The sequence below is a fragment of the Rhamphochromis longiceps genome, linkage group LG3 (genome assembly GCF_057381845.1).
Source record: "Rhamphochromis longiceps isolate RC_006_pf linkage group LG3, R_longiceps_female_GT1.1, whole genome shotgun sequence".
Taxonomy (NCBI): domain Eukaryota; kingdom Metazoa; phylum Chordata; class Actinopteri; order Cichliformes; family Cichlidae; genus Rhamphochromis; species Rhamphochromis longiceps.
Window position 1 is genome coordinate 28,063,422 of NC_140559.1, and position 70,882 is coordinate 28,134,303.

General features: G+C 39.0%; 6 protein-coding genes and 1 long non-coding RNA gene across 7 annotated transcripts in view; 6 read left to right on the forward strand and 1 right to left on the reverse strand.

Moving 5' to 3' along the window:
* The first annotated feature begins 142 nt into the window (after window positions 1-142).
* LOC146673793 (E3 SUMO-protein ligase ZBED1-like) lies at window positions 143-2,385 on the forward strand. The gene is made up of 3 exons (XM_085391651.1): window positions 143-1,276; window positions 1,453-1,705; window positions 1,889-2,385. The coding sequence occupies exons 1-3, from the start codon at window positions 159-161 to the stop codon at window positions 2,303-2,305; spliced, it is 1,788 nt and encodes a 595-aa protein (XP_085247777.1). The 5' UTR covers window positions 143-158; the 3' UTR covers window positions 2,306-2,385.
* A 13,187-nt stretch (window positions 2,386-15,572) lies between these two features.
* On the forward strand, window positions 15,573-28,310 carry LOC146673794 (Fc receptor-like protein 5). Its single transcript, XM_085401021.1, has 4 exons — window positions 15,573-15,600; window positions 18,321-18,584; window positions 18,704-18,988; window positions 28,111-28,310. Exons 1-4 carry the CDS (start codon window positions 15,573-15,575, stop codon window positions 28,308-28,310), a joined length of 777 nt encoding a protein of 258 aa, XP_085257147.1.
* Window positions 28,311-29,637: 1,327 nt separating this feature from the next.
* On the forward strand, window positions 29,638-37,334 carry LOC146673795 (Fc receptor-like protein 5). The gene is made up of 5 exons (XM_085391702.1): window positions 29,638-29,668; window positions 32,385-32,648; window positions 32,783-33,040; window positions 35,221-35,370; window positions 37,055-37,334. Exons 1-5 carry the CDS (start codon window positions 29,638-29,640, stop codon window positions 37,093-37,095), a joined length of 744 nt encoding a protein of 247 aa, XP_085247828.1. The 3' UTR covers window positions 37,096-37,334.
* A 7,208-nt stretch (window positions 37,335-44,542) lies between these two features.
* LOC146673796 (type-2 ice-structuring protein-like) lies at window positions 44,543-45,993 on the forward strand. The gene is made up of 5 exons (XM_085391736.1): window positions 44,543-44,618; window positions 45,074-45,210; window positions 45,300-45,419; window positions 45,676-45,781; window positions 45,920-45,993. The coding sequence occupies exons 1-5, from the start codon at window positions 44,558-44,560 to the stop codon at window positions 45,991-45,993; spliced, it is 498 nt and encodes a 165-aa protein (XP_085247862.1). The 5' UTR covers window positions 44,543-44,557.
* A 2,635-nt stretch (window positions 45,994-48,628) lies between these two features.
* LOC146673797 (Fc receptor-like protein 5) lies at window positions 48,629-51,969 on the forward strand. Its single transcript, XM_085391711.1, has 4 exons — window positions 48,629-48,698; window positions 50,366-50,629; window positions 50,761-51,018; window positions 51,839-51,969. The coding sequence occupies exons 1-4, from the start codon at window positions 48,629-48,631 to the stop codon at window positions 51,967-51,969; spliced, it is 723 nt and encodes a 240-aa protein (XP_085247837.1).
* An 8,345-nt stretch (window positions 51,970-60,314) lies between these two features.
* Window positions 60,315-61,892, forward strand: LOC146673798 (type-2 ice-structuring protein-like). Its single transcript, XM_085401022.1, has 5 exons — window positions 60,315-60,390; window positions 60,922-61,058; window positions 61,148-61,267; window positions 61,575-61,680; window positions 61,819-61,892. The coding sequence occupies exons 1-5, from the start codon at window positions 60,330-60,332 to the stop codon at window positions 61,890-61,892; spliced, it is 498 nt and encodes a 165-aa protein (XP_085257148.1). The 5' UTR covers window positions 60,315-60,329.
* Window positions 61,893-70,663: 8,771 nt separating this feature from the next.
* The window catches only part of LOC146673799 (uncharacterized), a 591-nt gene continuing 372 nt past the window's right edge, over window positions 70,664-70,882 (reverse strand). Inside the window, exon 3 of the long non-coding RNA XR_014910611.1 lies at window positions 70,664-70,840. This is a non-coding gene — a long non-coding RNA (uncharacterized LOC146673799). The remainder of the gene's footprint in view (window positions 70,841-70,882) is intronic.

Sequence of the window (70,882 nt, forward strand, 5' to 3'; positions counted from 1 at the left end):
ATCTAATTTTTAATCTCTTGACGTCATTGATTTTGTATGAGAGTTGCTATGTTATAAAATCCGTTTTTATGTGCTGGGCTCCTTGTGCTTGACTTGTTGGGGGTGGAGTCACGTCGTGAGGTCAAGGTGAGAAGTGGTGATTAGCTTACAGTGTGGATATGGAGGCGCATCTGAGAGTTGTTGGCCCAATGAACGGGAAATTTGTATTTCATAAACGCCCCGACGGCACCATTGACAAAGGTAAAGTGGTCTGCCTAGAGTGTAAGAAGGAGTTTGCTTACCACCGAAGCAGCTCAAGTTTGGCCTATCACCTCAACGCAAAGCACCCAGCCGCGAGTGCAGCAACAGCTAGCAGTGAAGACGTTAGCAATATAGCAAGCCAGAGCAAAGCTTTTCGCCAAACAAAACTAGAGAATACCCCTCGTATGAGCAAGTCTGCGACCGACAGGCTGACTAATGTTATTGCCAAGTGGATAGCGATGAACTGTAGGCCGATAAATATAGTAGAGGACGAAGGATTGACAGAGGTGTTGCAAATTGCGTCCAATGACCCGTCATACAAGCCGCCGTGCAGGACTACAGTAACGACCAAAATCAGCAAAATGTACGACGGCGAAAAGAAAAACAAACTTGAGATTTTGGCGGAGGATTCTCCCAACTGTGTTGCTATAACCGGAGATCACTGGACCTCAGCTGGCAACCACAGCTATTTTGGGGTGACTGGACACTTTATTGATAGTGAGTGGAACCTCAACTCATTTGCACTGACCGTCATGAGAACAGAAACCAGGCACTTTGCTGATAAATGCGCCGAACAGTTCCTCAAGGTAGCAAATGACTGGGGTATTGAAAACAAGATATCCACCATTGGCACAGACAGCGCAGCAAACATGCTGGCTGCTATGAGAGCACTTCCATATGAGCACATCGCCTGCAATGCTCACATTCTCCAGAGGACCATCACGGTATGTCTCGATAGCAGTGGTTTTGTCGGTGTACTGGCAAAGTGCCGCAAGATTGTTGGTCATTTTAAACAAAGCCCTGCGAGTACCACAGAACTTAACCAACAACAAGTAGCACTCGGAAAGAAGAGCGATCAACTTATACAGGATGTACCCACCAGGTGGAACTCGACTCTCGCAATGGTCTCACGCCTCCTATGTAACCGAGAGGCTGTCCAGGCTACGTTGGACCAACAGAACCACAGGTTGGTCTTGCCAACCGAAGCTGAGTGGGCGAAACTGCAGAGGCTGGAGCTCCTGCTTGAACCATGCAAGTAAGTTCAAATAAACACCTTCCCATTTTAATTATATAAACTACTGTTACATGTGTAAAATCAAAATTAATGAACATAACAAGGAACTTTTAAGGACAATTAAATTGGAAATCAGTTACACTTTGATTTAAATGAATCCAGCTAGGTTTATTTAGCAAACCTCTCCACCTCTGCAGGTATGTGACAGAGCTGCTGAGTGGTGAGGCCTACGTCTCTTGCTCTGTAGTGCTGCCTGCTTTTCGCCATCTGTACCGTGTCATGGACATTACTGATGATGATCCTGCCTACGTGGTGAAGTTCAAGAATGCCTTCCAGAAGGATCTGGCAGCACGACGAGCTAATGGCAACGAGATATGGTTCGAGGTGGCCACAGCATTGGATCCACGGTTTAAGGATTTGAAATGTCTTCCAAGAGAAAAGAGGGAACAGGTAGGACAATAAGGTTAAGCTGGACTAATGAGTCCAATTCATTATCAAATCAAACTTTTATTTATTATATGGAACACAAAGTTCTTTACAAGATTAAATAAAATTAAAAAAAAAAGCACTTAGTTTTAATCACAATCATTCATTCATTCATTCATTCATTCATTCATTCATTCATTCATTCAGGTGTGGACCATTCTGGAGAATATGCTCCAGGCAGCAGAGCCCAGAAGAGCAGATAGTCTCCAGCCCTCCACAGAGGATGATGGACCAGCTCAGAAGAAGAGGAGGAGCGAACTCCTTCTGGGGTCTGACTCTGACTCAGAAGATGGAATTGAGTCTGGAGAGCTGCAGCGCTACAGAGCAGAACCCAGCATCAGTATTGATGACTGTCCCCTGCAGTGGTGGTATGCTCACTCAGGAGTCTATGAAAAGCTGTCAGTCCTAGCACAAAAGTACCTGGCCTCCCCAGCTACCTCTGTACCCTGTGAGAGACTCTTTAGCCTTGCAGGCCACATAGTGCAAAAGAAAAGGGCAGCCTTGCTTCCAGAAAATGTTACCAGGCTGGTGTGTCTTAGCGACTGGCTGAGGAAGAAGAAATGAGACACATGTGGTCAGCATAGCTGCTGTGTCATTTGTAGCCTACTAGAATAGATTGCTTGATGTTCAGCACTTTTTTTTGTGATGGAAGAATACTTTGATGTGCTAACTTGCAGCACTGCAATGTCAGTTTTATTTTTCATTATCTGAAGCAGAGGAATTTCAGTGCTGTATTGCTCAGAAAAGAGCAACTCTGATGTGCTAACTTGCAGCACTTAATTTATTTGATTTTATTTGTATTTATTTTTCCACTTATTTTACAAAAGAATACAACAGTATGTAAATGGTTGCATCTGTTTAACGTTTGTTAAACAATAAATGACTTTATAAAGTCACTTTCTTTGTTATATCAGTCTTTTGGTCTGCCACAATAAGTTGAGGGCTTTCCTCAGCTATTTTTAGGTGAGATTAAAAAAGAGATTAATTAGATCAATTAATTAAAAATCATAATTAATTAATCTCTATTTTTTTTTTAATCTCTTGACAGCACTATGCGTGAAAGAGATATTGATAAAGGACCTGACCTCCCAGCCCACTGTTCCCTCAGTGGTGCTAGTTTCACTTGTTATGCAAATGTTCTGTTTATAAGGTTGGGGAAAAATGCAGTCAGCTGAGACTCAAGAAGTCACTTGGATGAGTAATGAAACGGTTCTCCTGCAGAAACCCTTCTACGTCCAGATGAACGCAATCAACCTTTGGGGATTGGGCATAAAAGCTCCCTTTCTGCAGCGAGTCCTCAGTTCTTTTTTTGCTCACTACTCTGATTTAGACACTAGCTTCCTAGACTAGATCAGCTAAGCTACAGCATGTGTTTTTGCTTTCTACAGACTTTATCACGACCACATTTTACACTGCTGACACATGCTTACATTTGGTTCTGCAAATAAATGTTTCTTTACCAGTTACTACCTCGTCCAATCTCCCTTTGTTTTATTGCTGATTACAAGCCTGTTTGTAACATTTCCATTATTTCAACAAAGCCAATTATTTGAATAACTTCTTAAGATTTCATGCATAGAACTGGGAGCCTATGCAGGCTGTTATAGAGGGGGGTACACCCTCGCCAGTCTATCGCAGGGTTAACACAGAGAGAGACTTATTTGACTAAATGGGAATTTAGAATTTGCAGTTAACCTAACCCCACTAAGCGAGTGTCTTTGGGAGGAAGTCCACCAACTTTAAACTCAGGACCTGCTGTGACGCAACTGTGCTAACCACTGTGCCACCATGCTGCTTAATTCATAATATGGTGTCATTCTGTGTGAACGCAGCCTGACAGTCTGCATTCACACAGAATGATGCTTCATAATCATATTTATTCTGTCATTGCTTTACTATCTGAGAGCTGTGTCCATTGGTGAGAATGATGTTGTGTACTACACTGATGCAACTACATGAAGGCATAGTAATTATTTCTTTATCTAATTCTTTTCCTTATTCTGGTGATAGCTTTTGGTTGTTAACCAGTTTGAAACATAAACATTAAGATGACACACACTGTTAATATGCTAATGCAGCGGACCCCAATCCCCGGGATACGGACCGGTACCGGGCCGCGAGTGTTGAGGCTCAGGTGTGAAATTTATGGTTTTCAGGGTTTTTATCATTAACTCAGTTTCCCTGGGTCTTTTCCTGTGTTGTAGTTGCGTCTTATTTTGAAAGAAATATTCACTCATTACCATAGCAACCAGAGAGCATTAAGGGGCACAGAGGAGGATGTTACTCTCAATGTTGTTGGCGCATTTCAGGAGGATGTTGCTAATAAAGTTACACAATTACACAGTGAATTTGTGTTTATTATTATATTTACAAAATACCACAGTTTTTGTCTTGGTCGTATCATTTTATTTTGTTGTATTTATCCACGACACCTTAAAGGCCGGTCCGTGAAAATATTGTCTGACGTTAAACCGTGGTGCAAAAAAGGTTGGGGACCGCTGTGCTAATGTACTGGCCAAATTACATAGATCAATGAAACTAATAGTTCACCAAATTTCTTTACACCAAGCAATTATTACCGACCACAGAGGCTGTATGGTTTTCTTTCTCTACCAACATTTCCCTGTTGGACAGCAGCACTCACTCTTTAATGTCCTTTCTTATTTTCCACTTTGATTGTATAATATCTTGGGAATTTCTAGGCCCTTGCCATAGGATAATTTCTACTTGCTATATAATATTATTGCTGAAATATAAAACAAATGATAGTAACTTACTGTTCAGAGATAGGCTTGGTCCTTTTCCACTGACTGCTGAAAGTACGACAAGTAGGAGAAATTTGATTAATCCAGAGAATATAGCCCACAGTGTTACTTATGTTAAACATACTCTGAGCTGCCAGTACTACTGCAGCCTGCTAGTAGATACACAAATGCTATTAATTTGAAAATCCTAAGTTACATCCTTCTTGAGTTATCACATTCACAAGATATGTTTAGAAAAGTTTACCGTCAAGGTCACTAAAATTCAAGCTTGTCCGAGATTTTTTGTAAATGCACCTATGGCATTAATTTTATAATCCTACATCACATTTACTGGCTACAAGCCTTTTGTCCTTCGGCCTTTTACAGCTGAGGGTAAAAGGCAACATTGATGTATACTCAGGATCTTGGATCCAGATTAGGGCTGCAACAATTCATTGAATATTTCTAGTAATTTGATTATAAAAAATGTTGGACACAAATACTTTGCTTCGATGCTTCGTTTAAGGCATCACTTTGTAACACACCTTTTTCACCACAGAAATGCGAAAATGAGCATTTTGCCCACTTTTGCGACTAAAAACAGACCTGCAATAGAAATGTGTTCAGGAGCAGCATGTGAATAAAAGCGTTTCCCGCACAGCCTGCAGTTTTAAACAGAAACATCGACAACACAATGATGATGCTGCTGACACAGTTTAACGTGGAGCCTGAGTCTGTTTAACACCGCAAAGAGCAAAGAGACGGAGCCGCTACAGAGACACTGAGCTCAGGTGGAGTGAAATAAAATGTGTTTCTAGCGTCCAAACAGCAGTGCTGTTCCTGGAATCACCATGAAGAGACACCCATTAACAAAATATATCTAACAGTAAAAAAAGTTGAATAATTAATACGACTAGAAAAGCACTATATGTTAGTTTATCTACTTATTACCATTAAATTTATTCTTTATGCTGCCATTTATCACTTCTGATGGAATTGTACATATTTTATTCAAATTAGCTTATAACATAGAATGCCACTAGCCTCAGTGTACTTACCAGTGAGATTTATAACACAGCTGTCTTTACTATCCCTTGATGTAAGTACAGAGCACTTGTATGTCCCGAAATGAGACTGAGAAACCACCAGTTGCAGTGAACAGTTCCCTTTTGGTAGTTCTTGTTTAAAAACAGATGTTTTTCCTTTATAGATGCTGGCTTGGTGAGCAAGCTCATCAATTCCTTTTCTGTACACATGGACCTCAGTTGCCTCATTTACCATCCACTCCACTCTAATGACATTGGTTTGAGGATCAGTGGAACACGGCAGAATCACTGTGTCACCGATTTCTGCTTTCATGGTTTCTGGACACTTCAAGGAGAATGAGCCTGAAAAATAAAGATAAAAATTTAAAAATAGATCATTTTAATGAGCCTTAATACAGTCGGCAGCAAAATACAAAACTGAAGATAGTTAGTAACTTGACCCTCATAATGGAGTCATAACCTCTGACAGCCTTCATTTGCAAGATAAAACAAGCAAGAGTATGTTCAATTTAGGGCTGACGTCAAAGATAAAGAAAGCTAAGTATTTTCATTGTACTTACACATCATGTTAAAATTGAAGTTAAAAAAATATTCTCTTAAATGCAAAAATAAATATTCTGAAGTACAGTCAAGGGTCAAATAAAAAAGGTGAAGATGGAATCTGAATAAGGGTCTCCTGGATGAGTTGGAGTTAGTGTGGGTTCAGGTGTATGTGTTCTTTGTGCATGTGTCTGCATGTTTAAGTGTGCTAGTGAATGAGTGAGTTGTCTGCAAGCCTTTAAAGTTGTAAGTGGTGTGGGTTATATGATGTATATAATATACGTGTGTGTCAATAATTCTAAAGTTTGCCCTGCGCTTTGATGCTAAATTTTGTTGTGCTGAAAACAAGATGTTACGATGGTGTAGATGCTGAGAATGAATGGTAATAATAATAATAATTGACCCATGTACATTTTTTATCGGCTTTTATTTTTATGTTTTCAAAAATCAATCAAGTTGTATAAATATAATACTTCATGTTATTCCACTTTGAAAAATGTTATAAAAGCCTTGAAATAAAATGGCCTAGTACACCCAACGCGCACCTTTAGATTCACTGGCGCGTGCTGGATGTCATCACTGCAATAGAAAGTGGAACGACGGCAGTCAACGTTCTGTAAGCTGCCTAATTTAAAGAGGACAGAAAACACTAAACATATATAGGCTAATTTACACCATTGGGGCCATGTTCTCAAAAACTTACACAGATGTGATTCTGTGTAGCTGGGTTAAAGAAATAAGTGCTTAAACCAGGGGTCGGCAACCTGCGGCTCTTTTGTCCTTATACTGCAGCTCCGCGTGGTTTGGGAAAATAAATTAGAAGTATTTAGCTGAAGTGTATTTTATTTGTGTTTAGTTCTTTTTTTTAACTTGTAGTTCTAAATTGGAAGATTATTGTGATATTGAAATATAAAAATAAAATTATATCTTATTATTTTTTCATCGCTCAAAATAAGCGTCACACTAGCGGAAGCCGGTGTACCCGCCGAAACGCCTGCATTTATCGAGACTTTCGACCCCAGGTAGGCCAGTTATGGATCTTTGGATCCACATTATGTCAGCAGCTGTTCTCCACCGTGAACTTTGTTAAAACAAACACCGCTCACGCCTCACAGATGACAGCTTACAGTCCTGCGTAAAGATGAAAGCCCCGATTTGCAGACACTGTGCGCAGAGGTTCAGGACCATAAGTCCCATTGTAAACGTATCACGGCAGACCCGACAATGTTTGTATGAACACGCTTTTCAGCATCTCTTTATTGACACTTTTCACACACGGTTGCTGTACGCATACAGCCGGCTGTAGCTTTTCAGCTCACAGCCCGACACACACCAACAACAGCACAGATAGCACAGACGTTAAGGCGGCGAGGCGTGATTGCGGTTGCTGCTCAGGTGCGTCCGCATCCCCTGCAGCGGCGCTGCAGACCACGCCCCGCCACACACATTAACCAGGTAAAATACATATTTAGGCAGAATTTTGTAAATATCTATTTTTCATTTTTTTTAGCAGCATAGTGCTTTTTTTCCAATTATTTTTTTAAAAGTCAGGTCAAGGCTCCAAAAGCCCAAAGGAGATATAAGGGTGGCGGCTCACAACAGTTTTTCTTTGCTACATGGATCATTTTAGTTCAGCTGGGTGTCTTTCCTTTTGTTATATTTCTTTAAGAGTTCAAAATGTGTTAATTACATAAATAAAATGTAATTTTCTCTGTAGCACTTCATGGATTTCATAAGCAACACACCTTAGTTGCTCTGTGGATTCTTTTAAAAAGCAGTTAAAAACTTTTCTGTTCAAACAAGCCTTTTGTTGATCTACGTATTTTATATTCTTTACATTATTTACATTTGATCTTTTACATTGTGTATAATGTCTATTGATTGTATTGTTTATTTTAATATTTGTGTACAGCGCTTTGTGACTGCCTGTCTGTGAAAAGCGCTTAATAAATAAACTTTACTTTAGTTGTTCATACAAAGCATAAAGGTAAAAAACAATACATACAGTGTTATCTTCATTTTAGATGTCAAAAAGTATTTGCGGCTCCCAGTGTTTTCTTTTGCGTGGAAACCGGGTCCAAATGGCTCTTTGGGTGTAAAAGGTTGCAGACCCCTGGCTTAAAGTATTAAAAAATGTGAAATGGATTGTGACCCACAGTCTTCGTGGCGCGTCGGTCAGTCATGCACCTTTTTATTTTTGCAACTTGACATCACAGGTGGTAGGTATTAGGGCTGCTCAATTAATCAAATTTTAATCACGATTACGATCTGGGCTTTCAACGATCATTAAAAATGACTGAGCCGATTATTAGCCCCTCCCTCATTTATCCGCGACACCTTAAAGGCCGGTCCGTGAAAATATTGTCGGGCATAAACCGGTCCGTGGCGCAAAAAAGGTTGGAGACCGCTGATTAAGAGGACCCGAGGGAAGCTCTGAAAGCTAAGCAGAAGTTATTTGGAGAGTGACTGCCGTTGGTTGAAAAGAGAGTTTAAAAAAAAAAACTTCAGTGGTGTTGCACACTATTTTATATTATTTTTTTAAAGTCATTGTTAACCCTTTAAAGCCGGTCAGAGCAGCACGCTCCGTTTTGCGTAACTATTTTTAAATCCCTGTAGAACCAGAACCGTGTAAGCTAGCGCAATAATTTGTTTTGCATATGAAACCGGAGGAGTTGTACTTACATCTGATGCCATCAGCTTGTCCTCGGTCACGGTTTCGTTCCACATATAGCTTTGCAAAAATTGCATAAAAAGCGCTTGCAGGAACAAAAACATAATATTCCAGAAACACGCTTTGCCGTTCCTATCAGCTGTTCGTAACACTTCCCACAGTGAAATGATGCACATGCTGTTTTCTTTGCAAATTTGCATCATAGGATTGTTTTTTGTTTTTCCTGCAGTATATAAAAATTGCTGTATCTCCAAAATAAAACTATGAAGACACTCAAAATAAATTTCCTGTTGTTGTAAACTATTTTTTGCAACTTTATTGTATTTAAAGTTTTGAGGGATAAACCTCTTAAATTTCTCCAAGTAGAAATATATGTAAACAAAACAAAAGCGATTTTCAATTTTTTTTGTAGTTTATTGCACTTTTTTGCAATTTATGTAATTACTATGGACTTAATGCATACATATTATTAAAATATGGGCTATAACAGTTGTATTGATGTATAGCAACTTGAAATGCTCCCACAAATGGCACTACAGCATGTAAAAAAATAATATAAGCTCTGGTGGACTTGGTTCTATAGTAGGTCTTAAAGGGTTAAATAAATATCGTCAAATAATCGTGATCTCAATTTCAGTGAAAATAATCGTGATTATCATTTTTGCCATAATCGAGCAGCCCTAGTAGGTATAAATGGCTGCATCTGTGTGATGACAGTGCACCAGTGAGCAAAGCAACCACTGCGGAGGCTATGTTGGTGCTGGTCACCATGTAAACACAAGTGTTTCTCACACATTTGTGACTAAAAACAGGCCTGCAACAGAAACATATCTAGGAGCAGCATGTGGATATAAATTATGATGATATTAAACCCACATAGCCCCCAGTTTCAAACAGAAACACTGCCATTACAGAGAGCATGAGCTCAGACCGAGTGAAAAAACATTTCTATAGCTTCCAAAACAGCAGCATCTGTTCCTGTCATTACCATTAAAACCTTTATGGCGACTGTTGTTGTGATTTGGTGCTGTATAAATAAATTGAACTGAGTTATTACACAGCATTTTCCTAACCAAAGAATCCGCTCTTGGTTGTTCATTCTTACTTATAAAATAAACAGCGTATTTACAGCGTACCTGGCATTCGCACATTTTTTTTCTGTTCAAATTCTGGGCCTTACTTAGGTCTTCCATCGCCTAGCATTTATAAACTACACAAGCTTCATCCTGGTACATGGCTACATGTTTGTTCCAGCTAGGTCTGATGTTAGGGTTCTTATGCCTACATTGTAAGTGGTAAACTGTTTGATAAACAGAGCAGCCACTATATAATGATACACGGAGCGCAGTTTGTTTATGGACAACATTCTTACAGTTGACATCCTTGCACAAAATAGCTTCTTTGGGCAAATAGTTGTTGCTCTTTAGTAGGGGTGGGTTTTGATAATTGATTTTTTGATTAAATTCGATTCTAGCTTGGATAACATGATATCGATTCATTAAAATCCTGAATCGGCTGCAGTTTTTTCTCTCTCCAACCAAATTTGACTGAACCAGCAGCAAAAGAAGATCCAAACTTCACATTTCACTTCACATAAACAAACTTTTGCTGTTTTGCTTTGATCTCGATAAAAAATTTTTTAAAAAAATCACACTTCCTGCACAGCTCTCTCTCAGTGTACTTCAAGAACAGTTTCTCAAAAAGTTTCTCTAAAAATCTCTTGTTTCTGCATTATTCGCGTGCTTATTTTGCACAAGTCTACCATTATGTACAGCGCTGTCGGCCGCTATTATTATTATTTTTTTAATTTAACTGACTTCCAACAAGAAAGCCTCATGTCTGCTGTTCAATACTGAGAACACTCACGTTAACTTTTATCGAGTGGAAAAAAAGTTAGCTTGTTTATATTATGCTAACATAGCTGTGTCGCTAGCGGTCACGTAGCACATCATTATATACCAGCTAGCCCAACTTCAGTAACCCTACAAACGTCACTGCTGCTTAGTTTTCTGTCTTCATTTATGCTGGAAATGATAGCAAAGCTGTACGTTTTAATTTGTTTCCAAAACCCCGCAGTCAGGACATGCTATATTGTATTTAGATAGAAGCTAGCGAGCTAACTCCCTGCTAACTTCTAACTCCGTTAAATGTCATAAATTCAGTTTTCATGGATTCCTGGATGTTAAACTCAATTGTTACACCTGGTAGAGCAGAACGCTGATCATTTTATTAAAGATGAAAGACTTTAGACAGTTTTTCAACTCTCAGTAATGCCATAGTGATCGTTTGATATATGGACCTGCAGCAGAGTTTAGGCCCAGACACGGCTGGTGACGTCAGACTGAACAACCGAATAGAAAGAATCAAATTAAGTTCACCTGAATCCGTCGCAATGGCATCTTCAACAAGGAAATGTAGCAAAAGCAGAATTAGACGGTTCAAATTCATTATCGGAGAACAGCCTGTCACTACCCGATCCGTACCCCGCATGCACGAAAGGTGTCTGTGACGTGGAACGAAGGTAATCTTTGACCCGGAAGTGGCGCTGCCTCAATTATCAATGAGCTTCTTGTTGCATTACCGCCACCAACTGGTATGGAGTGGACAGGAACGTCCCTCCAAAAAAAAAAACCCACAGAAAATCATCAGATTCTCCCAAACAATTTACTCTTATAAAAACTGGGAAAAGGACTGATAACTTTAACTTCTTGAGTCCTTTTGCAGTAAATCATTAAGATCCAGTTTCATTTTTATGTTACTGAGGTTTTGGGTCAGTTGTCTTTGCTCCACCTGATACTTCCGACAGTGTAATATAACATGTTCTAGTTTCCTCTTCTCTAAATGATCAACAGTGGCAACATGTTTGCCTCCTATGAATAAAGGACTTGTTTTTTAACTTAACGAGTGTTACGTCCTCACAAATGACGTCTGGGGGAAGGGGTGGGGAACAGTAGCAAACAGGTCCGGAACAAAATGAAAGGGAAACAAGACAGAGGTGTTTAGCATATAATATGGTTTTATTACAAATATAACCTTAATATAAAGAGACAGCAATGCCGCTCTATCAATAAGACCAAAAAACAGAAAAAGATCGCAACAACCAAACCAACAAAGAAGGAGGCACTTCCAAGGGCCCACAGGCCCACCTTGTCACTAGCAGCAGCAAGCTCTACTGCTGCCGCATGCCCACACTACTCACTTAAGCAGCTACTCTCCCCACTGCTCCCACTTCTCCCACAACTCCACACCATGGCCACATCACACAGTGGGACCTTTGTGGTGCTCTACCTGCACTATACACCGTTCAGGTAGAGCACCTCTTTCCCCTCCTGAGTCACCTGACGGTGTGACAGAATTTCTTTGAAGCAGTCCGAAAGTCTCTGAGCTCCTCCCAGACCCAAGTTTTTGCTTCAGTTTTCCCCCTCATCTCCAACATAGTTTTGTTTTGTTCAGTGTTTTTCAAAATGATGGTTACATTAGAGTAAATAAATGCTCTGCTTGCCTCCACCCCGGGGGGAAGGGTAACATCTCTTGGGTCTGGGTTCTGTTTCCCCCTTTGGGGCGAGGGTACCTGGACCTGGGGTATAGAGTATGTTTGGAGAGTGTGATTGTGTGTACATGTCCATTTATGTTGGGTGAGTGCTGAGTGTTTGTATACGTGTGCATGAGGGTGGGAATGCATGTTTGTGTCTGTGTGTGCCTGTGTCTATATGTCAGGTAGGGTCTTAGACTCCACCTCTCTGGGAACTCCCAGGCCCTCCAAGGCCTATCTCCCCTCAGCACACTCCCTGCCGGTGACTGATGCCCTCAGGGGTCGGTGCATTGGTGGTTCTTGGTGTCCGGGGCTGGGCACTCAGGTATGTACCGGCTCACTCCCGGTGGCTACCTGGCGGGGCCTGGCGCCTGTTGCTCGGTCAGGCCTCTTCCGGGGTGCGGGGGGCCCTCGGGCCTCCGGCCTCTGGGCCTGTGGCTCGGTTCACTCTGGCACAGCTGGCCGCCGGCAGAGCCGGCGGGCACGCCGGTGCAGCCCCCCTCTAGCTTCTGCTCGGTGGCTACTGGGTGACACCTCGTCTGGGGATCCTCAGCCCTTCCCGTGGCACGGATGCCCCTCCGGTGGTCCTCCTTGGGCTCTCGCACTCTGGGGCCTCTGGATGTCTGGGGCCTGGATCTCCTCCATGCCTGCTTCATGGTAAATGGTAAATGGCCTGTATTTATATAGCGCTTTTACTAGTCCCTAAGGACCCCAAAGCGCTTTACATATCCAGTCATCCACCCATTCACACACACATTCACACACTGGTGATGGCAAGCTACATTGTAGCCACAGCCACCCTGGGGCGCACTGACAGAGGCGAGGCTGCCGGACACTGGCGCCACCGGGCCCTCTGACCACCACCAGTAGGCAACGGGTGAAGTGTCTTGCCCAAGGACACAACGACCGAGACTGTCCAAGCCGGGGCTCGAACCGGCAACCTTCCGATTACAAGGCGAACACCCAACTCTTGAGCCACGATCGCCCTGGGGGATGGGGCTATGGCTCCCTACATCCTCTTGCAGACCATTACATGTAGAAACCATTTGAATACAAGCGCGCTGATCCACACAGGTATGCACACGGATGTTCACTGCTGGTAGACTTAAATTACACCTTTCTTGGCTGCTACTTCAAAGCACATTGTGCTGTCGGTCCTGCGTGCTGCACAACAACATTGAATATTTAGTATTTACTGCTGTTTACACTTAGCTAGATTAATGCGATGGTGTTGTGTTTAGTATGTTGCTTTGGGGTTTTTTTTGCTTGTTTTCTATTCTTCTTCTCTCAACAGGTGATCCAGGAGATTTTTTTTCTCCCCCCCTTTCTCACTGTCCCTCTCCCCTTCTGTTTTTCTTTTCCTTCCTCTTTCTTTCTCCCTTTCTTATCCCTCACTCATGTCTGTCCCGTCTGTAACATCTGAAAATAAAATATAATAAATAATAAAAACAAAGATCGATCAAATGGACCAATACGGCAATGCCATGAAGATCCATTTGGCAAAGTAAATCCATTGGGTATCCTTGTTGGTCTTCAGACAACAATTCTGACGGCTAAAGAACCAAATGGGACAGGCAAAAAAAAAAAAGTATTTTGTGGCTCGACAAGTCAATGCAACAAGGAGGATAGCAAATCAATGACACTGGTCAGTTATGCCACAGGGATTTAATCAAACGTGAATACTGACAATAACACCCAGAGAGGACAGTAAAATTATGGCTAATAGCCTCTCTGGGAAAAAGACCAAACATGCTGTTTGTATCCAGTAAGAATCAAAAAAACAACTGTCAACTATTCTTCATTGCAGACTAAATTAAAAACATTGAAGGGCTTTTCAAAAGCATACAGCACTCAAACATTAAAGAGCGTTGGCATGGGCATTCATATCAGCGTTTGATGGGTGGTCATGCTTTCCAGTGATTTCATGAGTGTCCTTTTGAATTTCCATTTGAGTAACAATGTACTTACTGTACTGTCAGCGTGACCTCTTCTGGTGTGAATCTAAAAAGGAGTCCAGCAATAGCATCACCGTCACAGTGATTGGTAATGTCATAGGTGGATGTTTTATAATGGATAGGGTAATAATTCTTTCTGATCTCCAAAAGTTGATTCTGTTCATCTGGATGTTTTGTGGGAGAAACATTTTGTCACTCATCCAAGTGACTTCTTCAGTCTCAGCTGACTGCAGGTTTCTTAATCTTAATTATTTGCATAATTACGATTAAGGAACTGACCTCCCAGCCCATTGTTCCTTCAGCGGGCTGGTTTCAGTCATTATGCAAATGTACTGTTTATAAGATTGGGGAAACCTGCAGTCAGCTGAGACTGAAGAAGTCACTTGGATATTTTTATTATATTATTGGAATTTCCTGCAGAAGATGACATTATCCACAGTAAAAGACAGGAAAGTGATGCGCTCGCACATTTTATCCACAAAATAAAAAGTGCAGGATGTCTTTCCCCTGCTAAATATCCACAATCAGAGGAGCAGGTGATATTCATGGTCCACTATGTTCAAAGAAAGTAAAAGAAAATTGATGACAGTACACACAATATTCAAATTGAGGTTTTAAATGGTGCATTGATTTGTAATCAAAAGCATTTAAATGACATCACCACCAGGGTCAGCTGTTGGTCAGTTGGCAAGGTCATATCTGTATGATTGATATATGTGAAGGGAAGAGACTTCTTCTCTCCCCATCTGACAAAATTAAGCTTTTTGTCTCCTTATTCATCCATTCAGATTTAACAAAGTCTCTTTCACAGCTCTTTACTCATCCAAGCTACACTAATGTATGCAGTGTTGGAAAGATTTCTTTTCATCTCTACAAGGTTAAAGATGAATGTGAAATGCCGCATGTGTCCTGAGTTCGAATATTTTAAACTGTGAAATAAGGCTGAAGAATACAAAAAAACATTGACTGGAAACATGAAATATAAAACTCACAGCAGTTATCTACAGTGATTACTGTGAATAACCTTTATTGATGTAATTTGGATTAAAGAGGAATGTTTTTACTACTGTACAACCGTCAAAGCAAATATGTTGTAAGTAAGGTGATTAACCACTAGGTGACACCAGAACATTTTGATGTTAAACTTTAGCACAGATAACATGCACAACCTTAGCCTAAATAAATGCAAAGGTCTTGCATGTCCAGCATAGGGTACTTGATGGTTTTCTTTTAATGTTATTTTGGGGGTGTGCGTTGTGTATGTGTGGGCAGGCAGTGTCAGGATGTGGTTTAAATGTGTTAGAGTTTTCTTAGAGAAACAAAGTCATCTTTAAAACAGGACGATGATCGCACCAGTCTGCCTCATGATCAGTAAGAAAACTGACTTTTTATTTCATATTTGTCAACAACAGATCTGTGTTTGTTTTTACATTTATAGCTTGCATACAGTTTTTCTCATTTGCAATGAGTCAATTCTTAAATGATGGTTAAAGTTTTAAAAACCTTTTGAAATCCTTTAAAACACTTTGCTACATGTGAACATCAGAAAGCATATTTGTTTTTTTCTTCTGTAAATCATTTGAGAAATGAGCCGTGTTGGCTTAGAGCCAAAGGGTTAAAGGGTCTTGTGAGTGGAGTTTGTGTCTTTGTTTGGACTGTGTGAGTTCCTGGTAGTCTAACTTCCTCCCACGGTCCAAACACATGCCTGTTAGGTTAACTAGTTATTTTAATTGTTCACAGGTAAGGATGGTTGTTTGTGAATGTTTAGCTCTGTGATGGACTGATGACTTGAGTCCTCGGGTGTAATCTGTCTCTAAGCCCCTGTTAGCTGGGCAGATTCCTGATTTTGTGCATTTTATGAGTTTGAATTTGAATTCCTCTCATACACGTTAATGCGACATCAGCTGTCATGGTTGTTCTAACTCCCATCACTTCATACATGGTGGAATATTTACATGGATTAGTTTTCCCTGAAGCTAACATTAACCCTTCTTGAACATTCATGGTCAGAAGTTTCCATACACTCATCAGGGGAGTGAATGTTGAGGTAATTGTGGGCTTTTAATGGTTTCTTCAACTGTTCTTACATCTTTAATGAAAATTAAACAAAAAAAGGTTGAAATATTTGGTTAACATTTAACAAATATTAGTGACAGCCAACAACAAGCTGCAGGCATAACTCTGATGGGAAGTTTGACCTCTCTTATTGGCAGAATGTTTTGTTTCTGGGTCTTTGACCCAGCTCTTTGACGTTACTTTATTAGGTTAACATATTTGTTGATGTTTGATTTTTTGCTTTGTTAAGAAGTTTTAGGTTTGAGTTTTGGTTCTTCTAATGTCATTGAGTTTACAGCTTTCCCCACTTATGTCTGTGTCTGCTCGCCTTCTGTGTGTCTCGCTCCCCCTCCCTCTGTGTCTTGTCTCCCTTAGTTGTTCCCAGGTTTTCCTCCTTGTGTTTCATCCTTGTCTCATCTGTCCTTCATGTGCATCCATGTGTGTTCTCCACAGCCCATCATGTCTCTCGCCGTCTCCATCTTCTCTTTTTGTCTTGTTCCCATGTCTGTTTCCCCCTCTGTCCCAATGTCAAGCTCGCGTGTCTTAGTCTGTGTCTTAGTCTGTTACTTCTTAGATCTTCATTCAGATCTTTGGACTTTCCCATTTTTTGAGTATTGGTTAATCTGATGAACGCTGTGAAACAAGTGCTTTAGTGCTGACAGACATAAAGTACCAGTTGTAGTCAATCATGATCAACCATGAAAAGCTGACCGTGTCACTTACTAAAAGATTTAAGTGTATGTATATTGAACCTGAAAGTATTCTTTTGATGTGCAGTGCAGATTTGAGAAAATCGAAAATAAATTCAAATTTGTGCAACCAATTACTTTTTTTTGAAATGGAATAAGGTTAAGATTAGAGATTAAAGTGGAAATAAAACATTTCAAAGAAATCATTAATCTTGAGCCCCAAAGTGGTTTCTGAGCTTCCTGCTCTAAAATGAAATGCCCAAAATTAATTGATTATTTCTCCTCCAATACAAACTCTGTGCTTACAATTTTGGTATCAAAATAAAATTAAGCAGAAATTCATTAATTTTGCTTAAAAATGCTTGTTTTTTTAATACATTTTTTGAAGAATTAACCACACATTTACATGGCAATGGCCCTTTTCTGCCGTGCGCATGTAGCGTTTAATTGGCCTCTGGCCCTTTAAACTCTGAGGGGCTGTAACTTTGGTTTCTTTGGGTAAATTTGCGTGATTGACACCTCTTTTTAATCGTTTGAGCCAATAGAATCACAGTAATGATGCCACGTTCCCGTCACTTCAACCAATCAGAACTTGCAAGGCCAAACTCAACGTGGCCCCAAAATTACTACATGTGACCTCCATCCAGTCACGTGTCTGTAGGTGGGTCTAAAATGTAGGTTGTTGACGGAAATGGCTCTGATGCCATTAGTTAGCCTTGGAAACTGCTGATAATCACGTGGCTAACAGCTAACTGCAAAATCTGAACAGTAAGCCAATTTCTGTCTGAGCGCATTTGCGCCGCTATGTGTTTTTGTGGTCTTCTTTTGTGAATTTTGGTCAGAGTGTTGTGAAACTTGGTGTTTGGAATCGTTGATATCTCTGGAAGATAACTCACCTTTCTTTAGCCGGTTACATCAAGTCTGGAGAATTTCTTGTTTGGTTTTGTTTGTTTAGCGGACATTTACGTAACTGTTGGTTTAATCATGACTTGTTTTCGTTCTGTTTAGTTTTTGTAGAAATGGTTTATATGAGATTTTAACTGAGATTCAGAGGTTTTTGTGGATACCGCACATGTCCAGACTTATATTTCTGACACCGTGTTATAACCGATTAAACGTGAGCTCCTCCTTTTTACCGCTGGTAGCGGGGCGTGGGGCTTAAAAGCCTAACATTACCATGTCGTTCTTGGCAATGTTGAGTTTGTGGAAACTTTTGTCCAAAACGGTCGCTGGTTTCAATCTGTGCAGTAGCAGAAAAGGTTTCAGCATCTATATCATTGATCTTCTCACACTGCGTGTACTACATGTTAACTGATGTGTCTCAACCTTATGTTTTTGAACCTGCAGCTGCTGCTCTGAGCATCCATCCAGGCAGGTCAGTCTTCTTCTATTATGAAACCGTGACTCTGAGCTGTGCAGTGCCAGGCAGCTTCAGCAGCTGGACAGTGAAGAGAAACACCTCCACAAGGTCTTCTGTTTCATGTGAGACCTGGGGCCAATTAAATGGGTCATCCTGCACCATCAAAGGTGTCTACCCATCAGACAGTGGAGTGTACTGGTGTGAGTCTGACAGCGGGGAGTGCAGCAACACCATCAACATCACAGTGGCAAGTAAGCTTGCAATGACAGATAGTTTATATTAAAGAAAATAAAATTAACACATTTTTGCAACTTTGTAACTAAGGGCAAAACCAGAGTCAGAGACCACAGTTTCTCTCTCTGCATTTCAGCTGGTGTCATCCTGCAGGGTCCTGCTGTTCCTCTGACTGAGGGAGACAGTGTGACACTAAACTGCTCCTATAAGGAAAAATATGCAAAGGAGTCTACGTCCAATTTCATTACTGCATTCTACAGAAATGGTGCTGTTATTGGAAATAGGTCTGAAGGAAGGTTGAGCTTTATCCATGTGTCCAAGGAGAACGAAGGCTTCTACAAGTGTGAACATCCCACAAAAGGAGAGTCACCAGAGGTTTGGCTGGAAGTGAGAGGTGATGATGATGTTAGATTTCATGAAGGTTTCGTCTGACAGCTTATAAATACTGTTGCATACATAAAGCAGTTTCATTTATAACTCAGTGATTAAATGGGATGTTTTTTGTATAAACCTGACCACAACTAATTAACAAAGCCTGTTACCACCGTACATCACAGTTCTCTATGTCCCTCTATGCTGCCTGGTGAAAGTCAGGTTTAAAGCTGTAAGTTTTATAGATCCTTCCTGCTGCCGGCCTTACCTTCCCAAACAGCACTTTGCACGTGATAGGGCAGAGGTCTTTATCGGGAGTCATATAGTCTCCCCTGTGCACGGTGTTGGTGAGCGTTGGTGGAAGTGAAGAGGAGAGATGTTGAAATCGGGCTCAAAGGACCAAAGTGTCAGAAAAATTCTCTTATGAAGTGAAACACACAGAATAAGAAGTTACAATGGGTTTATTTTATTGGAAGCAGCAGGAAGCAGAGTTGGCTTCAACTTCTTTACTCAAGTAAAAGTAAAAAAGTAAAGTCTCTGAAATGTACTCAAAGCAAGAAAGTAAAAAGCAGCTCTTTGGAGGATGTTTCTATATTTGTGCTAAGCTAGCTTCATAAGTCATCACTTAACAACCAGATACTCTAGCACAAGACACGTGACTGTCAAAGTAAAACGGGAAATACACAAACATGGGGACCAGGGTGATTAGACATACCACAAGGAACACAATGGAGGCACAGTAACCAAACCTAAAGACTACAAATCACAAAATACTAAAGATAACTTAGGAAGCTATAAATACAAAAAAAAAAACCTAAACCACAAGAACCACAGATATACAGAATATTAATGATCAACACATAAAAACTGGGTGACCAGATCCAGGATCATGACGGCTGTAATTTAAACACAAAAAGATCCATACAAGGTACCTGTGTTAAAAAAATATGAATGTAATATTGTCATCCTGCTCAGATTTAAAGTCTGGATTCTCTTTCCATCAAACATGATGTGAAATCAAAATAAGCAAAAACAAAACAAAAATGAGTCCTGTCTAAATTACAATGATGCCATTTTAAAACCTTATTAACCTGCATGTATGCGACAAGTCATTTGTTGTTGCTTCAATATGTAAATACATGCAAATCAGGATATTGTCTTGCTTATTTTCGTCTTTTTCTAATTTGGTGATGGGTGATGAGTAATTTATAAAGTAAAATAGCATGGCATAACACATAATGTTCTTATTGCCATGAAACCCTGTCATCATTACTCATTGATCTGGGTTGAAATTCAGTTTTCTGTATGGCTCTTTCGCACTCACTTACTCTTTCTCAACCCTGGGCGGCTGTGATGCAAATTCAAATTCAAATTCAAATTTTATTTGTCACGTACACAGTCATACACAGTACGATATGCAGTGAAATGCTTGGACAACTGCTCGTGACCTAAAGAAAACAAAAAAGGAAAAGGCTATGAATAAGATAGGAAATAAATATGAAAAATTAAAAAGGGTAAATTTAACTAGGAAGGAATAAAATATAAATTAAGGTTAAAAATGAAATAACTGTACAACACAAATTAGAATGAAGGGTAAATTTAACTGGGAAGAATAAGATAAAATATATAAATTAAAGTTGAAAATAAAATAACTGTACAAGACTCTACTGTCAATGTTTCTGTTGACACTGACTCTAGTGTGACGCTAAAATCATTAAGGTAAGCAATGTTGCTGCTTTCAGGAACCGTTGTAATTTTTAAGATTACAACGGTTTGGTTTGTTATGGTAGTTTAGAGAACGGTTAGAAAAAACGTTCTGTCTGAGCTTGTAACTGTTATTTTGGATGTTATCAGCCTATTGAAAAATAATCAGTGTGGAGCCTCTGGCTGATTAGAGGAAGCCCTGTATCAGATTGCGCCCAACCCCTTCTTTTTCTCTTGCTACCCGGGTTTAATACGGTTATAGCAAAGCACCTCCATCATGGACCTGTGCTATAAATCTGCCCGATCCACTAAGACTCATTGAGGAGTTCCTGAGCTTTCAACCTGGTGGCAAACACATACTGATAATCCTGTTGAAAAATCTAGAAAGTTAATGTACTCACTTAACAGCGACTTTTTAAATATACTTAATATTCATTAATTAGAATGTTAACATTTATCCAGGTATTTGTGTTCAAACTCACAAAAGCGAGGGATGTATAAACACATGACTCATGCACACCCACGCATATAACCAAACGTGTACACGTGTGCTTGCTCCAGCACAAATCCACTTATCTCATTTCCTCTGATACTCTCATCTACTCAAGCTTTGCATGACAGTTATGGTTACAATCATGGCTCTAATAGAACACCAATGCAATCTGTTCCTCATAATATACTGCTATACTGTTCAGTGTGCTGCAGCTCTATGACAGATTAGCTCTCCCAGACTTCCTTTTTCAGTGTGCCTCAATTTGCATGCTCTTCAGTGTCTTGCCTGCCAATAAAAGCTTGGTCCAGTGCTTGGTCGTCAGATAGTGAGTAAAGAGCTCATTGTGCAGAACAAAGACATTTCTCATGCTTTTTGCATTGAATTGCAGTATATTTTCAACAGCAGCCAATACGAGTATCAAGATACTCTCTGATTTAATGTCCGCTCCAGTAAGCTGCTGGAGCCCGTCTCTCATAAATTTACTTTTTGAATCCACTGGAGACTTGTAGCTATTTCACAGATATCAGTTGTTGTCTTATTTATTACAACGGAAGTTTCAGAATCAGAATACTTTATTAATCCCTAAGGAAATTATCCCATTTTTGTAATGCTATTTATGGCTTTATTCACACATACCCACAACAGTGACAGTTGCTCATGAGTGAACTGGACTTTATGCTGTGCCAGTCTTTATAAATAGTCCATAAAATATGAACAAAGTATTCATATTGGAAGCTTTTGGATTTCCATTTATAGCCCACTGTAGTCAGACCTTTGTTGACAAATCACATGTGATCAGGCTTTGTTTGCTTACAGGTAAATACTCACGGAGGGTAAAAGAGGGAATGCATTAGCAGAAATGGAGTGAAAAGAGAATCAAGACTTGAAAAAAGCAAAAAAAGAAAAGAAGAAAAAAAGAAAGAAAAAACAAAAGAAAAAAGAGAAAAAAAAAGAAAAATAATCAATGGCTTTCAGTCCGATACATGTCACCTCCTCTTTGATCTATGACTCAGCACAGTTGTGGGCAGTGACTGAATGCTGTTATCATCACTATAAATCTGTGATAAACAGAGCAAATAAGATTTGGCAGATATGTTGCTGCTGTGAGACTGATGGGAGGATAAGTGTTCTTAGAAGACTATGGTTAGAAAAAAAAAACAAAAAAAAAGTTGACATATTGATTCTGTGTTTTTCAGGTAATGATAATGACAACACTAACAACCCTGTTAGTGCCGGTGCCATTGGTGTCATTGTTGGTGGGGTTGTCATCACTGTCATCACTGTCATTGCTGTCATTGCTTGGTGCAAATTCTAGAAACTTTGGCAAAAGTGTAAGTAACAGTTTTCTTCTCTTTTAATTAAAAAAAACATCTCACAATAAAAAAAACAACAACAAGAAAAAAACTGAACAAACCTGAACAGATTTGTGGCAATTTATAAGTTATTACCACTCAATTACCTGTGGTAGTTTCTGTGTAATAAGGGTTGCAACACTGCCTGATGATGATAATGATGATAATATATAATATGGTAAATTACATGTTTAAAATGTCCAGTACAGAAAAATAAGATGCCATCCATATTCTCCTGTTTGTCCAGTTCAGGGTTGTGGGTCGAAACACCACAGGCCTCTGCTGCGTTCGTCATTGACTGACCTCTAACCATCCAAAGATCCAGCCTCTCCTGCAGCAAGTAACGCCAAGCAAGCCACTTGCATATTGAAAAATCCAAAAGAAAAAACAATGTTAAAGCAAGCACGATGTAACTGTCAGTTTTTTGAGCAACAATTTTACAGATACAGTGTCCTATTAAAAAAAGGCACTGTTATAATTTGTGTATAAAGTAAAATAATAACTACTCTTTTGCTTTTTCTAAAATATCATATTGGAATATTCAATGTCGATCATTAGAAAAGAGCCACTCAGAAATTCGCTGTGAGTGGATAGCTATGTTATGAGGACTTGCATCCTAGATCCATGTTTATATAAACTAATGGACTGGTTTCAACTCCAACTTCAACAGCATAGGCCAATGGCTCAGAGGTGTGGTGTCCTCAGAATATAGCTCCACCCAGTGACTTTTGTAGTGGTTTATTTCTAATAATATAATCTAAATATTCCAGTGCATTCCAATATGTTATTTTAGGTAGAAAAGAAAAAAGACAAATTAATAATTTTACTTTACACACAAATTATAATGCTGCATTTTTTTTTTATATTACAGTCTGTTTCTGTGAAATGGTTGTTCAAAGACCTTCCAAACAGCAGCTTGGTGCTGCTTGCTGCAGGAGAGGCTACATCTGTCAAGACCTGCTGTTGCAGATCATGTGAGGCGAGGTGCAGATCCAAGCGCAGACAAGGATAAGAAATAAGCAAAAATCAGAACGCAAAAATAACCTGAACTGGGAAAAATACTAGGAAACCATGAAACATGAGGGGAGGTGAGAAGAGACTCAGCACAGGGATAAAGAAAGACTGAGACAACCTCTACACAAAGGGGTGATAAGGAAAGTGGAAACACATGGGAGCACAGCAGGAAGAAATTAAACATAACGAGACAGCGGAAGCAAACTGAACACAATGCAGATGAGATAAGGTATCATGAAAATAAAAACAGGAAGTGGAATGCAGACTGAGACCCAGACAAGGACACGTACACTTGACAATAGAGCAAAGGAAAGACTGACAGTAACAGACGCACATGATGGACTGGAAAGACAAAGGATGAAACACAAGAACGAGAACATGGGAACAGGTAAGGGAAATGAAACAAACACATGAGCAAGAGGGCGAGGGACGCAGAGAGGGAGAAACATGGAGGGAGAGAGAGGGAAGGAGAGACATGGCTAGAAAGACAAAATGACAAAACAACATGAAGACAAGACTGACTTAACTGGGAGACACCGATGAAGAACACACAGATGAAACAATGACATAAAAGGGAACCATAAAACACACAAGACAACCCAAACAACAAGATAAACTCAAGAGTGGTAGAAATTAAACTAGTAGAGAACATAAGTCAGCAAATATTAAATAAACAACACTCAAAAACTATAATGTAATATAAATATAATATTATATGATATAAATATGAAAAGATCATTTCTGATTTATGATGCCCAAACATGAAATATGAAACTAAATATAAAACACTGGGTCAACCGAGGTACTCTGACAGGATCTTTAGATGCTTAGAGGTCAGTTAATGATGACGGTGGCATTCATCCTGTGCAACCCTGAATTAGACAAGTGTGAGAACATGGCATTGTATTTGTGTGTACTGGACATTTTAAACATGTCTTCCACTTTCTTTCCTATCTGAAATATTTTTAGCATATCATGTATTGTCATCCAGATATAAACTATGCTGTGAAAGAGGATTCTCTACACTCACACGTGAATCTAATGTATTAATATGTATTATTCCTTTAAACTGACTTAGGCAAAATGCTAATAATTAAATCCAGTTCCTTCAAGACTTCCTGATGCTTGTTTCAATCATTAATTATGAATACAGTATTAACTTTCTGCTTATTACACAGAAACTACCACGTGTAATTGAGTGGTAATATCAGTGTTGTCATCAGTGCTATTCTCATGCAATATAAAAACAAAAACCTCCATGTTACCTCATACTAAATGTAAAATATATGGCTACAGTTGCTGTATTATAAAATTTCTAAAATCTCCAGTCACTATCAATTTTCATCCTAACATCACTCAATGCAATCTGTAAATGTTGGGCATTAATAAACATCAATCAGATTGATATGAATACACCTGCTTGACAAAAGGTGTCTAATATCAGACCTACAAGAGTATTTGTTTACAACGATCTGGATCCTTTATATAGATCAAGAAATAAAAGTTCAAAAATCAGTCTGTGCTAAAAATATAAATGTATCTCATATAACTGAAGCGTGGAGTGCTTGGTGATCTGCTATAGCTTAAAGCTATTCAATGTGAATTTTATTGGCCCTCTCAGCTCAAAAGAAAAACTGCATAATGCATGATGAATTCTTTAACATACCAATACTTTCTCTCTTTAGTCTTTCTTGCTTTTAATTTGAAATATTTCTTGTTTTCCACAACCTAAGATGTAAGTTTGTTAGCTTAACCACATGTTGACCAGAGTGTCCAAACAACATAATATGTTAATGATCAATTTTGAGAAGCAAATAACTTGTTTTATGTTGCACAGGAAGAAAAAACATAGGACAAAGCAATCATCCAAACAATGAGCAAGCAGAACCACAACAAGAAGAGATTTGACTGAGAGAAGAACAAGAACAGCCAAACGGACAGCTTGTCCAACAGCTTGGTCGCACAGCAGAATGTAAATTTATCTCAAAAGAACTGTGTGTTGGTTTTTGGTCATGGACATTTTTTAAGTTAACAATACATATGTGTTTAGAGACATTTGATATGATTGTGCAAGAAACATCTCCTGGATGCACTGGCATGCATCTTTAGTGATGTATCCTGGGGTCATTAGGCATTTTGGATCTTGCAACATCATACACGCAGCCGGGGGTGATCGCCACGGATCAGCCCTCTTAATTCACAGCCACCTTGTGGCTTTCCCTGCCGCTTCACTCACAGCCTGGATGGACCTCTTCTTCATTGCCCCAGCCACAAGGACTTTGGTCAAGGACTTTGCAGAGTGATCATCCTGCAAAGCCCTTACAACCCACTACTATGCGCTCATAGAGTGTCTCCCACCCCCTTCCCCTGCACTCCTGCACTAGTTCCTGGTACTTGTCGCGTTTCCTCTCATTGGCCTCCTCGATCCGCTCTTCCCAGGGCACTCTGAGTTCCAGCATGATCAGATGACTACCTGGCAAATAAAAAAACAAAAACTAAAAATAGACACACACACACACACACACACACACACACACACACACACACACACACACACACTTGTTATTAATTAAGATATTGAGGTGTAAAAATTTGTTCCATTTGGACCTCTACTTTCAGAATTTTTAGTCCTTAAAAACTGGACATGAAAAAAAAATCTTGATGATGTATTTGAAAACAAAGATGAGGCAGTTTATGTCAAGTAACAGAACAAAACTGGACTGTGTGTCCATAAACACTCATTGGGTAATTTTATGAAGTATTAACCTTGAAACTGTTAGTTAGATCCTTGGTGTTTGCTTTATCCTTGTTGTTAGGGTTATATTGTTGATTGTTATTTATGCTTAGAAATATGTACTCAGAAATGCTTAGTCGATTATAATCGATTGCATAATGATAGAGGTCTGATCCTTAACAGTCTGCAAAGACTCTGTGTGCTACCCAGAGCACTCTGGCATGCACACACATCTTAAGGTCATGAGAGAGGTCGTACCTTCTCTTACTGATTTATGGTATAGGAGGATACCTACTCTGTATCTGTTTAAGTACAAGTGCCTTTTGTTTAGGTGGAGACTCCTTGCACCAGCTTTGGGGAGTCTTCACAGGGTCACATCTTGACCCCACACACACCCACACACACACACCCACACACATACCTATATGACACACAGAAAAGATACTCTTTGTTCACATGTATGCCTATGTAAAATGTCGTGGGTTAATGAACGTATGCATATTCATGTAACGACAATAAAGAGCAGTGCTACGAGGGAGCAGACGAGAGCAACTGGGGTCAAGCGAAGGAACGGCGCTCGTCACTGTTCTCTCCTTCGTGCACAAGTAACACAAAGAACTTTGGTGACTTGCGTCTTGCTTTTTCTGTTGTAGTAGAATTGTCTTGTTCCAGCAGTGGGTCTGTGCCAGGCAGACCCATCACTTGTGTGGTGATATGTATTTTTTTTTCTCTGCCAAAAAACAACTTATGTTGAACTTTGAACTGATAATAATTAAAGAAAGACATTTTCTACTGAAAATGAGGAAGAAGAAAAGACTTCACAACTCACTGAGTTTAAACACATATTACCAGAGCTATGAAAACAAGAAAAACGGCATACATGCAAGCTACATGCAATTACAGCGTATTTCATTTAATTGCTATATTAATTGTTATATTGCTGCTAATCAGTATTCTGTGTTTGCACAGATCTACAGTATGGATTTAACGTCGATTCCCAGACGCCTTCAAAACTGGATTATAGATGGCAGACAGTTGGCGTCATAGGCCACCACCTCTGTTCAAAGATGGTCGCTCACAGTGATTTCAGTGATCATGTGATTTCCTGAGGTCAGATGGCCCAGAGTGTGAGTGGGCGTTAAGGCGTCACAGTGGACATAAATGGCTTCTTTGACCTCAGGAAATCACATGATAGGGTGGGGCTAGGTTTCACAATGAGTTCACCCGAAACCCTGGCTGATTGTGACCCACACCCGTTTTCACACCTTGGCTCATGTGATTAGTTAGAGGATCATCAGGGGTCCTTTGTCCCCCTTTTGGGGGGAAACTCCCACAGGGCTTAAATCTGGGACTCTCCACCATTTGACTCTTAGAACTGAAGAAGCTTCTCGGATGAGAGGTGAAACGTCTTCAAGCAACTTAAAGAAGTCCAGATGCTTTTCTTTCCAAGCTCCTTAGATCAAGATATCACATATTTGCAAAAGTGCTCCGATGTTTTCAGAGACGTCTGTTCCCCACCAGCTCGATAGCTCGCCGGGAGCTCGAGGGTCACTAGAGCTGCCGAGAACGGCAAACTCCCGGCACATCACAGCAACGCGGTCTTTCGCTACTCTGGTTAAACTTGATATATAAGTCACTTAGATAACTTGAAAATGTTATTGTTTGGCTTTTTTCAGTGTTTTATTTGTTCAGGAGTAAATCGGTTTGGCTGGATTAAAGTCATTAGATTAGATTAGATAAATTAAAACTTTATTAATCCCTCGGGTGGGTTCCTCCGGGGTTTTCACACAGCTGAATAAACGTCAAACAGAAAACTGATTAAACAGAAGTGTGAGATGGTCGGGAATTTACGCAATCGTCCTGTTATATTTTAGATAGCGAGGAGCAGACGGCCGAGTTGATTAAACTCCAGCGAGACAGCGCTGACGCAAATCTGAAGGCTAGACTGTCCGGCCTTTACGTCCGGCCTATTGGACCTTCTGAGGACCCGGCCCACGTAGACCACGAAGGCCAGGTCCTCAGGAGGATACAGCCCATGGTTTTGGACACGCCAATAGTGTCCTTGTTGAATTAACCACTATCCAGATTGATATCTGTTTTTGTGTGCACAATGAGCATTTTTGACTGTCTAGACTCTGAAAACTCCATTAGCTCTTACATTGCACTATATCAACAAAACATACTTTTATGCTCGGGATAACCACTACATTATGCTCTTTGTTGTTGCTGTGTGACTCTCTCGTCCACATAAACACACAATGCCCTGAGAGAATTTCTTCAGATTTTAATTTGGACTGCGAAATTACCTTGAAATAAACTTTCAATTTTTGTGATTTTTGTGATCTCTTTCTTAATAGGCCTTAGTAGACTATTATTTCACAAATTTGCACAGAGATGTTGGTAAACTGCATTTTGGTGTTAATAGTTTTTAACCTGGTGCCTCTGAGCACTGTATTGACATCTTGTATACAGTATGTAAATATTTTACAGAATCCTTGGGTACAATGCAAGCTTAAGACATTTAATATCAATTCTTAGAAGTGCAGCTTTTTAGACAATCTGTGTATGTTTTACTTGACATCAAAGTTGTGATGAGCAACTTCTTTTATTTTATTTTCTTGTTCTATTCGTTTTATTGACCACTTTTTACTACAAAATTGGCATAAAATGCCAAGATAAAGTATGCAAGACTTGGTTGCCTCAAATAGCCTTTGGCAAGATTTATTCGGGATTTACCACTAGGCGTTACCAGAACACCTAATACTTGTTATTAATCTCTGTTTCTCTCCCACAGCATGTTTTCCTTCTCTCACCCCTCGCAGCAGATGGCCGCCCCTCCCTGACCCTGGTTCTGCTGGAAGTTTCTTCCTGTTAAAAGGGAGTTCCCCCCCCCCCCCCCCCCCCACTGTCGCCAAAGTGCTTGCTATAGGGGGTCATATGATTGTTGGGTTTTTCTCTGTATGTATTATTGTAGGATCTACCTTACAATATAAAGCCTTGAGGCGACTGTTGTTGTGATTTGGTGCTGTATAAATAAAATTGAATTGATTGTTACACTTTAGTAGAGATACCAATGTGCACATGCACAACCTTAGGCCTGGTTTATGTAACCGTGGCTTATATTTGTAATATTAATACAGAAAATGTTCCATCTGTAAAACTCTGTTTTACAGTCCACACATTCAACTACTTTTTCTAAAGGAACAGAAATAAAGAAGACATTTAGACTTTATGGTCTCTAGATATAAATGCAAAGGTGTTGCAGGTCCAGCATAGGGTACTTGATGAGTTTTTTTACGTTATTTTGTGGGTGTGCGCTGTGCATGGTGTGAGAAGGCTTTGGCAGGATGTGGTTTAAATTACTGTTTTCAGACTTCAAACAAAGTCATCTTTAAAACAGGATGATGATCGCACCAGTCTGCCTCATGATCAGTAAGAAAACTGACTTTTTATTTCATATTTGTCAACAACAGATCTTTGTTTGTTTTTACATTTATAGCTTGCATGCAGTTTTTCTCATTTGCAATGAGTCAATTCTTAAATGATGGTTAAAGTTTTAAAAGCAGTTTCTGAAATTCTTTAAAACACTTTGCTACATGTGAACATCAGAAAGCATATTTGTTTTTTTCTTCTGTAAATCATTTGAGAAATGAGCCGTGTTGGCTTAGAGCCAAAGGGTTAAAGGGTCTTGTGAGTGGAGTTTGTGTCTTTGTTTGGACTGTGTGAGTTCCTGGTAGTCTAACTTCCTCCCACGGTCCAAACACATGCCTGTTAGGTTAACTAGTTATTTTAATTGTTCACAGGTAAGGATGGTTGTTTGTGAATGTTTAGCTCTGTGATGGACTGATGACTTGAGTCCTCGGGTGTAATCTGTCTCTAAGCCCCTGTTAGCTGGGCAGATTCCTGATTTTGTGCATTTTATGAGTTTGAATTTGAATTCCTCTCATACACGTTAATGCGACATCAGCTGTCATGGTTGTTCTAACTCCCATCACTTCATACATGGTGGAATATTTACATGGATTAGTTTTCCCTGAAGCTAAAATTAACCCTTCTTGAACATTCATGGTCAGAAGTTTCCATACACTCATCAGGGGAGTGAATGTTGAGGTAATTGTGGGCTTTTAATGGTTTCTTCAACTGTTCTTACATCTTTAATGACTTTAAAAAACTAAACAAAAAAAGGTTGAAATTTTTGGTTAACATTTAACAAATATTAGTGACAGCCAACAACAAGCTGCAGGCATAACTCTGATGGGAAGTTTGACCTCTCTTATTGGCAGAATGTTTTGGTTCTGGGTCTTTGACCCAGCTCTTTGACGTTACTTTATTAGGTTAACATATTTGTTGATGTTTGATTTTTTGCTTTGTTAAGACGTTTTAGGTTTGAGTTTTGGTTCTTCTAATGTCATTGAGTTTACAGCTTTCCCCACTTATGTCTGTGTCTGCTCGCCTTCTGTGTGTCTCGCTCCCCCTCCCTCTGTGTCTTGTCTCCCTTAGTTGTTCCCAGGTTTTCCTCCTTGTGTTTCATCCTTGTCTCATCTGTCCTTCATGTGCATCCATGTGTGTTCTCCACAGCCCATCATGTCTCTCGCCGTCTCCATCTTCTCTTTTTGTCTTGTTCCCATGTCTGTTTCCCCCTCTGTCCCAATGTCAAGCTCGCGTGTCTTAGTCTGTGTCTTTGTATGTTACTTCTTAGATCTTCATTCAGATCTTTGGACTTTCCCATTTTTTGAGTATTGGTTAATCTGATGAACGCTGTGAAACAAGTGCTTTAGTGCTGACAGACATAAAGTACCAGTTGTAGTCAATCATGATCAACCATGAAAAGCTGACCGTGTCACTTACTAAAAGATTTAAGTGTATGTATATTGAACCTGAAAGTATTCTTTTGATGTGCAGTGCAGATTTGAGAAAATCGAAAATAAATTCAAATTTGTGCAACCAATTACTTTTTTTTGAAATGGAATAAGGTTAAGATTAGAGATTAAAGTGGAAATAAAACATTTCAAAGAAATCATTAATCTTGAGCCCCAAAGTGGTTTCTGAGCTTCCTGCTCTAAAATGAAATGCCCAAAATTAATTGATTATTTCTCCTCCAATACAAACTCTGTGCTTACAATTTTGGTATCAAAATAAAATTAAGCAGAAATTCATTAATTTTGCTTAAAAATGCTTGTTTTTTTAATACATTTTTGAAGAATTAACCACACATTTACATGGCAATGGCCCTTTTCTGCCGTGCGCATGTAGCGTTTAATTGGCCTCTGGCCCTTTAAACTCTGAGGGGCTGTAACTTTGGTTTCGTTTGGTAAATTTGCGTGATTGACACCTCTTTTTAATCGTTTGAGCCAATAGAATCACAGTAATGATGCCACGTTCCCGTCACTTCAACCAATCAGAACTTGCAAGGCCAAACTCAACGTGGCCCCAAAATTACTACATGTGACCTCCATCCAGTCACGTGTCTGTAGGTGGGTCTAAAATGTAGGTTGTTGACGGAAATGGCTCTGATGCCATTAGTTAGCCTTGGAAACTGCTGATAATCACGTGGCTAAGAGCTAACTGCGAAATCTGAACAGTAAGCCAATTTCTGTGTTTTTGTGGTCTTCTTTTACGGCTCGTTCAGTGAATTTTGGTCAGAGTGTTGTGAAACTTGGTGTTTGGAATCGTTGATATCTCTGGAAGATAACGCACCTTTCTTTAGCTGGTTACATCAAGTCTGGAGAATTTCTTGTTTGGTTTTGTTTGTTTAGCGGACATTTACGTAACTGTTGGTTTAATCATGACTTGTTTTCGTTCTGTTTAGTTTTTGTAGAAATGGTTTATATGAGATTTTAACTGAGATTCAGAGGTTTTTGTGGATACCGCACATGTCCAGACTTATATTTCTGACACCGTGTTATAACTGATTAAACGTGAGCTCCTCCTTTTTACCCCTGGTAGCGGGGCGTGGGGCTTAAAAGCCTAACATTACCATGTCGTTCTTGGCAATGTTGAGTTTGTGGAAACTTTTGTCCAAAACGGTCGCTGGTTTGAATCTGTGCAGTGGCAGAAAAGGTTTCAGCATCTATATCATTGATCTTCTCACACTGTGTGTACTACATGTTAACTGATGTGTCTCAGCCTTATGTTTTTGAACCTGCAGCTGCTGCTCTGAGCATCCATCCCGGCAGGTCAGTCTTCTTCTATTATGAAACTGTGACTCTGAGCTGTGCAGTGCCAGGCAGCTTCAGCAGCTGGACAGTGAAGAGAAACACCTCCACAAGGTCTTCTGTTTCATGTGAGACCTGGGGCCAATTAAATGGGTCATCCTGCACCATCAAAGGTGTCTACCCATCAGACAGTGGAGTGTACTGGTGTGAGTCTGACAGCAGGGAGTGCAGCAACACCATCAACATCACAGTGACAAGTAAGCTTGCTAAGTAATGTCAGATTGTTGATGTTGTATCTTAAGTAAAAATAAAATTAACGCATTTTGCAATTTTTTTTTAACTAAGAACAAAACCAGAGTCAGAGACCACAGTTTCTCTCTCTGCATTTCAGCTGGTGTCATCCTGCAGGGTCCTGCTGTTCCTCTGACTGAGGGAGACAGTGTGACACTAAACTGCTCCTATAAGGAAAAATATGCAAAGGAGTCTACGTCCAATTTCAGTACTGCATTCTACAGAAATGGTGCTGTTATTGAAAAAACATCTGAAGGAAGGTTGAGCTTTATCCATGTGTCCAAGGAGAACGAAGGCTTCTACAAGTGTGAACATCCCACAAAAGGAGAGTCACCAGTGGTTTGGCTGGAAGTGAGAGGTGATGGTGATGTTAGATTTCATGAAGCTTTCGTCTGACAGCTTATAAATACTGTTGCATACATAAAGCAGTTTCATTTATAACTCAGTGATTAAATGGGATGTTTTTTGTATAAACCTGACCACAACTTATTAGCAAAACTTGTATCACCATAATGCACCAGTATGTCTACCCCTCTATGCTGCCTGGTGAAAGCCAGGTTTAAAGCTGTAAGTTTTAAAGAGTAAACTAAATCTTAACATTTCCGGGACATTGATTAACCTAAAGTTTTATATTCCTAAATCAAAAGTTAACCAAGTAGTTTTCAGTTTTATTCTCGCTGTTTATCGTCACTTCTAAGATAAGATAAGATAGAACTTTATTAATCCCTCGGGTGGGTTCCTCTGGGAAATTCTGTTTCCAAAAGCACAGCACCGACAGAAGTTACAGTTACAGAATATTATATGTATATACACACACACACACACACACACACACACACACACACACACACACACACACACACACACACACACACACACACACACACACACACATATATAAATACAGAGACATATATAAATAAAATATACAAAGGGGATAAATAGAATAAATAGGAATAAAAATAAAAAATACAAGTGAATTGCACATTTCAAGTATTGAGGTCTATTGCACCATTGACTATTAACAAAAGTATTGCACAGTGAGGTGAAGAGGCACTACAGCTTAGTTGTTCCCCCCTCCTTTGTCCTCCTGTTTCCCCTCCCTCTCCCCTCCAGAGAGGAGTTAAACAGTCTGATGGCGTGTGGGACAAAGGAGTTTTTAAGTCTGTTAGTTCTTGTCTTGGGGAGAAGCAACCTGTCACTGAACAGACTCTTCTGGTTGTTAATGGCCGTGTGCAGAGGATGCCCAGCATTGTTCATAATGTCCAGCAGTTTCTTTAGTGTCCTTTTCTCTGCCACTGTCTCCCACCTCCAGCTGTGAGGTGGGAGAAGTGATGTGTTATCTTGTCCAAACTATATATCACAGCAGCTGTAACTATCATTTTGTAATTCCCCCTTTCATTCTTCCTGTTATCCTTTTGCCATAACTCACACTCATCTCCGCCCACAGCACCTTGCCTGCACTCTCTTCTTTGCCTCTCTTGTGCACTGTCTCCCACATTCACAAACATGTATTCTAGCTTACTTCTAGGGACTTTCATTCATCTTATCTCCAGAACTTACCTCCACCTCCCCAGGCTCTCTTCCACCTGTTCCCCACTCTCTTAATACAAATGTCATCTGCAAACATCATAGTCCACAGAAACTCCTCATCTGTCAGCTTGTCCATCACCATCTCAAATAAGAAGGAGCTCAGAGCTGATCTCTGATGTCATCCCAACCCCATCATAAACCCATCTGTTAATCCCCCTCATGACTGTCTCATCCTGTTACATGTCCTGCAACACCCTTCTCGTGTACTTCTCTGACACTGACGTCCTGACTTCTGCACACAGTACACAGTACAAAGTCACTATGTTGCACTCTATCACATGCTTTTTCTGGTGTCTTAGAGTCCTAGGGTCTAGAGAAGACACTAGAGACATAACCAGTTCTTTTCTTAAACACACAACTATGATGTAAATGAAGCTGGTATTTGGCAAATAAATGCTTTAATCGATGTCCCAGAATGAGAACACACTGCTGGCCGACATCCCTACTAAAAAAGAAAATAAATAAAAAGGTCAAAAGAGAAATGTGCTAGAATTTTAGATTTGGTTTAAAATATTTATGGAGTAATTTGCTTTCTTATCCAGAAATGAAATGACTGTGTGTTTCGTTATAAAACCAATCTGAAAAATCTAACTACTGTAGCAAATGAAATGAAATGTCACTGGAAGCGTGTCACCAACATGAAGCGTGTCAGGTTTTTTCACATATATGAGCTGCTTCCTGGATATGCAGCAGTTCTACCACAGGAAGTGGTACTGTAGGCCAGGTATAAGGTTTGTCATACATCTCATATCTTTATGCTGAAAACTTTGACTCATTTCACAGAAGCTCTGTTTTTCATGTCCTGATGTGGTTCCTTGAAATGTTTTGGTGAAATGCACAGTAATCTCTGCATATGTATCAACACGAAATATTGATTTAAAATTAACATTTTTTAATGCTCGCTCTAAACAGAAGAACTGATGATAAAACTTTATCTCCTAACAGAGAATAATATTCCCGTGACCACCCCTGATCCTGATCCTGATCCTACTCCTCCGATCGCTCTGCCCAAACTTTTGAGCACCATCCTGCTGTTCATCCTCTACACCTGTATACTCATACTGGCTGTGTACACCTACAGGAAGTGGGCTCAAGGTAAGAAAACTTCAAAAAATTCTGATTATGTTGGTTTATGTCAATTTTCCTAAAGGGGTCAGAGGACATAGGTGCTGAAGAAATGTCAAAAATGAATTATTATCATATATAATGAGTAAACTTTACAAAAACTAAAATTTCACTCTGGACATTAAGTTCACAATGTCAGACTTTTAACCCATTAGCCCGTGCACATGGTGCCACCTTAGTTGCAGGCTTACTTGCAGATGTTGCGCCTCTCTTACTGATCTTTAACATGCACTTTTTTGGAAGGCCTTTACTGCAATAAGACAGTGGAGAGAAGACATGAAAGCTGGGAGCAGAACTCAGAGTAAAAGCTCAGGTTTCTGTATTAGCTTTATGACATATGCATCACCTGCTGAACCCAGTGAGCTAAACCACTGCTGTAAATGTGCGTTCTTATTGAGAGTATAATAACTCTTAAACCTCCAGAGTTGTTTTGGTATTTGTCTCTGTATCTTGCAATGCTTTGGGAGATCATTGAAGAAAAGTAGCATTACCTCACTCTGTCACTATTTGTAAATACATTTCTGAAGTTCAGTTTTAGATCCATGACGTTCAGGCTGGATTTTATTACTTTAGTCATCAGGCACAAAAGTTGCTTTAAAGATGGAATCTGACTGCATGAGGTTGCAGACCTGAAGCATCAGGCATCAACCTGATGCTTGAACCCAAAAAGTTGATTCTGCTCATCTGGACGTAATGTTTTCAGTGGTAGAAACATTTGGTGACTCATCCAAGTGACTTCTTCAGTCTCAGCTGACTGCACGTTTCCCCAACCTTACAGCTTGTAATGAGTAGGCCTCACCTTTTTTTAAAAAAAATCAAGAGTTTTGAAAAGAATGAGCAAAATGATAAAATCTCACATTAAGGTCTGAAATATGAAATTATGTAATCGTAATGGAATTTCAGTGCTGATTGTTGTGTTTCCCATCTTGGCACCAAGTATTTATGGGTTTAATGCAGTGCTGTGAGCCAAAATGTCATTTTTTTATCTGTCTGTGTGAATGTATTGGTGGTAGAGCAGGTTATTTACCAGTCAGAAGGCTACAGTAGAGGTTACTGCTTACTTCACCCTCCATTAAATCTAAAATGTCCTCTTTTTCATGCAGGCCTGGACATCGTCACTGTCAGAATTTCACCATTTTACTTTTGCTTCTTAAGCTGCTGCTTGGTGGGCATTTGGAGCCAGAACAAGCTAATGATATCAGACCTAACACATAGATAACGATCATCATGTCACCTGAAGGCAACGTCTGTTTGACTGAGTGAAACCATAGAGTAGAAACAGTTATTATAATCTTTGGTTCAGTCTAACCACATTAAGGGGAGCGGGGCATCCACAGTGGTGCAAAGTCAAATGACACCATGTGATGCAGCCCCCTGGTTGTGTCTGAGTATGTTCATGCTCCTGCAGCGAGGATGGATGTTCACTTGTTTGCATCACATTTCACAGCAAAGTTTCCAGCTGCTGTTGAGTCATTTCTGTGGCAGAAAAGCTGACAGACAGTTATCTGATATCCTTGTTACAGTCAATGAGGTGGAAACAGCTGGTTCTCTGGAAACAATAGGTGTTGTTGCTGTTGTATGAAGCAGCTTATACGTGACTAAATGTCATCTTTGAAAAATGTCGAACTATAAATAGTTTTTGTTCTTCCTGCAGCTCGAGCTGAGGCTAAAAGGAAATGGCCTGATCATCTCTAACTCGAGTGCAGGAAGAAGATGATCAACAATCAACATATCACTGGGATTAAAGCAATAGTCTTACACTGATCCTTTCAACCTTAATAAGCTCTCAGCAGCAATGATGTTCGATTTTGTATGAATCTAAAATTATATAAACTGAACAGAAAACTGTCTCATTTTCGCATTTGATGAGTTTTATGTTTAAAGGACAAATTGAGTGTCACAATGTTATGAAGAAGCACTCTGAGAGTGCAAACCTTCACCAGTGCCGCTCACGCTCCAGGCTACATTTGTTTTATATAGGATTGTATATACAAACTAGTATATTGTCTTTTATAAACCTGCTGTAAGAGATTTGTCAAATACTTCTTTAATTTATAATATGTCCTGTGGTTTAATGTATCATTTTATGTGTCAGTGTCTGTCTGTATTACTGCTGTTCTAAATACATCAAAAAATATATGTTCTTACTTTTAGAAACATTACTCTTGTGTTACTCTGTAACCTGGCATTAACTATCTGCTGTGGTAAGTGGGATGAAGAAATAACAGTAACCAGGCAGATGTGCCTTTGACATCAAAAAATTTGAAAAATAGTCTCACAAATGTCCTCATCAGCATTGTGTCTGTCTCCACCTTGTGGGCATTTTTACACTTGTTGCTTATTTTAATGCAATCTGAACATTTTATATAAAGTAATTAAAATACTTATAATGTTGTTTTAGAAAGTTCCTTTCATAAAAGATGACCCAGCGTCCCCTCTGGTGAGTAATTAAATAATCAAACACTGAAGTGGCTTAAGTCAGACAGCTCTTATTTTTGCTGACAGAAACTTTGGGGACATTCACTGAGTAACCTTTAAAAGCAAAAATGGCCATCTGAGCACACTTCCTGAATTTAAGAATTAAAACTGAAACATGGATGTTGATTTAAAGAAGAAAGAGGCAAAATGTTTTATTCTCCCACACACTGTGGACTTGTTTTTTTCTATAATATGAAATCCATGGAGTCTCTTCTCACTTTCTCACTGTGGACTCTCATCCACTGCTTGGATTTCGTTAAAGGTAAATCAATATGTTTCTTATACAAATGTCACTTTTAGTTCTTTTTACACGAGTTTATGGTTTGTGAGTCATGAGCTTTTTTCAGTGCAGCGTGAACATTAATAATCCTCTTATCATTTGTCTTCACTGTGTAACTGCATAGACTTCTGAGTGTTTTGACACTCTGTGGTACTTTTTGGAAATCACAGAAGTTCTTAGTTGGAGTTCAGATCTGTGGAACATCAGGGGAATAAAATGGGTCTGTGGGTTTTATCCTAGTAGCTCAGGGTACTGTTGGCTAAACAGTGGATGCCTGTTTGCCCCTCCAATGATACAGCCCAGCAGACCGTGACTGTTATATATAAGCATGTACAGCAGAATAATATACATCTTAATCCAATTTTAGTTATAATGGTTGTTGTAGCTTGTCTCTTCATATTTGCTGGTCTAATGGAATATTTATTCTGACTCTCATGTTAATCTTTTGTGAGTCTCCCGTCTCTTTTAGCACTTACGATCAGTACAGGTTACTTCTCTGATGTTCATGTCATTGATCTCGACACACTGCATGTAGTCTACTGCATGTTAACTGATGTGTCTCGACCTGATGTTTTTGAACCTGCAGCTGCTACTCTGAGCATCCATCCCGGCAGGTCAGTCTTCTTTTATTATGAAACTGTGACTCTGAGCTGTGCAGTGCCAGGCAGCTTCAGCAGCTGGACAGTGAAGAGAAACACCTCCACAAGGTCTTCTGTTTCATGTGAGACCTGGGGCCAATTAAATGGATCATCCTGCACCATCAAAGGTGTCTACCCATCAGACAGTGGAGTGTACTGGTGTGAGTCTGACAGCAGGGAGTGCAGCAACACCATCAACATTAAATGGATTTTCCTGCACCATCTGATGGCTTTTAGGAACAGTTATCGGGTAGTCTAGGAGTAAAAACAAAATCAGAACAGTCATCATCCTGTTTCAGTTTTGGTGCCTACGTAACCCATAATGCACCACAGCAGCATATAGTTCAGTCAGACATTTGAACCATAGAGTCAGATTAACCTTTAAGCTTTTTCACCCACCTACACAACAATACTCCCTAACTCCCGGTTTGCCTTTGATTTGACAAAGGCAAATAAGTTGTGGTGTGGTAAGACATGTAGATATCTTCCAGCATTGATCGTGCCTCTTCAGATGTGCAAACTGTCAGTCCCATAGGGCACAAATGCACACCCTGCTTCTCTTCAGAGGTCAAAGGTTCCATGTTTTCCTTAAATAATTTCCAATTTGATTCATCCAACCAGGGAGTAGTTTCCTGATTTACCTGAGTCCATTTTAAATGAACTTTAGCACAGAGAAGATGTTTCTGGGTCGTGTTTGCATCATGGCTTCTTCTTTGTATGTTAGAGCTTTATCCTACACTTGTCAAAACACTGTGCACTGTCTTTGCACTCAGTGATTTCTGTTCCTCAGTCCATGCATTGATTTCCATGACAGCCTGTTTGTAATGAAATGCCAGATGAGAGCCAGGTCTGGACTGGTAATCTGCCATACTGAGCACTTCCCTAAGAGAGGAAAATAAAAATAAACTCACAATACGTGCAGAAAAATGTGTAAAGTAAACAACATCTTAGCTGTCAGGGCTACTGGTGCACCATCAAGGGTAGTACCAGCACAGCTAGTAACAAGCCCTCTCAGTCACAGGAGATGTGCAGGAGGAAGGACCATGGTCGTGACAAAAGAGTGAGGAAGGTAAAGTTAACGTAACAGCACTTGGAACCTATTCTAAAGTTGTTCCACAGTTTTTAGAAGCAATCTTGTGCCACTACATGAAATGTCAATTTTCTTTATTTACTTTTCATGTAACATTTGTTCCTAAATAGAAAAGATGATGACAAAACCGTTTCTGTGTCACAACTCGAGCTCCGTCTATTACACTTTGTGAAACAGATCCTTGGTTGTGGCTCATCAGATGACCTCAGGCATGTTTGTTTGTTGATGTTCATTAAGTGAAGACAGATATTGATGTTTTCAGCACAAATGTCACAGCAGATAAAGACAGACAATTATCATCAGGGATTCTTATTGTTGTTAATGAGGTCAGAGGTCAGAGCTAGTTCTCATGGCAACAATAGAAAGTGCCACTTTTGTATAGCACTGCTTACATGGGATTAAATTCTGCTTTTAAAAAAGGTCCCACTACATAAAGTTTACATTGGATGAGTTTTTTGTTTAAAAGACAAAAACAATGATTATGTCAATGTCAAAATGTAAATAAGCTTCATGCTAGGCTTCATAGGTCAATACTGGCACTTCTCATGCTAATGTAGTAATGTTTGTCTCTATTATTATGGTTAAAATCAAATAAAAAGTAATGTATGTGCACCACCTCTTTTAACTGACATCACTTTAAAATCAAGATGTCAGAGCACTTATTTGATGCTGACTGAACTCCTCTCTCGCCTCATCTGTTCATCACATCTGCTTGGATCTGTGGCAGGAGGAACTAAGATTGTTTGAAGACAAAGCCAGGAAAAAAGCCTGTTCTTTTGCAGTCCAACACAACAAATACAGAAACAGTATGCACCAAACCTCTGGTAAACGTTCATTGCGTGAAAAAGGTCTACAAAAACCTGGAAAATAGCATAGGAATTGGTCCATTAATACATTTCAATTTCCCACCAGTTTCTAGTATCTGAACATGTAATATGCATAAAATCAGAATGTGATTCTTTGTAATTATTTTTTTTCAAATAATGTAAAGTCAATTACCCAGTAGCAATCAAATCCATTTGCTACCTGACACCAAATTGGTATAGTGTACTTTTCAGTATGAAGGTACTGAGGAAGACTCTGGTTTTAAAGTGTGATGCACTGATGTCCCTGAGCAGCAGTCCTGTGGTTGTTTTTTTTTTTTTTTTTTGAGTAACTGCTGTTTCAAACCCAGCCTCTATTTTTAGCCTGGTGGTTCTGAATAAACTACATTTTGTCCGGGAAACACAAAGTACTGAGGATAATGCTTCTGATCAGAATTTCCGACTGGTGTGATGAAACTTTCCTTAGTCATAAAAGCAGAATCCCTGGTGGAACCTGTATTTTATTTTCCAATGAATTTACTCCTCTTTTGATTGCCATTAATAAAGTAATTGCAGGTCACACTACATAAAATAAAAAAAAGATGTTTTTATAAATGTGTGTTCTCCAACCTCAATTCCATTGTTTCCTTTCCAGGACTATGGCCACTTCCACATTATTTTTTTCTACAGACTTTTATTATTGGTTTCAGATGCAGTAAAAAAAAGGAAACTTATCTTTAAGTTAGTACTCACATGAAGACATTTTTTAATTGTTTCTTGATTTATAGAAATGTTTTGTTGTATTTTGTTTAAATAACTGCTTCAGGGAATACCTGATCTCATTCTCTGAGTGGATGAGGTATACGGGTGGGTCTGGGGATGCAGAATGACTCCATTGTGCTGCTCATTAGGTTGTCTGAGGTTTTTCTGAGGAACTGCTACCAGCTCGGGTCAGGAGCACCTGACTCACCACTCCTCAGTGAAGGAGTTTAGTTTGGCTGTTGGATAGTTGATCGGGTGTGGCATTGCAAAATGAGGCTCCGGCAAGATACTGAGTAGCTAAACCCACACGCTGAGAAAGTCCAGAATGGAAAGATAAAGAAAAGATAAGATAAAGAAGCCCTAAAAACAAAGTAAATGAACATTCTGAATATAATTATGGGTGATTTAGCAGAGAGTGTGCTTTGGATAAAGCATGTTAAGATTGGTGGTGAATGCTAAGTAGAAAACACAAAAAAAAGGAAAAAGAGGCAGAAAGCATAGACAAAAGTTTCTTGCATTAATGGATGAATGAGGCATGTTGTGTAAAGTGCTTCAAGTGCTCAAGTACAATAAAAAAAGTGCTATGTAAAAACTAGTCCATTTACAATCACCAGTGTTCCATCATTCATCAGAAACGAAGCAGGAGTTGTCTAAGCATGCACAGCTCCTCTCTGCTATTAAAATCATGCTTCTTGGCTGCAAATCTCCTTGCTTAAAACATTGTTTTCTCCTTTAAAATACAGGTTTTAATGACTCTCACGGGGGATAAAGAATTGAGCATTGCTTTTCAAGATTGAATCGATAACTTTTACTTTGTTCTTCATATAGTATCTGAAAATATGAAATGCTTCAGATGCGGGATGGGGGAGCATCCCAAGTAGAGACAGCTGAACAAGTAGGTAACAAACAGATGAATGTAGATATGGAAAAAGGCACAAGGCAAGTGATAAAAAAGGAAAAGAGTGAAAAGATGAAAGAACTTTACATGCAATGTGGTGAACAGTGTTGGTCAAGTTACTTGAAAAAAGTAATCAGTAACTAATTAATGATTACTTCCCCCCAAAAGTAATCCCATTACTTTATTGATTACTTATTTTCAAAAGTAATTAGTTACTTAGTTACTTATTATAACATGATTTATACCCTGAGTAGGTAGCGATAGATCTTTCAGCCCAATTCTACTTTTCTGCATAATCCATCATATAAAATGTAATCAAATGAAAAACCTCTTTTTAAAACTTGTTTTATTAGTTTTAACCTTTTAACTTTATGCATCAAGCAAAAAATAAATTATATGCAACATTCTCTGACTGGAAGAAATTTGTTTAACATTTAAACCTATTTTCTGCACATTCCTGCACATAAAATAAGATATTTTTTGTGTTTACACTCACTCTTTCAAATAGATGCAAGTAAAACACAGCAGAAAATAAATAAAATCAAAGACTCAGCGGTCCTGTTGCTCTATTTTCACCTGTTTAGCAGGCGGATGTTTGCCCTGGTGCAGGTGAGCCGCAGCGGTTATGTCAGTGGAAGAATCTGGGAGTTTCTCTGTGAATTTCCCATTACGTCGTTGCGCACTCGGTGCTTGCTCGGAAGTTTAGGGGGTTTTTTCGCTGCAAAAAGAAGTTTTCTTCCCACGCAGTGAATAGCGGACACTAATGTTTTTGTCACTTTTTACAGAATCAAACTCAAAGTAAGGTCAGTACTTCCACGCTTTAAACACTGCACGCTCATACTCTCTCCCACGCTCGATATATTATCCAGTGTTGCTCTGCACACAGCTGTTTAACACAGCGTGCTTACGGGAAAGTAACAGTAATCTAATTACCTTTTTTGCAATAATAATCCCTTACTTTACTCGTTACTTGAAAAAGTAATCGGATTACAGTAACGCGTTACTGCCCATCTCTGGTGGTGAAACGGTTGTTGGTGGAATGAAGGAACAGACAGGCTAAATTCTTTCATAGTAACTCAGTCAGTGTGGGAGGAGGGGGATGTTGTAATGGATGAAGACTTTCAATTTTTATATAAAGAGGAAGAACATTAAAACTAAACAACAAAAACGTGAGGTGAAAAAAGTCTTAAAGGGACATTCAAAAGTCCCTCTGTGTCATTCACACATGGTGAATCAGAGGTAGACGGTTAAAATAAAAAAAGAGAATAACTATTTCTTTGTTAAAATTAGAAAGTTTTTGGAAGACACAACAGGATCCATAAAGATGATTCACCTGGATCCACTTCCCCAAGAGCTTAGGCTCTCTGCCAGAGTCAATATGAAAAACACAGCAGGGCTTGGAAAGGAAAAAGACAGTAATGAGGGTGATGCTGCTGACTGTAAGAGAGAGTTCATGTGTCATTTCACTTAGTCATGAAAGTCATAAAAGTAACGTCACTGATGGAATCTATATTTTTATTTCCAATGAATTTAAGCCTCTTTCTGTTGACGTCACTGACGTATATGCAGGTCACAGTTTAAAAATCAGGCACTCAGAGAGAAACTGTGTCCCACTGTTTCCTGGACCGCGACTGTTGCCACTCTGTGTTGGAATTTGGAGACCGTTCCATTTATTTGGAGAGCTGCTTCATTCTTTCCTTCCTGGCTTCAGGTACAGTCAAACTAGGAGTTAAGTAAACCATGTTGGTTGTTTACATCAGCAGAAAACAGAAAACAAATTGTGACGTTAAATTAATGTTACAAACATTGATTATCAATTTTATTGTAGGATGAATGATCTGAAATGGTTTGAAAATATTTGGTTTTGCAGTCATATGTTGTTTTCTGGAAAGAAAACACATGAAGAGAGAAATATTTGAATGGAATTATTGCTAATTATTGCGAGTCCAAAGAGAATTTTTTATATAATAGTAGACTATCAAATGCTGTTAATAACACTGGTTTCAGTGTATTTTCACCAGAGCACAGCTTGTCTTTAACACACTATTCATACAAGAAGAGTATGAAAAACAGCATGCACGTCACTGCTGTTTTATTGATAGTTCCAGGTTATTTCTGTAAATGTTCTGTGACAAACTCAGATTTTTTTCATCCTTTCTGTATTGAATTGATAGTAGCTTTTTTTTCCACAGAGACACTAACATCACCATGAAGCTGCTGACTCTGTGTGCACTTCTCTGTGCAATGATAGCTGTAACCACGGCTGGTGGTGAGTATTGCACTATAATTTCCATTATTTATATATGAGTGTAGTTAAAAATACAAATTAATAGTAACATATGCATCTTATTTATGAGAGTTAAAGCAAAGGGATTGATGCCCACAAGTGAAATACATTTTCCAGATTTTCAATAACTAATGTCATGTTGAATCCAAGATAATAGATAAGATATATAAGTTACCATTGTTACAATTAATTATATTGTCTTAATAGATACAAAGCATACAGCTATATATATATATCAATCTATCAACGTGAAGGAAAGACAACACCCTGTACTTCATACACATAACTGCACCTGAACACCACCAAACCTTTAATTATTGTTTATATGTCCAATGTTACTTGTATGACTTGTCAGTTATTGGATATATAATAATTAAAAGTAATACAAAATAAGATATTAACCAGAGACACATGTACAACTGTTCATTTGTCCACAGCCAAGAGTCACCTGGTCAAGAGGTGCATTTATTGTCCTGATGGTTGGAATCAAGCCCGGTGTCCTTACGGTTGGACTCAAGTCGGTAGTCGCTGCTTTACCTACAATCAAACACCCATGAGTTGGGATTCTGCTAAGGTAATTTTATTTTACTTTTATCATCTTTAACACCTGATTGAACCACTCATTGTTTTAAAAAACCTCTGCTTTGTCCCTCTTCATTGAAGAGACACTGCTGGGGCTTGGGGGCAAACCTTGCATCAGTGCACACTTACTGGGAGCACCAAAGGATCATGCAGCTGTTTGGCAACACGCCAGTTTGGATTGGAGGAAGCAAAGGACTCAAGGTATATTGTCAAAAGAAAATGTTAATTCCCACCTACAATATTATGTCAAAAATGTCAATCAACAATCTTGGGTGGAGATCTGAGGATCTGCCTTTTAGAGATTATTAACCAGGTAAATAATATGCCTAATGTGAGATTTGCCAGTTAGATATACAGAAAGTTATGCGTGGTTGCATTAAAGTGAGCTGATCTGTTGGTTAGGATTACACACAGGCATGTCTGAAGTACTTTTTTTTCAAATTTTGTCTTCTACAAGGGTACTTGGTTTTGGAGTGATGGGACCAGTTCCTCTTTTTCAAAATGGTGCTGGGGAGAGCCAAGCAATGGTTACTACGAGAACTGTCTGCAGATGAGTTCTCGAGGTAATTTAGAACAGTTATCAACGAGTGCTTAATGTGTATGACTGGTTGAAGTGATCAAATATACAAGCCATAAAGGCTGGTTCTTTAGGTTTTTCATTTGAGTAACATTTGAATGATTTCTGCTCTTGAATCTTGTAGATTCAAATTGCTGGCTTGATTCATGGTGTGGATATCATCTGCCATCTGTCTGCGCCAAGAATATCGTCAATTGACAGTGTTGGACTGACACTCAAGCACGAAACTCCCATAAAACACACACTGATGTGTGATGGTGTTTGCTCTTTTTTGAGGAATAAAGCTTCAAGCAAACATGTCCGTCTTCTTTTGTGGCACATACACATATTTTAAGCAGTTATATGCATTATTTTTTCTCTACCTTGTATGCATGTACAAGTTATCTTGACCAGTTACCAGACCATTACACCTAAGATGTGTTGTACAATTTGTATTTACTCCCTGATGTTTAAATGTGCTGCCAGATTGGGTGAGCATGATATGATAATTTCAACTTTTTTTAAACTACTTTCTGTCTTTCTGCCAACAATATTCTTAGTACTCTCTTTGTATACAGTAAAGTAAGAGGAAACTAAGATTTTTCTCTACATGACAATTACAATACAAGGAAACATATCTGTAGCTTGCTGTGCATGTACTCATCTCTGAGCACAGGGAAAATGACAAAAATGAAGGCCTAAATCCTTGATAGTAAGCATAATAAAACACAATAATCTAATGACTTATTGATGATTATACAAGGTTCGATCCTGGATTAATGATTATTTTCAGTTTCTTTCTGGCCACATTCCTTTAGTTTAGCATTATTCAGTATTTTCCTTGCATTCTTATTATTCCTATACTGATAATATTCAGCTATATATGCTGAGGTTCACCGATTGGACAGGTTGTCCACCCTGTTTATCCCAGATTAGTGACTGACTCCTGCCTTCTTTTAAACTCTAGCAAGACTGAGGCTAGCATTGTAGCACCTCCTGATGTTAATTCAAGAATCACTCAAGTCATTCCCTCCTTTTCTGCAAAGACCAGTGTTTGTAATATTTGATTCATCTTTGGGCTTTGACTCACATATAAAACTGATCTCATGTACCTGTTTCTTTCATTTAAGGAACATTTCTTAATTGTGACCTCCTCTTCTACACTAGAAAACTTGTTCATGCATTTGTGTCATTGCACCTAGATTATTGTATTCCTGTATTTATTGGCTTAGATAAATCGTCCTTTTCATGTCTCAAGGCAATACACGATGCTGAAGCCAGACTCTTGACACACTATAGCAAGTAACCTCATATCATCCCTATTTTATTCTCTTTTTATTAGCTCCCAGTTGATTTTAGAATTTGTTTTAAAATGTTCATGCTACTGTGGTGCCAAGGCTCTGGAAATGATTACCACTCCAGCTGACATCAACAAATGGTTTTCTTTCATAAGAACCAACTATTTGCCTACTGTTTAAGCTTCCTGCAGCATCTGCTACTCTCCTTGTAAGCAAAGAACGTGTGAGGCATGGGTGTCCTTATGATTTCTGACCTTATCAATTTTCTGTGATTCTCACCACAACTAAAAGGAGAGCAAACAGTCCAGCAACCACAGCATGTTTCACAATGTGCTGCATGAGTATAGACATAATACAAATGTCATGAGATACAGAACTCGCTTGTTGTGCACAGCACTTGAGTAAATTACCACTGTGAATCATTTGAGTCTCAAAAGCAAAACAAAATTGTATTGAACATAAGAGGCTAGAATTGTGTACTCCATTGCATTTTGTTCATATAAGGAAGTCCAGGGCTAATAACCTTACATGAGCGAGGCTTTCTGCTTCATGCCATTTGATAGTTTCAGGACCGTTAAATGTTTAAGATCTCTCTCAGAGACAGCTCTTTCCTGATGAAATATGAAAGAAATATCCTCTATAATAACCACCAACACAGGAAGACAGTGTGCACTCAACGTTTTACTCTGTTATCTTCCTGATGCACATGACACATGTTACACTTCAAAAACATTCCTACTGTAAACATTATGGATGAACCAAAATTACCTCCAACAAGGTGCCACAAAAAATAACTTATGTCACACAAATAAATTATAAGGTAAGATAAGTGATAATGAACTATTTAAATATAAAAAAAATAATATTGCAAAAACTAATATGCAACATAAATGTAAAATAAGATAACTCTTTGTACAGTCATACATGGTACAATGAAATTGGAAAAACTGTCCCACATTTGCACTATGTACAACACATAGTGCAAATGTATTTATTACAGTAACTTGAGTAATAAAAAGAAGAAGAAGTGTATGGTTATTGCACATTATTGTTATCATTATACCTTGTTATAAATTTAAATATTATTATTGTTATTGTTGTTACCCCCAAAAAAGTACAGGGAGGTAGCCAATAAGTTCAGCTGTTAGCATTGATTAGGGCTATTGCCCTGTTGTAAAAGTTGTCCTTTGGTCTGTTTGCCCACATGTATATTATAATCTACACAAATTAAATGTGGACAAATATAAATACATGTGCCATGACTAAGGTTACAAAACTGACAGCTAAATATTATAAATATAATGGTTGTATTGATGTATAGCAACTTGAAATGCTCCGAAAAATGGCTCCACAGCATGTAAAAATATAATATAAGCTCTGGCGGACTTGGTTCTATGGTAGGTCTTAAAGGGTTAAAAGCAAAACTGTCCATCTGAGCACACTTCCTTTATTCAGGGATTAAAACTGAAACACGGGTGTTGATTTAAAGAAGGAAGAAACAAATGTTTTATTCTCCCACACACTGTGGACTTGTTTTTCATATTGTTTTCTATAATATGAAATCCATGGAGTCTCTTCTCACTTTCTCACTGTGGACTCTCATTCACTGTTTGGATTTTGTTAAAGGTAAATCAATGTGTTTCTATTACAGATGTTACTTTTAGTTAATTTTACACATGGGTTTATTGGTTGTGAGTTGCCTTTTTCAGTGCAGTGTGAACATTAATAATCCTCTTGTCTTCTGTCTCCACTGTGTAACTGCATTGATTCATTTATTATTTTTAACGCTCTTAAAGCCTCAAACAGTTGAGAAAGTGTAGTTCTGACTCTGCAGCTGTAACATGTAACACTAGACTGTACTTTAATGCTAAACAGTGGATGCTAGTTTGCCCCTCCAATGATACAGCCCAGCAGACCGTGACAGTTATATATATATATATATATATATATATATATATATATATATATATATATATACGTAGGGATGGGTATCGAAAACCGGTTCTTGTTGAGAACCGGTTCCCACTGTTTCAATTCCTTGGAATCGTTTACCATTTTTGCAAACGATTCCCTTATCGATTCCAGTCGCCCTGAATGACGTCACCACGTTGCGGAGCGTCATTTACCTGGCAGGAAATATGGCGGCTCAAACGCTAAAAAGTTTGGTTATACTTTACAAGAAAGGATGACAACAGGGCAACTTGCAATACTTGCAAAGTAGATACTTCATTTAAGGGAGGAAACACTACGAATATGCAAAAGCATTTGCTCACAAAACACGCGATGCCCTTAAATGAATGTCGTGTTTTTAATTCCGCTCCGGACTCGTGAATCTCAACCCAGCAGCAGCGGTAACGTTTGCACGTCCTCTCCCGTTAATGCGGCAGGTAAATAATCAACTAACAGTGCATATTATGTTAGCGCGATCTGCCTTATCTGCCATTACTCCCATTACTGTGCGTTTAGGTGACCATGATGAGAGAGACAGAGTCTGGCTGGCGCTCGCTGGCAGTTCTCGCTGCAGTCTACCGGTAGCGTCTCCTTTCAGGCCAGGATAGACTAATGTTACCGAGCAGTGACTAAGTTTGTGGTCAAAGGCTTGCACCCATTTGCCACAGCAGATGCCCCGATTTTCGGTAAGTGAATGTGTTTAATTGTAGGCAAGGACATTACTGGATATTCTTGTGTAATTGCTACAGAATAATTTATGTTATACTTTGTTATTGCTACAGAAGATTATTTATTTTATTATTTTACATTTACAATTTTTTTTCCCCGGGGTCCCTGTGACACCACATTGAAGAGCCATAGGCTGGATCTCTTAAGATCTCACTGTTGGGTTTGTAAGGCCATGTTACTCCTAAATTTCTATCTTGTTCAAAGAGAAGATATAAAACAAAGTTCTAAGCTAATCGACCTTAGTGTTCTCCTTTTTTAAAAAGAATCGATAAGAGAATCGATAAAGAATCGAATCGTTAAACAGAATCGAAAATGGAATCGGAATCGTGAAAATCTTATCAATACCCATCCCTATATATAAGCATGTACAGCAGAATAATATACATCTTGATCCAATTTTAGTTATAATGGTTGTTGTAGCTCGTCTCTTCATATTTGCTGGTCTAATGGAATATTTATTCTGACTCTCATGTTAATCTTTTGTGAGTCTCCCGTCTCTTTTAGCACTTACGATCAGTACAGGTTACTTCTCTGATGTTCATGTCATTGATCACTGCATGTAGTCTACTGCATGTTAACTGATGTGTCTCGACCTGATGTTTTTGAACCTGCAGCTGCTACTCTGAGCATCCATCCAGGCAGGTCAGTCTTCTTCTATTATGAAACCGTGACTCTGAGCTGTGCAGTGCCAGGCAGCTTCAGCAGCTGGACAGTGAAGAGAAACACCTCCACAAGGTCTTCTGTTTCATGTGAGACCTGGGGCCAATTAAATGGATCATTCTGCACCATCAAAGGTGTCTACCCATCAGACAGTGGAGTGTACTGGTGTGAGTCTGACAGCAGGGAGTGCAGCAACATCCTCAACATCACAGTGACAAGTAAGCTTGCTAAGTAATGTCAGATTGTTGATGTTGTATCTTAAGTAAAAATAAATGAACACATTTTGCAACTTTGTAACAAAGGACAAAAACCAGAGTCAGAGACCACCGTTTCTCTCTCTGCATTTCAGCTGGTGTCATCCTGCAGGGTCCTGCTGTTCCTCTGACTGAGGGAGACAGTGTGACACTAAACTGCTCCTATAAGGAAAAATATGCAAAGGAGTCTACGTCCAATTTCAGTACTGCTTTCTACAGAAATGGTGCTGTTATTGAAAAAACGTCTGAAGGAAGGTTGAGCTTTATCCATGTGTCCAAGGAGAACGAAGGCTCCTACAAGTGTGAACATCCCACTAAAGGACAGTCACCAGAGGTTTGGCTGGAAGTGAGAGGTGATGGTGATGATATTAAGTTTCATGAAGCTTTCATCTGATGGCTTTTAGGAACAGGTATCCAGTACTCAAGGAGTAAAACTATAAATCAGAACCCTCATCCTCCTCTTTGCCTATGTAATGCGGATACGAAAGCTGATGCGCCAGAATGTCATGCTGAGTAGAATGATTATTTTAAATACAAGGGGAGCAAGCAAGTCAAATACCAAGGGCACAAGCAGGTCTAATCGGAAACAGTTTATTTCCAGACAAAAAAAAAAAAACAACTCTTAAAAAACATACGCAATAAAATGTTATCAATATACTAAAATCCTAATGGAGACTAAATAAAACAATTCTAAAACCCATAAAAATACAATTTTCTATATTCACTATAATTCCCTGGTGTAATTATGCCAGATGTTTATTACGGGTCCACCAGCAGTCCAGGAATCCCTTCTCCAGAGCGAGGTCCACACCAGCCTCGTCTCCGGCAGATGAGAAGGAGCCTCCTATCTCGTCCCTTCACTAGGCCCAAGATGGGCCTGCACTGCATTAGATTTACTTACATACAGTGTCCCAACATTTTTAGGGTCCCAAAAATGTTCAGGGTCTGTGTTTAGCATTCTCAGTAGTGAACTCAAATAAAAACTGACTAAAACACAAGTTGTTTAAAGTGCTTTGAGTGCTCAATGAGAGTAGAAAAGTGCTTTATAAGAGCTAGTCCATTTACACAGTAAACTCTTCACCACTATGAACGATGGATTTTCTTTATTTACTTTTCATGTAACATTTGGTCCTAAACAGGAAAAATAATGACAAAACTTTTTCTGTGTCACAGCTCGAGCTCCATCTACGACTGCTCCTCCTCCTCCTCCTCTGATATCTCTTCCCAGGCTGGCATACACAATCTTTTTGTTCATCCTGTTCACTGGTATACTGATACTGTGTATATCCATGTGCAAAGGTTGACTCAAGGTAAGAGTAAAACAAAAAAATATATATTTAGAATAATATATTCAATTTCCACACAGGGTCAGAGGTCCAATACAACATCGTAGCTGCCTAACAAATGTCAAAAAATCAATCATAAAACTATTTTTCCAAACTTATTTTGTCAGTCTAACAATAATTCAAGTATGAAATCAGGTGATAGATACATCTGGGGCCCGTTCTTCGTACGTCGCTTACTACATCCAAGATCAAATGACACATCCAAGATCAAATCATCGCGCTAACCGTGAGCTCGCTAATCCGGTTCCCCGAACACACCTGCTGTTGACGATTACTACAGCTGGACGCAGGAATGTGACATCACTGGGTGTCGTAAAAGGGGCTACGCATCGATAGTAGAAACATTGATCGGCAACCCGCTGATTGGTCGGCGAAAATGTCGAAGGGGCGTGCTCGGTATTTTCCGGCAGCAGAGCAAGAACTCATGAGTGAGGGATTACAGGAGTTTCAGAGTTTAATTAAAACGCAAGAGAACACTGCAAAGGCTGCAAAAGCAAGGAGAGAGGGCTGGCAGAAAGTTGCTGACAAATCAAACTCGTAGGTAATTTAATAATAATAATAATAATGGATTGGATTTATATAGCGCTTTCCAAGGCACCCAAAGCGCTTTACGATACCACTATTCATTCACTCCCACATTCACACACTGGTGGAGGCAGCTACGGTTGTAGCCAGGCTGCCATATCGCGCCATCGGCCCCTCTGGCCAACACCAGTAGGCGGTAGGGTAGATCTATCATATGACACTATATTGTCCAATATCATATGGCATTATATTATATTATAATATGTTATATTATATCCCCTTTCACATTAGAGCCACAACAGGACCCACAAGAACATGGGAACAAGTAAAAGTGGAATACAGGAGTATTCTACAGAATGGTAATATTTATCTCTTAGATTGCTTTGCGTCTCTTGGCAAGGTAATACTGGCCTGTAATACTCTGTTAGTTTGTTCATAACAGCAACCAAGAAAAGGGCAGAGCAAAAAAAAAGACAGGTGGTGGTCCTGCACCCCCTCGTCAACAAGTTGGTTAAGTGAATAATACCCTCACGGGAAAATCGATATCTCTCTATGAGCACACTGTCGCGCTGAGCTAAAGGATCCTGTCTATCCCGCAATATACGCTGAATTCTGAGGACTCTCCTTATCAATCTTGCACCTTCCGCAATGGGTTGGTCGCGTATACGGACAGGACATGGCTGCAACAGGCTTCCCAAATCCACCTTCGCTTTTATAGCCGTGGTCTCTCATCTTGATTACACGAAGTAATTTACAATTGCTACTCTGAAATATGAATTACATCTGTAATAATCACATACATGTAATAGAATGTTAATAGTACATTTCCCTTTTTTAGGAAATGACCTGTATGTATCTGTGTGACATCAATAAAAGGATCAAGTGCTGCATTATCTTTAGTTACATTGATAATATTTATTTATGGTGAAACAGTGGAAAAATATCGCTGTTGCTTTCGTATAAATGAAGCGGACATACCTGCGTGGCCACGATCTAATCCTGTTTACATAAAGTAAACCTGCTCCCGAGCAGGTTTACGCTTACGGCTCTGTTGCTATGACAGCAAGTCCCGGATGAGCTTCGGGGAACCGACTGATCCAGGATCACGCGAAATCGTCAACAATCTAATCCGGCTAACCTACTTAGCGAGGTACGAAGAACGGGCCCCTGATTGAAAATAACTTAAAAGCAGCAGCAACACTTTAGCCTCTTGCTGTGAAAGATTCACTTCTTCCATTTGCAGCCTCCTCCAGTTGGACAGTAGATGCCAACTGACCACAGTGGTGTAACGTAGCTTCTCAACTCATTACACTTTGTGAAACAGACCCTTGGTTGTGGCTCAGCTAGTGACCTCAGGCATGTTTGTATGTTGATGTTCATTAAGTGAAGAAAATATTCATGATTTAAAGACAGACAATTATCATCAGGGATTCGTATTGTTGTTAATGAGGTCAGAGGTCAGAGCTAGATCTCATGGCAACAATAGAAAGTGCCACTGTTGTATAACACTGCTTATATGGGATTAAATTCTGCTTTTAAAAAAAGTCCCACTAAGTTTCTGTTCCTCCTGCAGCTGAAACTGAGACAAAAATGAGAGAGTCTGATCATCTCTGACTGGAGTGTCTGAGGATGAAGATCATGATGAACAATAACGATCAATGTATCACCAGGATTAAAGTAACATTTTTTTGGTTTTACTTTTTTAACTTTATAACTTTTTAACAGCTGATGTTTTGCCTACCCTGTTAGCTCATGACCTGATGATCAATCTGCTGTTTGCACTGAACTGAAAACTGCATAATTCTCACATTTGATGTGTTTTTGGTTTAAAAGACAAAAACAATGATTATGTCAACGTCAAAATGTACATAAGCTTCATGCTAGTCTTTATATGTCAATATTAACACTCCGATGCTAACGTAGTAATGTCTTTATTATTGTAGTTAAAATCAAATAAAAACTAATGTATTATGTTTCATATTTGCTCTGTATATTACATTTTATAAGAAGTTTCTTTTAGGAAACCAGGGGTACAGGTTTGTGTTGTCATGTTTCCTGTTTTATTTTGAAAGTCTTGGGTGTCCTGTGTCTTCTATGCTGAATGTGTTTAGCTGTACTTTTTTCCCTGTGATGTCATTATGCTCATTAGTGCCAGCTTTTCCCCAGGTGTTTCCACTTCCCTCATTACCCCTCTGTGTATTTAGTCTGTGTGTTTTCATTCAGTCTTTGTCAGATCATCTGTGTTTCTTTCCTCCACGTAACGTTAAGCTCACGTATTTCACGATTCAACTCAGGTCTTGCGCATGTTCCATGTTCATGTTTTTTCCTCATAGCTTCTCACATGCTCCTGCCCTGAATCATGTTCATGTCTTTTGTCATAGTTGTCATAGTTTAATTTCTTCCAGTTTAGGTTTTAGTTTAGTTTTCGTCCCTGTTCACTTTATCTTGTTATTTGTATTCATATAATCACCCTTAACAAAGGGCTTTTTATTCATTCTACATTCAGTTTTTTGTCTGCATTTGGGTCCACTATTTGCTCAACATACAGTCAGTCGACAATAATGTTCTTATAAATAAACAAATGTATCGTTATCTTGTTAATTACTTGTTAATAACTTGGTCAGCAGCTCCATGTTCTGGTGGGATTTGTGAATCTATGTGCACAACAACTGGTCTAAACTATTTTCTTTCCTGAACTGCACCTCAGGCCCCAATTCACTCAATTCAGTCTTTCTCTACCTCACCAGAGACACAGATCTCTTCAAGTCCCCCTCATGCTTTGAGGAAGTTGAGGTAATACATTTGTATGATTGAAGTCGTGTCTGAATACACCACTTCATAGTCTATGTCTCCCCCTTGCTGTCTGATCACAAACAGTCCTTGCCACTTAGGAAGTAACTTTGAGCTTAACTAAGAAGCATTACAAACACTTTGTTTCCTGGTGAAGCATGTCTGAGTCAAGACTCTGTGTTGTACAAATACTGCTTCCTGGATCTGAAGCAAATTCTCTCGTAATAACCTACCAAGAACCAGGAGCTTCGCTCACAGGTCCAGAACGTAATGAGTCTAAGTTTTACTTGGACTCATGCTGCTTCATATTTGGATGATGACATCATCCAAGTATGAAGCAGCATATGCGGTGTGTGGTACATGAGGCCGTACTGTACTGCATTGCAAAATGCTGTTGCAATGCAGCAACATCTGTATTATTCTATTCTATTAACAAATACAGAAACAGTATGCACCATACTTCTGTTAAACATTCACTGTATGTGTAGACAGCAGCATAGAAAAGGTCTGCAAAAACCTGGAAAATAGTAGTACTGATTTCTAGTATCTGAACATGTGATATACACACAAAATCAGAAAGTCAATTACCCAGTAGCAATCAAAGCAATTTGCTACCTGACACCAACTTGGTATAGTGTACTTTTAGCATAATAGACATGGATAAATCAGCATGAAGGTACTGAGGAAGACTCTGGTTTTAAAGTGTGATGTACTGATGTCCCTGAGCAGCAGTGAAACCCTCTCTTACTGCCAAAAATGGGACACACTGAATGAAAAACGTTTTTTGGAGTAACCGTTGTTTCAAAATGAGCCTCTATTATTAGTCTGGCGGAGCTTAAGAAACTACATTTTGTCCATGAAACACACAGTACTAAGGATAATGCTGCTGATCAAAATTTCTGACTGGAGTTTCGTGGTGAAATGTTCCTTAGTTAAAAAAGCAGCATCCCTGGTGGAACCTGTATTTTATTTTACAGTGAATTTACTGCTCTTTCGATTGGCATTAACCCTTTAAGACCTACCATAGAACCAAGTCCGCCAGAGCTTATCTTTATATTTTTACATGCTGTAGTGTCATTTTTGGGAGCATTTGATTGATTGATTGATTGATTGATTGATTGATTGATTGATTGATTGATTGAATCTTTATTTTGAACATGTTGAAAAAGTACAACAACATAGAATTAAAAGAGACAAATGAACAAAGCAAAACAAAAGGAAAACGAGCAACCACAACTACTTTCATGTTCAAAAAGGAGCAGGAAGAAGCATAAGCATTTCAAGTTGCTATACATCAATACAATCGTTATAGCCCAGATTTTAATAATATGTATGCATTAAGTGCATAATTACTACATAAATTGCAAAAAAGCAATAAACTACAAAAAATTAAAAAACATTTTTGGCTTTTTGTTTTTTACATATATTTCTAGTTAGAGAAAATTAAGAGGCTTATCCCTCAAAACTGTAAATATAAAAAAGTTGCACAAAATAGTTTCCAACCACAGGATATTTATTTTGAGTGACTTCATAGGTTTATTTTTGAGTTACATCAATTTCTACATACTGCAGGAAAAACAAAAATAAATCCTATAATACAAATTTGCAAAAAAACAGCATATGCATCAAAATAAACTGTTTCCAGCAGTGCAATTTGAGCTCTAAGCATCACAGAAACAGTTTTTTGTTGCTGCAAATTCTTTTTATGAAATTTTTGCAAAGCTATATGTGGAAGGAAACCGTGACCTCATGGTGAGTCAACTGCTTCTGACCTTAACTGGTAGCAGTTACCGAAAAAAATTCTCCACACCCCAGACAACCTGACCACAACTGTGATGGAGTCATTCTGCATCCCCAGATCCACCCACCCACCATGTCCACTCAGAGAGAGAGAGAGATCAGCCATTTTCTGAAGCAGTTATGTAAACAAAAGCCAGCAAAACATTTCTATAAATCAAGAAACAATAATCCTCCACAAAATGTTTCTCTCTTCATGTGAGCACTAACTGAAAGATAAGTTTTTCTTTTTTTTCCCTTTTTTAAAAACTGTATCTGAAAACAAGAATAAAAAATCTGGAAATGGCCATAATCCAGGAAACAGTGGCCATAGTCTAGGAAACAGTGGCCATAGTCCAGGAAACAGTGGCCATAGTCCAGGAAACAGTGGAACATTCCCTGAGTGCCTAAGGTTGGAGCACAGATTTATAAAAATATCTTCTTTTTTTTTTTCAATTTAATGTGACCTGTGATTACCTCATTAATAGAATAGAATAATGCAGATGTTGCTGCATTGCAACAGCATTGTGCACCACAGTATCTGGGGTACCATTTGGGAGGCAGGCACATGCACCTGCAGATGAGCAAAACAGCAGCCATTGTATCCTGCCTGCATCCCAAGATAAGGAAAGAGGTACATCAGTTCTTGAGGTGGGCTGGTTACTATTGTTGGTCCATGCCCAGCTTTGCGCAGCTGACCTACAATAATACATACAGGTGACCCTGAATCCTCCCTTAGTTATGCTGCAATAGGCATAGGCTGCTTGGGGATTCCCATGATGCATTGAGTGTTTTTTCCTTCTCAGTCACCTTTCTCACTCACTATGTGTTAATAGACCTCTCTGCATTGAATCATACCTGTTATTAATTTCTGTCTCTCTTCCACAGCATGTCTTTATCCTGTTTTCCTTCTCTCACCCCAACCGGTCGCAGCAGATGGCTCCGCCCCTCCCTGAGCCTGGTTCTGCCGGAGGTTTCTTCCTGTTAAAAGGGAGTTTTTCCTTCCCACTGTCACCAAAGTGCTTGCTCATAGGGGCCATATGATTGTTGGGTTTTTCCTCTGTATTTTTTCTCCGCATCCTCACAAAAACAAAAATGAACAGCTTGTAGAACTGGGGGGTCATATATAGATAAGAACTGGGAGGGGTGTGTTTGGAGGCGTGGTCCCGCTCCTGAAATTCAGATAATTTATCTCCAAGTAAAGTTTGGAATCTGTACTTTATTTTCCACTTAATTTACAGCTCGTTCAGTTTGGCATTGATGAAGTAATTGCAGGTCACATTTAATAACAAAACAAACAAACAACAAACCTCCCCCCAAAAAAACACTTAAGTTGTTTTTATAAATGTGCATGCTCGAACCTAAAGCACTTGGGGAGAAACTGTGTTCCATTGTTTCCTGGACTATGACCAATTCCAGTAACTTTCTCAGTAACTGCTACCAGTTAAGGTCAGGAGCAGTTGACTCACCACTATGCCATAAAGCTGGCTCCTATTCTGAGCTGCTCAGTGGAGTTTAGTTTGGCTGTGTTTGGCTTAGTCCACTTTTCCACTGTTCATCAGAAATGAAGCAGCCCACCGGAGAAGTAAGCTGCACACAGACATTAAGTTACTTTTAGATTCTAGATTCTGTTTTAGAGTCAATATGAAAAACACATGGACAGGAAACAGACAGTAATGAGGATGATGCTGTTGACTGAAAGAGAGAGTTGTTTTGTTACATTTCCTTTAGTTATAAAAGTGGCATCATTGCTGGAATCTGTATTTAAATTTTGATGAATCCACGGCTCTTTCTGTTGACATTGATGACGTAAATGCAGGTCACAGTTTAAAACTCAGGCACTCAGAGAGAAACTGTGTCCCACTGCTTCCTGGGCCGCAGCAATTTCCACTCTGTGTTTGAAGAGGCCGTTCCATTTATTTGGAGAGTTGCTTCATTCTTTCCTTCCTGGCTTCAGGTACAGTCAAAATAAGAGTTGGATAAGCTATTTTGGTTATTTACATCAGAGTAAAACAGAAAATGATTGTGGCATTAAAATAATGTTACAAACATTGATTATCAATTTTATTTTAGGATGAATTTTCTGGAATATTTTGAGAAATATTTTGGGGGAATTATTGCTTCTTTGATTTGAAGAAATGGTTTATCTTTTCTTTAAGTATACTTTTCAGTGAAAGCCCTCTCTCTCTCTCTGTCTCCCTTTCTGAGTGGACATGGTGGATGATTAAGTCTGGGAGTGTGACTGAGTAACTGCTTAAAACAAGCCTGCAAACACTGCTAACTGTAATTTCAAACTGGAGTCTCCAGGTGAAACTGTCAGCAGCGGCTTGACAGATTTTACAGTTTTAAATGTAATGCTGGTGTTTTCAACAGTGTTTCTATAACTCTGATTGATTCTTCCAATCTGCTGGGCGTGTCTGCTATATGTGCTGTGGTGTACATCATGTTTCAGAATATCGCCCTGATAGACACTCTTTCTCACTTTTTCTTTGACTTGAAGAGGAGGAATGGACAGAAAAGGATGAGTCATTCTCTGCTCTCCTACAATGGCCATTTTATCATTTTGCAGAAACCCTTAAATATGCTGCTGGTTTCCATAATGCCCTGTTCCAGTCAGAGTATGCAGGAAATGCAGATATGTTGAGCTGTTTTCGCACCAGTCTGCTAAAAGTGTCACCACATACAACTGCATTGCTGGAGAGTGAAAGCTAGCAGTATGAACTGTTTGCTGATCTGCAGTTCCTTCACAATGGAAACATTTCCACCTCTTATGATCCAGGCTGATGGTTTTATGGAGGATCGATGAAAGAAAATCAGTGTGTGACACTGAAGTCTGTTGAGATGTTTCACTCAGGTTTTTCTAGAAGATGGTTCTGAAAACACTCCCATATTGAAGTAAATGTAGTCACTTTGTTTCTTTTATGACAAGTACAGGTCCAAAGAGTCACAATGATGTAATTTTTTATATAATAGTAGACTATCAAATGCTGTTAATAACACTGGTTTCAGTGTATTTTCACCTGAACAAAGCTTGTCCTTAACACACTATTCATTCAAGAAGAGTATGAAAAACAACAAGCACGTCACTGCTGTTTTATTGATAGTTACAGGTTATATAAATGCGTAAAATTAAACTGTATATAAGCGCTGGTCTTAATATGTTCTATACATGTTTTTACGATAGTAACTTTTTTTTTTCTGTTTTCCACAGAGACACTAACATCACCATGAAGCTGCTGACTCTGTGTGCTCTTCTCTGTGCAATGATGGCTGTAACCACTGCTGGTGGTGAGTATGGCAGTATAATTTCCATTATATATATATATATATATATGAGTGTAATTAAACATACAAATTAATAGTAAAATGTATTAATTTAATTAATGTAATCTTATTTATGAGAGTTAAAGAAAATTGATTGATGCCCACAGGTTTTTTGCATTTTCCAGATTTTCAATAACTTATGTCACGCTTAACAGAAAAAAAAACCCTTACAAACCTTGAGGTTTCTGGCTGTTATACTGTTATACTCAATACCTAAATGATTGGCTTCCACTTTTAATTGACCTTCTTTCCTGAAATACAAAGCTTAAAGTAACATATATCATATATCTATACCAATCTATAAATGTGAAGGAAAGACAACGCCCTGTACTTCATACACATAACTGCACCTGAACACCACCAAACCTTTAATTATTGTTTATATGTCCAATGTTACTTGTATGACTTGTCAGTTATTGGATATATAATAATTAAAAGTAATACAAAATAAGATATTAACCAGAGACACATGTACAACTGTTCATTTGTCCACAGCCAAGAGTCACCTGGTCAAGAGGTGCATTTATTGTCCTGATGGTTGGAATCAAGCCCGGTGTCCTTACGGTTGGACTCAAGTTGGTAGTCGCTGCTTTACCTACAATCAAACACCCATGAGTTGGGATTCTGCTAAGGTAATTTTATTTTACTTTTATCATCTTTAACACCTGATTGAACCACTCATTGTTTTAAAAAACCTCTGCTTTGTCCCTCTTCATTGAAGAGACACTGCTGGGGCTTGGGGGCAAACCTTGCATCAGTGCACACTTACTGGGAGCACCAAAGGATCATGCAGCTGTTTGGCAACACGCCAGTTTGGATTGGAGGAAGCAAAGGACTCAAGGTATATTGTCAAAAGAAAATGTTAATTCCCACCTGCAGTGAAACCTGAGGCAGGGGAGAGAAGCTAAAAGATCAGGCATTAATGATAACCAGTGTTGGGCAAGTTACTTTGAAAAAGTAATTAATTATAGTTAGTAGTTACTTCTTCAAAAAAGTAGATGAGCTAGTAACTGAGTAACAAGATTGTAAAAGTAATTAATTACTTGAAAACTTAACTATAATTAATTACTTTTTCAAAGTAACTTGCCCAACACTGGTTAGGATAAAGCACAGGCCTGTCTGAACTACTAATTTTTTTCTTCTACAAGGGTACTTGGTGGTGGAATGATGGGACCAGTTTCTTCTTTTCAAAATGGTGCTGGGGAGAGCCCAGTAATGGTTACTATGAGAACTGTCTGCAGATGAGTTCTCGAGGTAATTTAGAACAGTTATCAACGAGTGCTTAATGTGTATGACTGGTTGAAGTGATCAAATATACAAGCCATAAAGGCTGGTTCTTTAGGTTTTTCATTTGAGTAACATTTGAATGATTTCTGCTCTTGAATCTTGCAGATTCAAATTGCTGGCTTGATGCATGGTGTGGATATCATCTGCCATCTGTCTGCGCCAAGAATATCTTCACCTGACAGTGTTGGACTGACACTCAAAGCATGAAGCTCCCATAAAACACACACTGATGCATGATGGTGTTTGCTCTTTGTTTTTGCAACATTAACTTAAGCTTCCTGCAGCATCAGCTACTCTTCTTGTGAGCAAAGAACATTTGCTGCATTGATGTCCTTATGACTTCTGACCTTGCCAGTTGCCAGTGATTCTCCTCACAACTAAAATGAGGGTAAACAGTCCAGCAACCACAGCATGTTTCAAAATGTGCTCCATGAGTAAAGACATTGTGCAAATGTCATGACTTGCTTGTTTTGCGCAGCATTTGAGCATTTGCAAAAGCGCACAAAATTGTATTGCACATGTAAAAAATATATAATAATAATAATAATAATAATAATAATAACAACAACAACAACAACAACAACAACAACAACAACAACAACACTAATTACAAAGTAAAAAAGGACTAAATTGTTATAGTCCCTTATCAAGAAATATAACAATTTAGTCCTCACAATAAAAGAAGACGAGTATACACAATAAAAACATACAAAAACAAATAAACAGAGATGTACATAGTCATCTATACCATCAGGCTTTCATTTTAACATACACACATACACTCATCTCTCTCAGATCCAGATCTGACGTTTTTCTTCTTCAGTATGTTTAAGGTTTGGGTGGCAGGCTAAAGTTTCCCTTAAAAATATCTTTTTGACACATATGACACTTGAGCAGGTTACACTCCAAAAATATTCCCACTGTAAACATGAGGTAGGGAAAATAATTAGCACTCACAAGGTGCCATAATAAATAAAAACAAATTTTAAACATAAAATGATATGTTAAGATAAATGATAAGATGTAAGTAAACTCAAATATGTAAAATTAGTATATTTTTGTATATAGTTATTTCAATATGAGTAATATTGCAAAAACTAACATGCAACATAAATTTATATTATTACTTTTCAGTGGATTTAAACTATCAGCTTTTATTTTGATATTCAGTGTTTGTTATATTTATTTAAATTAATAAACAATATCCTTAATCTCGAATTCAGCTATGTGATTACAAATGCTTGGTGGAAAAATAGTCTCACAAATGTCCTCATCAGCAGTGTGTTACTGTCTGTCTCCACCTTGTGGACATTTTGACACTTTCCGCTTGTTTCAATGCAAACTAAACACCTTATATAATGTAATTAATATAATTATAATCTTGGCTCAGAATGTTTATGCAAATTATCTTCTTTATGGATATTAACACCTGGATATGGAGCATATATTGTTACAGCAATGTTGTGCTGTTTGTTTAAGAGCCTGTTGTTATGGAATCAAATTAAAAACACACATCTGCATGAGCTCCATCATATTCTTGAACAGTGGGGTTGGTGTGTTGCCATGAATTATGGGACAGAGTGATCTTTTTCCTTTCATAAAAGATGACCCAGTATCTCCTTTGGTAAATACGATTATAAATAACTGAATCACTTTTCACCAGCTTAAGTCAGCCAGCTCTTACTGTGGTTGCCACGGAGAAATCTTTTGGACATTCACCCAGTAACCTTTAAAAGAAAAACTGGCAATCTGAGCACACTTCCTTAATTTGAGGATTAAAACAGAAACACGGGTGTTTATATGAAAAAGGACGATTAAAAGGACAAGTAACTTCCTGCAATTTCCTCAATTATTGATTCCTTTTCTGCAATCTCTGGCTACACCATAAATTGGTCTAAGTCGGAAGTTATGCCCATTTCTAAATTGTGTCCGCCAGTTGTGAGGAGCTCATGGCATTTCAAGTGGATGCCCGAGGGTTTGACTTACTTAGGGATTAAACTGACCCCTGGTTTAGACAACATAATGCAAGTAAACATCTTCCCAGTGATTCAAAATATTCGGCCACTGTTGCAGAATTGGGTTAAAATAAATCTGTCCCTTTTGGGCAGAATTAATTTGGTGAAGATGATTATTGCCCCTAAACTTCAGTACTTTCTTCACATGTTACCGATAGCAGTCCCACATAATTTGCTAAAGCTTTATAATACAAGTGTGGAGGGTTTTGTGTGGGCAGGCAAAAAGCCATCTTTTAATCGGTCCAAATTATATGCTGCTAAAGAGAGTGGCGGGTTGGCATTGTCCAAGATGGTCTGGTATCATTATGCTTTCTCCCTCTCTCAGTTAGTTAAGATACATAATTCCTTTACGGAGAAGCCATCATGGGTTGCGATTGAGGAAAATCTTGTGGCTCCTTCGTCTTTAGAGGCCTTCCTTACTCAGAAGGGAAGACCAGTACCGTTTAAAGATCCAGTATTGGCTTTCATGCAAGAGACCTGGTTTAGAGCTCACCAATATACCAACATTAGCCCTTATCTTACCGCTAGAGCCTCTATCTGGTATAATAAGAAAATATTAATTGATAAGAAACCGGTCTGGTGGGAGGCTTGGGCTAGGACAGGTATCAATCAGGTGGGGGATTTATTTGGGCAGACTGGTATGAAACCGTTTGCAGAAATCAGACGAGAATTTAATCTGGATCCAAGGGAAATTTGGAGGTTTTTTCAAATAAGACACTGTATTAAAACCATTTTGAATAATAATCCAGACCCTCCATCTAGTATTCAGAAGATGTTTGCAGCCCCTGGCATTAATAGGATCATCCAAATTTTATGGGATCTTCAGAGAGGCGCACTCTCCCAATTTGGGGGGACTGAGGCAGTGTTGGGAGAAGGATCTGGGTATCCAGATTTTAGAGGACAGTTGGAAGACACTGGTTTCATCATGGTATGTTTGCTCACCTGAAACACAGTCTCAACTTATCCAGTACAAATTGCTTCACAGAAATTACTGGACTCCCAGTAAACTAGTCAGGCTGAAGCTTGTGGATAATGATGCATTGGAAATGCCAGGAGGAAGCTGGGACTCTAGTTCATATGTTGTACACATGTGGGAAAAATGATTATTTGTGGGATGGGATCATTAACTTGCTGAATGATATTTTTAAACTCAATCTTTCTAAATCTCCAGCTGTATGTGTCCTGGGCCTGTTACCTGACAATAATATCCTTTCAAAAAAACAGAGACTGTGGATGCGTCTGTCTTTCATAACAGGATGCAGGATAATACTGAGGCACTGGAAGTCTTCCAGCCCCTGTTCTCTCAGGGAATGGACTGAACAAATGTCTAAGATGGCATCATATGAACGGGTTATGTACAGAATGAAGGGGAGAGAAGATATTTTTGAGCAGGTCTGGGGTCCTTTTTTGTTGTACATCGACAATGTCTCCTAGATATTGTGATAAATGTTCTTTTGGGGGGGGGGGGGGGGGGGGGGTTCATGTGTTGTTGGTATTTTTGCTGTTGTCTTTTTCTTTTTCTTTTTTTTCCTTTTTTTTAAAGTCAGTAGAGGGAAGAAATTGTCTAATGTCATCAGTGGTCAAGGTTATGTTTTTTTTTTTTTTGTTTCGTTTGTTTCGTTTGTTTGTTTGTTTTTTTGTCTGTTTGTCTTAGTTATTGTTAGTCCTTATTTGTTGGTTGTTGTTAAAAAACAGACAGAGAACTGACAGTATGATTATTCTAGTTGTATATTTGTTAATGTTTCTGTCCATCTAAAATATCAATAAAAAAAAAAAAGGACAAGTACCAATTTCCTTATCAGTCAGATGTTTACCTTGATAAGCAATATATTGCTTTAGTCTAGCTGCCTCATTAAAGTTACACAACAGGCTTTTTACATTAAAGCCAGCAAGTCAATTGCATACTCCTTTTCGTGACCCCCTGATCTCTTAAATGGACCTGCAAGGGTTTTTCAGATCTGAAATACTGTGCACAGTCTGTGTATATGCAAGGCAGTGGACAGCTTCTTTTGTAATGTGTGTGACTGTTAATGTAATGTTCAATTATTCCCTTGCAATTTCCACAAACAACTACAAAGTTTGCAAGTCCAACTCATTTAAATGAAAAAATACAGATGTGATCATCTAGACCTGTGAAAATAAATGAATGAAAAACCTTCAGTTATGGATGCTATTACAGCCACAAGATCCTAACAATCTGCTCCATTTCTTTTGTTAGTGATTTTTTGGTAGCATATCTGAATATTTTGCTTACACCTATAAACAATGTTATTTTTGTTACCACACAGGGAATGCAGTTCGCAAAATTATGCATAAAATCATAAACAACCCAAGGGACATCTGCAGTATACCATGCTAAAAATCAGTGTCTCTGATACCATTTTTTTGGTATGGAAACTCACACAATTTGCTCATACTGATCACAAGAGTTTAAAAATAAATCAAATTGGAGCTGTTGTTATATGGAACGCCAGGACTGACATAATGAATTAATTAAATACAGCATTAAATAATTAATTAAATGTGGCAATAATTAATTAAAATTGTAAATAATTATTTAAAATGGGAATTAATTAATTAAATAAATATTATTGACACATTTAAGTAATTAATTATTGACAAATTTAAACAATTATTTAATGCTGTATTTAATTAATTCATTTTGGCACTATTGACTCCTTCAGGTCCCACCATGAAATAATTTTATCTGTCAAACTCACCCATCAAACTCAGGGGGCGGGGTTAACGCTGATCGAGTCAAATCCATTGCTTTGGCCTGGTGGCCATTGTTTCTAGCACACAACAACCGGCATGTTGAAACTAACAGAACTGAACTTTGAAAAACCCTGTTTGTGTGTCACCAAATACCATTTTAATATTTTTTAGCCGAGAATGTAGTGGTTTAATCTTCAGATATCTGGTTGGTTTGTCAAGATATCGCCTCTTTGCAAAAGTGCTTCGATGATTTCGGATCAAACGTGGGATAGACTCGCTCGCCTCGCAAACAGTCGAGCTGTTATTACCGCCGACAAAGCGCAGGCCCCGGTACACAGCTGAAATAACCCCCGCAGTACACTGTCTTCATTTACTGAGGTTATATTTATTGGGTTTTTATTTCCTGTACCGAGCTCACAGTTAAGCTGGAACACCGGGGCTGTGAGCTCGGTACACTTGGTACACTCTGTCAGCTGACTGTTAGCGGAGCTAGTGACATCTCTGAATGCATCTGAGCAATTTGTAAACATGTTGACAACCTGACCAGACATGTGAAGAATACGACACTACATTTGGGCTAAAACAGTATTAAAAGTGTAGCTGGTGACAGAAAAACGGGGTATTTTAAAACCATTGCTGCCTGTGGTTTGAAATGCATTCTGGGATACCTGGCTGCCCCAAGTCCACACAAGCAATCGATTATCTAGGATCGACCTGTCTTGACTACTTTGCATGGCAACCAATCAAATGTTAGAGAAGCTGCCCCTCCTGGGCCCTGTTTCAGGAAGCCGGTTTAGAAAACTCATAGTGAAAAACGATACGCAGGGTTGAGTAACCCCGAACTGTCCAACTCGGAATATTCGGTTTCAGAAAGGCTGATAACAAGTAGTTCAGTCAACGCGGAGTTGCTTTAACCCCAAGTGAAGCGCGCGGACGAGGATACATAAAGCCCTGATCAGTGGAGCACAGATTAAGCGAGTCACCATGGAGACGGAGGGAAAGAAGGCGCGGTCAATGTATTTTACAGCGCTTGAGGCCGAAATTCTGATGGCAGCATATGCCGATAACATGCAAATTCCGCGGAAAAAAGTAACACAGCCTCAGCTGCAAAAGAAAGGGAGCATGCATGGCAAAACATAGCCGACAGAGTCAATGCGTGAGTGTTAATGTAAACATTGATCTAGGGATTTCCACCCATTTAACACGTTATTTTATCATATGTTATTTTATTTGTTATTTTATACATTTTATTTTGTGACGTGATGTGAGCGCAGGTGCAACCCAACAGGCCCCAAACGTTCCTGGCAGCAAGTAAAAATGAAATATAAAAATATAGTCCAAACAGGTAAGGTGTAATTGTATTATGAGCCATAGTGCTTGGTCTGTTTGTCCGATGTAAATCAATTGCAGTTAGAGGCTACATTAATTTCCCCTCTGTAAGCACTTATTGAAATTATCTGAGCACATTACAAGTACATATTTGCTTACTCTGTATGCTCAAATGTGACCCGTTATAGCCAACAGAAAAAAAGCGGAGGCCCGAAAAACAGGTGGGGGTCCTCCACCACCACCACTCACAGAGGCTGAGCAGTTGGCCCTCAGCCAAAACAGTGGGCGCCCTGTGGCCGAAGGCATCTCTGCGGGGACATCCTCTGAGTCAATAACCCCGCAAGACACAAGTGCCTACATAGAGGGTAAATTCAAAATAATACATGATGTGCATACATCCTTTCTTCACAGTCACCTTTGCAGTGCTACTCATTCATTTGATAAACTCTTTACCATAATGGATTATTTTGTAGTGAAGTTATTTTCCTACTGATTTTGCCTTCCCTCAGCCTTGGTTGTCTTTGAGAGCATAATGACAATGAAGTGTAAGGTGATTGGTATGTTTGTTAATTGCCATTTGGTCCCTTGTAAGTTATAAGTGACCTGTATAAACCTCATATTCTATCAGTTGATGGTGGTGGTGTACTGCATCTGGTGCAGCCTCCTGTTGAGCCAGACCAACATGCAGTTGTGAGTAATACTCCACAGATTATATGAGTTTACAGTAGAACAGCAATGTTGTTTATTTCTTTACTACAGGAAAATAATGAAGAAACATTGACAGCTGTTACAGAGGAGGAAGCAACAGAGACACTTTATGAGGTTTACATCTTTTAATACTTTGTGTACAGGAAACACAGGCGACCAATAAAGCCAGTTGAACAAAAAATCTGTTTATTCTTCTTTCAACATGTTGAGGTGATGGGTCAAAAGAAATGATTGTGACATATGGTGTCTCTGACTGCGCTCCCATCTTGTATGTCCGTGGGAGGCTCAGGATGTTCATGGTTTGGATCACTGCTGTTTGGTTCAGAAGGACAGTGTTCTCCTCTAATTGTGGCAATGTTGTGAAGAATCACACATGCCACAATAATGTCACATGCCCTTTCTGGGGTGACCCTGAGTCTTTGCAGGCACTGGAACCGGGCCTTAAGCATTCCGATAGTCATTTCAATTCTGGCTCTTGTCCTGCAATTAGCCAGATTATATCGCTGCTGTGGGCCCGGTTCAGGGTCAGGGTAAGGGGTAAGCAAATAGGGTAAACATGGATACCCCCTATCACCAAGCAAGTAGCCAGTGAACTCTCCTAAGACAGAAGGATACACTTCAGTTCAAATGTCCCTGAAGCAATTGGTCTTTATATATTTTAAAGTATTTTCAACTCACCATGTCCAAATTTTGTGCTCAGTGTACATTCACGGAATATTTGTGAGTCATGGACAGAGCCTGGCCACTTGGCTTCCACATTTGTGATAATGTTGGCAGCATCACATATGATCTTCACAGTGCAGAGAACACAAATTAGCATCCATTACTATGATGAAATAATTTGTTAGTTTGAAATGCTACAGGGAACTATGTACCTGTACATTAATGCTGTGGAAAGACTTCCTGTTCACATAGTCTCCTTCATTTACTGAAGGAGCAATGATTGGAATGTGAGTACCATCTGTACAGCCAATCACGCCTGGGAACCCTGAAAATAAATGTAAAATTTAAGTAGTAGTCCAAGTATCACCACATCATAAATTAAGTTTTGGTCATCCTGATACCTGCAATTTTGTGGCATCCCTCTTTGATGAATCTTGTGGGTCTGTGACCGGGGAACACCACAAACGAGTACAGGAGACGTTTCAGTGCAACTGTAACATTCCTGACTGCCCGACAGACGGTAGCCTTGGAAACGTGCTCAGCTTCACCAATATTATACAGAAAGCTCCCGTTTGCAAAAAACCGAAGTGCAATACAAATAATATGTACAGAACTGAGAGCATGTCCGCGATGTGTCACATGCGTAATATATGGCCTGAGGATGTTATCCAAATAAATTATAGATTGTGCTGAGAAACGGTAACGTTCGCACAGAAAATCATCAGGAAATGATAAAATGTCCAAACGCGCTCTGATCACTCTCTCCCGGCAGAGAGCTCTGCGGAGAATTTGGGCTTCACGATCTACTGGCTCTTCAAGGAAGGGACACGCCATGTCTGACACTTCCTACTGTCAGGTTTCCGACAAAGGGGCGGAGACAGTCAGGGTTAGTTGTAGTAAACCTGCTAGGGGGCAGGTTAGCTTCACGGCGTGTGTCGTCATAGTGACTCACTCAGGCTTCATCTGAACTCGCTTTGTGAAACCGAAAACCCAGAGTTTTCGTTAACTCAGGGTATACTTACTCAGTTTTTCCACTAAACCGGCTTCCTGAAACAGGGCCCTGGACTCCATTTCCCTCTGGACTCGGTAAAGGAACCTGCTAAAAACACGTGGTCTGAAAGTAGTGATGGGCAGATGAAGCTTCATGAAGCACTGAAGCTTTTCATCCAATTGGTTCATCCCAGCGCAAAGCTTCTTGAAGCTTCATTTGCTCTAGTAGGACACCAACTGGACGTAAAAATATTAGTTGGCATGAATTTGAAGAGTGTGGCCTTTTGCACACAGCCTGTAAATGTCAACAACAAAAGGAGTGTGTAAAACATGTATATTGTAGTGATGCAGTATACTGTGTATATTTATACTGGCAGTATGGAAAATGATTATTTCGAAATGCTTAAAATGGAAATGATCATTTACTGTGAGGTGAGGTGTGGTTGGGGTGTGGACAGTAGTTGTGCTTTTGTAACGTTGAGGTATGGACAGCTACACACTGAGGCTTTGAGCCTCAGTCCTGCCTGTTCACATTTTATTCAGTAAAAACTAAATTTTCACTGCTTTTATGACCTTTAGTGGGGAGAACATAGCTAGGATTTAATGATTTAACAAATATTTGAATCCTTTGTCCTCCACAATGCTAAATGGCTGGGAGTCCTCAATCACCATGCTAACCAGGTCTTCATCTATTGGAGATTGTTCTCCTGAGGAAAGACAATAAAGACAAAGCACAAATGTAAATATCA

Excerpts from the sequence above, each read along its gene's own strand:
- LOC146673794 (XM_085401021.1), top strand. The coding sequence starts at position 15,573 with ATGATCGCACCAGTCTGCCTCATGATCA. Across the intron at positions 15,601-18,320 it reads ACCAGTCTGCCTCATGATCA|CTGCTGCTCTGAGCATCCAT; the intron begins GTAAGAAAACTG and ends TTGAACCTGCAG. Across the intron at positions 18,989-28,110 it reads TGATGTTAGATTTCATGAAG|ATAGCGAGGAGCAGACGGCC; the intron begins GTTTCGTCTGAC and ends GTTATATTTTAG.
- LOC146673797 (XM_085391711.1), top strand. The coding sequence starts at position 48,629 with ATGAAATCCATGGAGTCTCTTCTCACTTTCTCACTGTGGACTCTCATT. Across the intron at positions 50,630-50,760 it reads CCTCAACATCACAGTGACAA|CTGGTGTCATCCTGCAGGGT; the intron begins GTAAGCTTGCTA and ends TCTGCATTTCAG. Across the intron at positions 51,019-51,838 it reads GGTTTGGCTGGAAGTGAGAG|CTCGAGCTCCATCTACGACT; the intron begins GTGATGGTGATG and ends TCTGTGTCACAG.
- LOC146673793 (XM_085391651.1), top strand. The coding sequence starts at position 159 with ATGGAGGCGCATCTGAGAGTTGTTGGCCCAATGAACGGGAAATTTGTA. Across the intron at positions 1,277-1,452 it reads CTCCTGCTTGAACCATGCAA|GTATGTGACAGAGCTGCTGA; the intron begins GTAAGTTCAAAT and ends CCACCTCTGCAG. Across the intron at positions 1,706-1,888 it reads CAAGAGAAAAGAGGGAACAG|GTGTGGACCATTCTGGAGAA; the intron begins GTAGGACAATAA and ends TCATTCATTCAG.
- LOC146673795 (XM_085391702.1), top strand. The coding sequence starts at position 29,638 with ATGATGATCGCACCAGTCTGCCTCATGATCA. Across the intron at positions 29,669-32,384 it reads ACCAGTCTGCCTCATGATCA|CTGCTGCTCTGAGCATCCAT; the intron begins GTAAGAAAACTG and ends TTGAACCTGCAG. Across the intron at positions 32,649-32,782 it reads CATCAACATCACAGTGACAA|CTGGTGTCATCCTGCAGGGT; the intron begins GTAAGCTTGCTA and ends TCTGCATTTCAG.
- LOC146673796 (XM_085391736.1), top strand. The coding sequence starts at position 44,558 with ATGAAGCTGCTGACTCTGTGTGCACTTCTCTGTGCAATGATAGCTGTA. Across the intron at positions 45,420-45,675 it reads GAGGAAGCAAAGGACTCAAG|GGTACTTGGTTTTGGAGTGA; the intron begins GTATATTGTCAA and ends GTCTTCTACAAG. Across the intron at positions 45,782-45,919 it reads TCTGCAGATGAGTTCTCGAG|ATTCAAATTGCTGGCTTGAT; the intron begins GTAATTTAGAAC and ends TGAATCTTGTAG.
- LOC146673798 (XM_085401022.1), top strand. The coding sequence starts at position 60,330 with ATGAAGCTGCTGACTCTGTGTGCTCTTCTCTGTGCAATGATGGCTGTA. Across the intron at positions 61,268-61,574 it reads GAGGAAGCAAAGGACTCAAG|GGTACTTGGTGGTGGAATGA; the intron begins GTATATTGTCAA and ends TTCTTCTACAAG. Across the intron at positions 61,681-61,818 it reads TCTGCAGATGAGTTCTCGAG|ATTCAAATTGCTGGCTTGAT; the intron begins GTAATTTAGAAC and ends TGAATCTTGCAG.